This window comes from Heterocephalus glaber, unplaced genomic scaffold, assembly GCF_053883595.1.
Source record: "Heterocephalus glaber isolate CG9 unplaced genomic scaffold, H.glaber_assembly_v1.0 deba00000071, whole genome shotgun sequence".
NCBI lineage: Eukaryota > Metazoa > Chordata > Mammalia > Rodentia > Bathyergidae > Heterocephalus > Heterocephalus glaber.
Window position 1 is genome coordinate 13,575,079 of NW_028258137.1, and position 72,089 is coordinate 13,647,167.

The 72,089-nt window shown below is 38.5% G+C and overlaps 1 protein-coding gene and 1 pseudogene across 3 annotated transcripts; both read right to left on the reverse strand.

The window, feature by feature from the left end:
* Positions 1-10,569: 10,569 nt before the first annotated feature.
* Positions 10,570-20,472, reverse strand: LOC147830617 (rho-related GTP-binding protein RhoQ pseudogene; annotated as a pseudogene).
* Positions 20,473-26,050: 5,578 nt separating this feature from the next.
* Tat (tyrosine aminotransferase) lies at positions 26,051-35,737 on the reverse strand. Of its 3 annotated transcripts, none has more exons than XM_013071505.3 (12): positions 35,582-35,737; positions 34,587-34,827; positions 34,324-34,428; positions 32,608-32,675; positions 31,536-31,694; positions 31,193-31,331; positions 30,236-30,288; positions 29,287-29,439; positions 28,835-28,963; positions 28,416-28,499; positions 27,465-27,563; positions 26,051-27,068 (listed from the first exon to the last, which is right to left on the reverse strand). In XM_013071505.3, exons 2-12 carry the CDS (start codon positions 34,813-34,815, stop codon positions 26,928-26,930), a joined length of 1,359 nt encoding a protein of 452 aa, XP_012926959.1. In that variant the 5' UTR covers positions 34,816-34,827; positions 35,582-35,737; the 3' UTR covers positions 26,051-26,927. The 3 variants fall into 3 exon arrangements, with proteins under 3 accessions (XP_012926959.1, XP_004842957.1, XP_021112393.1); XM_004842900.4 differs by having other exon boundaries at positions 35,503-35,671; XM_021256734.2 differs by lacking the exon at positions 28,416-28,499 and having other exon boundaries at positions 35,503-35,671.
* Between the last annotated feature and the right edge of the window lie 36,352 nt (positions 35,738-72,089).

Consider the following 72,089-nt stretch of genomic DNA (forward strand, 5'->3'; position numbering starts at 1 on the left):
TTATGACAAGAATGAGTCAGTATCGATTATAACCATCAATGTTAATGGCCTCAATTCACCAATCAAAAGAAATAGACTGGCAGAATGGATTAAGAAGCAAAATCAAACAATATGCTGTATACAAGAAACTCATGTAGTTCACAAAGAAATTCATAGACTGAGAGTAAAAGGATGGAAAACAGTTCTCCACATGACAGGAACCCAGAAAAAAGCAAGGGTAGCAATCTTATTTGCAGACAAAGTAGATTTCAAACCAAAACTAATTAAGAGAGACAAAGATGGTCACTACATCCTTGTGAAGGGAACAATCCAAGAGGAAGAGATGACAATCATAAATATATATGCACAAAATATGAATGCCCCCTAATATACAAAACAAATATTAATAAACATGAAAAACCAAATAAGCACTGATACAATTGTAGTGGGGAACCTCAATAACCCACTATCATAAACAGATCATCTAGACAAAAAATTAACAGCAAAATTCTAGAACTGAACCAAGCTATTGAATAAACGGACTTAACATATTTACAGAGTGTTCCACCCCCACAAAATCAGAATACACATTCTTTTCGGCTGCACATGGGTCATTCTCCAAAATGGACCACATGCTAGCTCATAGGACATGTCTAAATAAATGTAAAAGAATTGAAGTTACCCCCTGTATATTATCAGACCATAGTGCAATAAAATTGGAGATCAATACCATAAGAAACCACAAAACCCCCACAAAAACATGGAAATTGAATAACACCCTCCTGAACAACCAATGGGTCACAGAGGAAATTAAAGAAGAAATTAGACAGTTTCTACAAGTAAATGATAATGCCAGTACAACATACAGGAATCTATGGGACACAAGGAAAGCAGTTCTATGTGGGAAATTCATAGCAGTGAATGCCCATATTAGGAAAACAGAGAGAACTCAAATAAATAACCTCATGCAGAACCTCAAGCTCCTAGAAAAAGAGCATAACAAATGCAAAGCTCATACAAGAGAGGAAATCATAAAGATCATAGCAGAAATCACTGCAATGGAGACTAAGAGAATGATACAAAAAATCAATGAATTAAAGAGCTGGTTTTTCAAAAGAATAAATAAAATCGATAAACCTTTAGCCAACCTTATCAAAAAAGGAAAGAAAAAGCTCAAATCCATGTGATTAAGAACGAAAAAGGTGAAGTCTCAACAGACCCAGCAGAAATCCGGAGGATCATCAATACCTACTTCAAGAACCTGTACTCTAATAAAATGGAAAACACAGAAGAAAAGGACAGATTCCTAGATACATATGAATTGCCAAAGTTAAATGAAGAAGATATAGAAATTCCAAACAGCCCAATTACAATGAGTGAAATTGAAAATGTAAAAAAAAATTTACCAACAAAGTCCATGTCCTGTTGCCTGCACTGGTGAATTCTACAAGACATTTAAAGAAGAACTAATGCCATTACTATTTAAACTCATCAGTGAAACTGAAAGGGAAGCAATACTTCCAAATTCATTCCTGGTAGCAAGTGTGACTTTGATTCCAAAACTAGGGAAAGACCCAACCAAAAAAGAGAAGTACAGGCCAATCTCCCTAATGAATGTAGATACAAAAATCCTCAACAAGATAGTGACAAGCAAAATGCAGAGGGTCATCAAGAAGATCATGCACCCTGACCAAGTTGGATTTATCCCAGGGATGCAAGGATGGTTCAACATACATAAATCAACAAATGTAGTACACTATATTAACAGAGCCAAGGACAAAAACCATATGATCATCTCAATAGATGCAGAAAAAGCATTTGACAAAATCCAACACCCATTCATGATAAAAACCCTTCAAAAAATTGGAATAGAAGGTCTTCATCTCAACCTGATTAAGGCTATCTATGAAAAACCAACAGCCAACATCATGCTAAAATTAGGAACAAGACAAGGATGCCCAACATCACCACCTGTGTTCAAAATAATTTTGGAAACATTATCCACACCAATTAGAAAAGAGAAAGAAATAAAAGGAATAAAGATAGGAAAGGAAGAAGCTAAACTGTCATTATTTGCTGATGATATGATACTCTACATAGAAGACCAAAAAAATTCCGCCAATAGACTTCTAGACTTGACAGATGCAGTAGAGAAGCTGTATATAAGGTCAACACTCAAAAAACAATAGCCTTTTTATACACAAATAACAGAGTCACTGAGAGAGAAATTAGGGCAACAATTCCTTTTATAATAGCATCCAAAAAAATGAAATATCTAGGAATCAATTTAACAAAGGAAGGAAAAGACCTCTACACTGAAAACTGCAGCACTCTGAAAAAAGAGATCCAAGAGGATATAAGAAAATGGAAAGACATCCCCTGCTCCTGGGTAGGAAGGATCAACATAGTGAAAATGGTCAAACTTCCAAAACTATTATATAGATTTAATGCAATCCTGATTGAGATTCCAACAATATACTTCACAGAACTAGAGAAAACAATCCAAAAATTCATTTGGAACCAGGAGAGACATAGAATAGCAAAAACAATTCTTAGCAACAGAGACATGGCAGGGGGTATCACAATCCCTAACTTGAAACTATACTACAAAGCTACTGTGATAAAAACAGCATGGTACTGACAAAGAAACAGACCCAAGGATTAGTGGAATAAATTAGAAGATGCAGAAACAACTCCAGACATACTCAGCCACCTCATCTTTGACAAAGGAGCCAAACACCCTTACTGGAGGAAAGATAGCCTCTTTAATAAATGGGGTTGGAAAAATTGGATTCCAACCTGCCACAGATTAAAACTAGACCCATATCTATCACCATGCACTAAACTAAGATTGAAGTGGATTGATGATCTAAATATTAAAACAGAAACACTAAACTTGCTGGAAGATAAGTGAGGTAGAACTCTTGAAGACATTGGCATAGGAAAAGACTTTATGAAGAAAACCTCAGTAGCATGGGAAGTAGCACAAAGAATCAACAACTGGGATCTCATTTTATTAAAAAGCTTCTGCATTGCAAGAGAAACCCCCAGAAGAACTAAGAGACAACCTACAATGTGGGAAAAAAATTTTAGCAGCTGTACCTCAGACAAAGGACTACTATCTAGAATCTATAAAGAACTGAAAAAATCAGACCCCCTCAAATTCAAAGACCCAATTCAAAAATGGGCATCTGAAATGAACAGACATTTCTCAGATAAAGAAGTAAACGCAGCAAATAAACAGATAAAAAAAATGTTCAACATCACTAGTCATTCAAGAGCTGCAGATGAAAACAACACTGAGATTCCACCTCACCCCAGAAAGAATGGCTGCTATCAAGAAATCAAGCAATAACAAATGTTGGCAGGGCTGTGGGGAGAAAGGAACCCTTCTCCATCATTGGTGGGAGTGCAGACTGGTGCAACCACTGTGCAAATCAGTATGGAGATACCTCAAAGAACTAGGACTAGAGGTCCCATTTGCCCCAACTATTCCCCTGCTGGGTATCTTCTCAAAAGAATTAAAAGAATCATAGCATAGCAATATATGTGTACCCATGTTTATAGCAGCACAGTTCATAATAGCTAAAGCTTGAAAACAGCCCAAGTGCCCATCAATTGGAAACTGGATAAAGAAGATGTGGGTTTTTTTAAAAATAAAATACTCAGCCATAAAGAACGAGAAACTAGAGACATTTATAGCTAAATGGATGCATATTGAGGCCATACTCTTAAGTGAAATAAATAGGACACACATGTGTAAATACCAAATAATTTCTCTAGTGTGACAAGCTGAAAGTGTAAATAAGGATTAAAATGAATAATTGATACTTTGAAATAGGAAGAAAAGGTCCAAAGGGGTAGAGGAAGTGGGAGGGGAAGAGGAAAGGAAAAATTATGAGAAAAGAAAAAAAATGGAAACAAAGTCTATGTAAATAGGGAAGGGTGCAGGGGGTGGAGGGTGCATAGGTAATGGGGAAAAAATAAGAACCAAGATACATCACGTATAGGTACAAGCACCCAGTGATAAATGTAAATGTACTGTATACCTAAAATGTGCCAATAAAAGAACTTAAGAAAAAAAAAAAAAAGAAGACCAGAGCATCCACTCACACATATAGGAAAGGGAGAAGCCAAGCTATCTTTATTTCCAGGTGATGTGATCCTTTACATAGAAGACCCCAAAATTTCACCAACAGACTCCTAGAACTAATAAACAAATTCAGCCAAGTGTCAGAATATAAAATCAACACACAAAAATCAAAAGTATTCCTATATACTAACAATGAACTCACCAAGAAAAAAAAATCAAGAATACTATTCACAATACTTTCAAAAAATTAAATATTTAAGAATTAACCTATCCAAGTAAATGAAAGACCTCTATAATGAACACTATAATACTCTGAAAAAGCAGATCAAAGAGGACATCAGAAAATAAAGACAACCCATTTTTCTTAACAGACAGACTGAATATTGTCGAAATGGTCATATTACCAAAACTGATATATAAATTTAATACAATCAGATTCAAAATACCAATAGCATTCTTCACAGAACTGAAAAAAATAATCCTAATATTTGTATGGCATCAGAAGAGGCCTAAAATAACAAAAGAAATCCTGGGTAACAAGAGTAAAGCAGGAGGCAACACAATTCCAGATTTGAAGTTATATTACAAAGCTACAATGATAAAAAAAAAACCCAGCATACTACTGGCACAAGAGCAGATATGTGGATCAGTGGAACATAATAGAGGATGGAGAAACAACTCTAAACACATTCAGCCATCTGATCTTTGACAAAAGTGCCAAAACATATGCTGAAGGAAAGATAGCCTCTTTAACAAATGGTGCCAGGAACACTGTTTTTCCACATGCAGAAGACTGAATTACACCCATATCTCCCACTATGCACTAAAATGAAAATGGTTCAAATACTTAGTAAAACAGAAATATGTAATCTGCTAAAAGATAAAATTCTTTAAGATATAGGCAGAGGCAAAGACTTTCTGAAAGGAATCCCAATTCACAAGCAATAACAGCAAGAATCAACAAATTCTAGTGTATCAAATTAAAAAGCTTCTGTGCAGGAGACCACCCACAGAATAAAGAGAAAACCTATAGAGCTAGAAAATAATTTTGGCAGCTACTCCACGAGGACAAATATCTAGAATATATAAATAACTCAAAAAATTAGACCTCCTCAAAATAAAAGACCTAATCAAAAATGGACAATGGAAATGAATAGACATTTCTTAGAAGAAGTACAAGTGGCTAATACGTATATGAAAAAATGTTCATCATCTTTGACTATCAGAGAAAAGCAATCAAAAGAACACAGAGATTCTATCTTACTCTAGAAAGAATGGCCATCATCAAGAAATCGAAAAACAACAAATGCTGGCAAAACTATAGGGAAAAAGCATCCCTTCTAGATTATTGGTGGGAAGCAAACTACTAAATCACTATAGAAAGCAATGTGGAGATTCCTCAAAAAACAAAAATAGAAATTCCATTCAACCCAGCTATACCCCTTTTGGGTATCTTCCTGAATGAGGTAAAGATATCAGACTATAGTGATTCATGCATACCCACGTTTGTAGCAGCGCATGACTCATAATAGCCTAATCTTGGAAGTGGCTTATATGTCCATCAATAGATGAGTAGATAAAGAAAATGTGGTATTTATATACAATGGAATAATATTCTGCTATAAAGAAAGATAATTTGAGTCATTTGTAGGAAAATTGACCCCCTTGAGACCATAATGCTAAGTGAAATAAATCAGGCCCAGGTTAAATACCACATTATTTCTTATATGAGAAACCCAAAAGTATAAATAATTTAAGGAATAAAGTAAAAGACAGGTAATAGGAAACAGGCATATGGACCTTTTCCACGGGGTGTCTAGAGAAGGAAGAAGGGAGGAAGGAAAGGGGAAGTATAAAGAATTAAGATGTGATATGTATATGTACCAACTCTCCACTATGAATGTATCCAAGCACATACTAATAAAAATAAAAACTTATAAAAGTTTTTTGTTAGGTATTAAAATTTCATTCGAATTGGGTTTCAAAAATAATTTTTAAATCTCTTTTGATGCATAAAAATATTTATGGGTAAAATTAAATGAAATCTTAAATTTGCTTCAAAATATACCAGCAAAGGTTGGCATTTGGCACATACCTGTAATACTAGCCAGCACCCTGGGAGGTTGAAGCAGGAGAATTGCAAGTTTGGGCCCACGCTGGACAACCTGGCAACTTAGTGAGACTCTCAAAATTGAAAAAAAATAAAAAAGCTAAAAAGGGCTGGGTATATAGCTCAGTATAAATGCCCTAGGTTCAATTCCCAGTACTGTACAAAGGGGATGAGGAGGACCCGTGACATGCTGATACTTTTTGGAACTGGGTAATGAATGCATTGAATTCATTACACTATTTTTTCTACTTTTGTGTGCACGTGAAAGTTTCCATAAGAGAATTTTTAAAAGTATTCTCTAGCCAGAGGTATCTACCAGCTCCACCAAGAGTCAGGAATGTTATGGATCTTTCTGAAAGCCTACACTGACAGGGAAGGGGCAAGAAATAAGGTTTATGGACCAGACCCCTTGGGCATCTTCCTTCATTTAATCCTCCCACCATTCTGAAAAGAGAGATTGAAGATGATATCAGAAAATGGAAAGACATTCCCTGCTCCTGGGTAGGAAGGATCAATATAGTGAAAATGGCCATACTTCCAAAACTGCTATATAGATTTAATGCAATTCCAATTGAGATCCCAGCAGCATACTTCATAAACCTCGAGAAAACAATCCAAAAATTCATTTGGAGCAAGAAGAGACCCAGAATAGCAAAAGCAATTCTAGGTTACAGAGACATGGCAGGGAGTATCACAATCCCCAACTTGCAACTATACTACAAAGCTACCATGATAAAAACAGCATGGTACTGTCAAAGAAACAGACCTGAGGACCAGTGGAACAGATTAGAAGATGCACAAACAACACCAGACACACTCAGCCATCTCATCTTCAATAAAGGAGCCAAACACCCTCATTGGAGGAAAGACAGCCTCTTTAATAAATGGTGTTGGAAAAATTGGGTTTCAACTTGCCAAAGACTAAAATTAGACCTATATCTCTCACCATGCACTAAACTAAAATCAAAATGGATTAAAGATCTAAATATTAAAATAGAAACGCTGAACCAACTGTAACAGAGGTTAGGTAGAACTCTTGAAGATACTGGTGTAGGAAAAGATTTTATGAACAAAACCTCAGTTGCCCGTGAACTAGCACAAACAATCAACAAGTGGGATCTCTTCTTATTAAAAAACTTCTGCACAGCAAGAGAAACCACCAGCAGTGTGAAGAGACAACCCACAATATAGGAAAAAGTTTTCACTAGCTGTCCCTCAGACAAAGGTCTGCTATCTAGAATCTATAAAGAACTTAAAAAATCAGACCTCCCAAATTTAAAGACCCAATCCAAAAATGGGCATCTGAAATGAACAGACATTTCTCAGACAAAGAAGTAGAAATAACAAATAAACACATGAAAAAATGTTCAACATCACCAGTCATTTGAGAGATGCAAATGAAAAAAATGCTGAGATTCCACCTCACTCCAGAAAGAATGGTTGCTTTCATGAAATCAGTCAATAACAAATGTTGGCGGGGCTGTGGGGAAAGAGGAACCGTGCTCCACTGCTGGTGGGAGTGCAGACTGCTGCAACCACTGTGGAAATCAGTATGGAGATACCTCAAAGAACTAGGACTGGAAGTGCCATTTGACCCAGCTATTCCCCTGCTGGGGATCTTTCCCAAAGAATTAAAAGAATCATACCACAGTGATATATGTGCACCCATGTTCATTGCAACACAGTTTGTAATAGCTAAAACTTGCAAGTAGCCCAAATGCCCATCAACTGGAGACTGGATAAAGAAAATGTGGGGTTTTTATAAAATGGAGTACTACTCAGCCATAAAAAATGAGAAATTAGAGACATTTATAGCTAAATGGATTCACATTGAGGCAATACTCTTAAGTGAAATTAATGGGACACATGTGTAAATACTGAATAGTTTCTCTAGTGCGAGAAACTGAAAGTGTAAATAAGGACTAAAAGGTATAATAGATAATGTGAAATAGGAAGAAAAAGGGCAAAGGGGAAGGGGAAGTGGGAGGGGGAGGGGAAAGGAAAGAAGGGAATGGAAAAAATAGAAACAAAGTCTTTGTATATAGGGAGGGATGGAGGGGCTGAAGGGAGGGCAGGGGAAGGGTGAAAAATAAGAACCAAGAGAGATTATGTAAAGGTGAAAATTTCCAATGGTAAATGTCATTATATTGTATACCTAATAAATCTCTGCTTTTCTTACTAAAAAAATAAATAAAAATATATAAGCACATATATATATATCCTCCCACCACAGTTCTGCAATGTGCTAGCCTTAACCTAGTGATTAAATTAGCAACACCAAGTATGTAACTAGTGTAGTGTGCCTCCTGGTGGAATGTGTTGGGAAGTGTACGTTGTCATTGACGTCTTCTTGTCAATAATGTTTAGACTGAATATAATCAAGAGGCAATGGTCAAATATAGAACATAGGACACTGCACCAAGAGACTGGCCTAAGTTCTTCAAAAATATCAATATCATGAAAGATAAAATGATTTTTAAAGTCAGGTGAATTTTCCTTTTTTTTTCTTTTTTTTTTTAAATGTATAATACTTTACTGTCTTAATTCCTTTATACCATGTGTTGGACAACTCAGATAATATGTTAATTGATTTATACAATTCCTTCAAGTCTACCTAAAAATAGACCACAATTAAATGAGAAAGTTACAGAAGATTCCATTTTACCATACGTAAGGCCATGATAGTGTGAACCACCATTTCTTGAGAGAAGAAAGATATCCAATGTCCAGTTCCGAGAGAAAGCTTCTGACTAGTTATCCAGTAGACTCTCCACTCTTCAATGGGGAAGATGATGGTTGTATTTTTAAAAATCTCTACAAAGTTCACATACAAAGACAGTACATCCTAGATTTGTGACTGATATAAGCATTTAAGGCTGTCATTTTCAAGTATAAACGTTTACTGTTCCATTACTCAATCTGTGCAATTCATATAGCTGTAAGTACAAATTATAAAAATTAACAGAAGCCTACCAAAACCAAATCATAATTTAGGCAACAGCAAGTTAAATGTAAGGAAGGCTAGGGGAAATTGTAGATTAGATTATGCATGTCTAAACTGCATTAGGTGGTTCACACTTTGTCTAGCACTACTATCTGTTGTGTGGCATCTGGAACATGGCAGATCCACAGCAGACCAAACAAAGAAGATAGATTAGGTAACAGGACCAGTTATTGAGAATGTTCACCTCCAACACAGTCCTAAGGCCTGTCCCTCAGATGATGATGAGAAATGGCTCCAGTACCACATAAGCTTTACAGATGAGCATGAAAAATGTTTCCTTTTTTTTTTTAAGCAGAGCCTTTCACCTTGGGATGAATACGTACTGCCCCGGGATTAATTAAATCAACATTATCTACTTCTGGCTTAATGGAATATTGTGAAATGTAATACAACTGGAGAGAATAGGTATTTGGAAGCCAGTAGTATTCTGTTTAACTTACATTCTGAGAGTGTACATAAGCTGTGGTTCTATAACTTCTGCTATAGTTGCAATATCTGTATCTGAAAGGTGACAACAGTTTTCTTACAGAAGCAGCTGCTCTGTTTTAAATTCCATGTAGCATGCTTAGATTTTAGGTCTTGCCTCTTTAACAGAAATCAACGTTCTCTTGTGTTTTGGTCAGCATACACAGTTCTCATCATTTGATGTACACAGCCAATGTGGGAATTTTTTAAAAATTACTAGATAATTTAGAGAGCTAAATTGAGTCCAAGATTATGGTGACCCAAAATTTTAATTTGTAATTTAGCATGTATCTCATGCAATTTGGGGAGCATCAAACTAAATCTACAATTGTCAGAAGCCTTGTTACAGTTTAATGCACATTAACTAAAATGTGTACATTTTTAGCATTGATGATAAGTGCAGTTATGACCTTATTACACTTTTGGCATTCTTTAAGAAAGCATATTAAGCTTTAATATAGAAATATTTAGTTTACATTTAACTTGTGCTAAGGTAATATAATAAACGTCTTTCCACTTTTGATCTCATACATTCTCTCTTCAGGTAAGGCCCATCTCCTGTACACTTGGAGCAACCTTTGGCTACATGGCTAGCCTTGTTATTTCACCACTCTGGATATACTGGAATAGAAAGCAACTTACATACAAGAACAATTAACTGGAGCAAGGGGAGAAGATATTTCTTTGTGCAGACTCTGTAAGGGCTGTGCAAAAATGTATATGGTCAAAGCCAAGCAGTTCCATTTACATCACTGTTGTTTTTTTTTTAATGTAGTTTCAACATGATGTGATTGTAGCTTTTTAAACTATGAAAACCCTGAGAGATTGTACCTTCTAGTTGAAATAAAGTATTTATAGAAGATTGTGGCTTCAGATTCTGTTTGCCGCTTCTTAGACCTTTAAGGAACATTCTTAGTATATGTGCTGCCAAAGCAAGCACAAAGGAACATTCTTAATGAACTTTATAGAATTCTGAGGACAGGTTTTTCTTTCAAGTTTGAAACTGCTTCATTACAAGAGGTCTGGGTATCGCTGTAGCATTTCATATGCTTTCTGAGAGAAACTGACAGTTTTCTTGGCCACTGAAGTTGTTTTTCATGTAATCAAACAACAGTTTATACATCTTGATCCTATTCTTTTTTTAACTGTATGTTTCTTTGGAGTTAAAATGGCTATGATAGCCTCATCAAAAACAGTCTTCAATCCCGTCTGGGTTAAAGCTGAACATTCCACATAGCAGCATGTTCCTATCTGTTTTGCTAGTTTCTGTCCTTGTTCCACACATACAGGTTTTTCTTTCATACCATTCAGTCTCGCTAAAGTTTTGGGGTCATCCCGGAGACCAATCTGAGTTCCTATTAATGAAAAGGGTACATTTGGGGCATATTCCTTAAGTTCCGGTACTCACTCTTCTTTCACATTTTGAAACGAGGCTGGATTGACCACGGAGAAGCATATGAGGAAGACATCAGGCAGTGGATAGGATAAAGGCCTCAGACGATCAGAGTCTGTCCCGCCGTGTCACAGAGTTCCGGGGGTACTGCTTGCCCCCCACAGTGACGCTGACGGCGTAGTGGTCGAAGACGGCGGGCACGTACTCCTCGGGGAAGGCGTCGTTGGCGTAGCTCATGAGCAGGCATGTCCTGCCCACCGCCCCGTCGCCCACCACCGCGCACCTGAGCATCGGCGCGCCGGGCCCGGGAGCCAGGCTGCGGCCGGCAGGCCTCCGGGCATGGTCCCCGCGCGCCCCCGCGCCAGCCGGGCTCAGCCCCAGCGCGCCTAGGGGGGCCGCCGCCGTCCCCCCCCCCCCCCGGCCCCAAGCAGCGGCGCCCCCCGCCGGAAGGGAGGGCAGGGGGCGACGGGCTCAGAGCGCAGCCGCCGCCGCCTCCGCCTCGGTCGCTGCCGCCCGGGTCCCCTCGCCGGTCCCGGTCCCCGCGCCCGCGCGCCCGCTGTGCCCGCCGCCCGGCTCCCGCGCCCGCTCCGCGGTCCGGCCTCCCCGGGAGGCTCAGCCGGATCATAAGACCGGCCGGCCCGGGGGAGAGGGCAACTTCGCGGAGGGCGGCCGCGGGGAGGTGAATTTTCTTAACTTAAAGGAAAGAAAGGCATCTGAGTGCAATGATCTGAATCCTAGATTCAAAACAGAAAGGCTGGAAAGGCTATTGTGGAGACAATTAGAAAAACTAACAATGGGTAGTGTATTAGATTGTATGTTTGAGAAAAAATTAAATGTATTAAATGTGACCAAAAACCACCAAAAAGATCTCTTGAGAGGTAATCCTCTTTTAGAGACCAGGAAGCTGAGGTTTGAAGAGGTAAAGGGACTTGCCAAAAGAACTGCAGTAGGTAAATGGCAGTTCCAATACAGGTCCATATCTGTCTGCCTCCAGAGCCTGAGCTCTGGGCTAGTGGAGAAGCCTTTCTCTGCAACATCCCACGAGGCAAGAGACAGGACTGGGGTCTGTGGTGTCTCGAAGGGAAGGGTAGTGGCTAAGAGTAGTAAAGAGGCACCATCGTTATTGTCATGGCATCATTCATTTACTCAAAATTAATTGCTGGGTGATAATGATTAGCAAGAACACGAAGTCCCTAGACACAAACCTGTAGTTTAGTGAAGAAGACAGACAATGAAAGGCTGGAGCCACTCAGAGGAATAAGTATAAAACAAAATGAGATAAAAGCAAAGAAGAAAAGGAAGCTGATCAAAGCAGAAGTCTTCCCTGACTTCTGCTTTGAAGGGTGAATAGCATGTAATGATTTAGACATGGAAGTGTGTAAGCAAAAGGCCCATGGCAGGAGGAAGCATGGCCTTCCAGTAGGAATTCCAAGTGCTAGCAGGTGCATAGCAAAAAATGAGACTGGAGGAAAGCAAGCAAGGCAGGCCCGTGTAGGGCCCTGCAGGCCAGGCTAGAGATTTCATTCAGTTTAAAAAGCAATGGGAAGTTATTGAAGGGTTTAATCAGGTGAAAAATCAGATGTGAGGAGTTTTTAAAAATTACTCTGGGTACAATGTTGAAGGGGGCGGATGGATGGACTAGATGTCGCTAGACCAGTTAAGAGATTGTGGGAGCAGTAGATCTTGGACAAGAGTGAACAGTGAAGATCTCAGGGATATCTGGAAAGACTGAATATGAAAGAATGTAGAAGGAGCTGCTGAAGATGACTCCTAGGTTTCTACCTTATACAATTAGATAGAAAGGCCACTCCTATAGATAGGAAGTACTCACTGGAACAATACCAGATATATTATGAGTGAGAAGTGGTAGTGCTGTTGAGACCTCCAAGTGGAAAGGGAAGGAAGCAGTTGGACGGTTAAGTCTGAAGTTCAGAAGACAAGTCTCAACAAGGGACAGAGCCATCAACTCATTATCAAGCATGGATAAGAGGGCATCAGAAAGCCAAGACTTAGCCAACAGGAACCTCTGGGATTCAGTGATTCTTAAATAGAAAGCAGCAGTTGATTGAGAAACACTAGAAATTAGCAGAGGGGCTGAGAGAAAAGTAGTAAGCTGGGGGTGAGCAATTGTGTTATTCTCACTGCTTCTAGAAGCACTGCATTCCCACCGGCAGCAGCACCATCATCACTAGTGTTCAGAAAGCGTCGTACACTTCTTCACCCAGTGGGTGCCATCCCCCAGGCAGCTACCATGAGGAAATTTTATCAACAAAATATGGTACAAACTATATTACAGAATACTGTGTGGTCAGAGAAAGAGGCAGAGACAGAAAGACAGATTTCTCTGTGTGCAAAAAAGGAAAGCTCTCCAATATGAATGATAAAGAAAAAGCAAATTATTAAACTGAGAGAAAAGACTACCTTTTGCAGAAAGGGGAGAATATAATATACATTCAAAGTCACTTCTATACTCATAGAGAAAGTGAAGGAGTGAGCCCTAAGGGGGATAAGACAGGCAGGACCAGAGAAATGAGGGACACCGGAGAAGGGATATTTACCATGTGACTCTGTATATCTAAGATTTTTTGAAATTGTGAATATATTGCTTACCCAAAATATTAAATTTTAAAACCTGAAAAATATTGGGTTTTGATATGAACTATTTAAGATACATATTTTTGCTTTTAATGAATCTTTGTTTAGTGTCATATTTTTTATAATTAAAAAATTTTAGATAATTGTAGATTCATTAGCAATTATGAGACATTACAGAGAAATCCAGTATCCCCCTGCCGAGTTTTCCTCAGATAATAACATCTTGCAAAGCTGTAGTACAAAATCACAATGGACACGTTGACATAGTCAAGACAGATAATTTCCATCACCACTGTGTGCTATGTTTGTTTTCTTGAAGATGCATAATTCTAGTAAGGGAAATAATATGCCTAACAAATCAGTGGGTGCTCCATCATTCTACTTCTTTTTTAAGTCCATATATAAAAAATCTGAAAAGAAATCCACCACAGCAAAATGGGAACAGCAGTCACCTCTGGGCATGAGGATTACAAGTGGTTCCATTTAATTAAATGATTTTTTTGTTTCATTGTTGGGTTTTTTTCTTTCTTTTCTAGTTGGAGCCAAATTCATGTAACATAAAGGTAACTATTTTAAAATGTACTATTCCGCAGCATTTAATGCCCTCACAATGTTGTGCAACCATCTTTTTATAGCTTCAAAGCTTTTTCACCACCTTAAAAGAATATTCTGTACCCATTAAGTAATAACTACATACTCCCTTCCCATCATGTCCCTGGTACACATTAGTTGCCTTCCTGTCTCTATGGATTTTTCTATTCTGAATAAAACAGGCGGCCTCTGGCTTCTTTTACTTCGAATACAAATGATACACAAATCATAGTACTTTGTTCCTTTTTATGCTTGAATAATATTCTATGATTTGTATACTCACAATTTGTTTATCCATTCATCTGTTAAAGGACATTTGGGTTGATTCTACCTTTTGTCTATCTAAAATAGTGTTCCTATGAACATTCATGTACAAGTTTTTGGACACCAGCTTTCAATTACTTTGAATATAAACCTAGAAATGGAATTGCTGGGTTAAGTGGTTATTCTGTGCTTATCTTTTTGAGGAATTAACAAACTTTTCCATTTTTCATCCCCATCAGAAATTAGTGAGCAAGGTCCCAAGTTCGATCCCCAGTACCAAAAGAAAGAAAGAAAGAAAGAAAGAAAGAAAGAAAGAAAGAAAGAAAGAAAGAAAGAAAGAAAGAAAGAGAAAGAAAAAGAAATTAGTGAGGGTTTCTATTTCTCCACATCCTTGCCAACAATGTTATTTTCTGGTTTGTTTGGCTTCTTCTTATAGATTTATTAGTGGATATGAAACATTATCTCACTGTGGCTTTGATTTGCATTTCTTTAATGACCAATGATAGCAAACATGTTTTTATGTACTTATTGATCATTTGTATATCTCCTTTGGAGAAATGTCTATTCAAGTGTGTGCTGTTTTTAATTGCATCATTAATAAGGGCCAGGTATGGCAGCTCATGATTACAGAATCACAGCACTTGGGAGGCTGAGGCTGCAGAATCTCTGTGCATTCAAGGCCAGCCTGGGCTACATAATGAGTTGAAAACCAGCCTGAACCACATGACAAGACCCTGTCTCAAAAAATAAACAAAAAAATAATAATAATGTTGATAATAATGTATTTTAAAACACAGGGATTAAAGTTTACATTACTTTTTCTATGTAGAATTTTCTCTTATTCCTGATAAAAATTAAAATTTAAAAATGGTATCTTATTGTATTAGCTGAAGTGATGATAGTTTTTTGTTTGTTTGTTTGCTACCAGGGATCAAACTCGGGTCCTTGTGCTTGCGTAGCAGGTGGCGAAACCACTGAGCTAAATCCCCGGCCCTGTGATAGTTATTTTAACAAACAAATTCCAAAAGCTTGTGGGCTCAAACACAGTTGAAATTTCTTCCTTGCTGAAATAGACAACATGGTCAGTAAACAGCTCTTCTACAGCCTCCTTCCAGTATGTAGCTCTGCCATCTTCACCTCACAGCCTCCAAGGATGCACTCATTGATCCAGTACTCATACTAGGATTTCCAAAACAGTGCTGAGGACCCAGTGAGGCTGTAGAACGTGCACCAAGGCACCCAATTTCCTTTAAGTATAGAAATGGAGAAGTTTCAGGGTTAGATTAATCCAATTAATTAAAATTAATTACTTTGCACAGTAAATGCTGTAGGAAGCAAAAAGTTGAGGTAACTGAAAAGATGTGGGTAGAATATTGTACCACAGTGTGTGCATTGGAAAGGAAAAGGAATGGAACAATGCAAGGGAGTTAATGGACTTCAGGGAAAATTGCGTAGAGATTAAAGGGCCAAACAATAGCCAGGTATGAGGCTGTGAGGGAGCTAGAGGACAAACGGATTGTGCTCAATAAATTATATGTCAGAGTTTAACATTTCTAAAATAGAGAGCTTTTGTTTGGATGATGACAAGGAACAAAGGGGTGGATTTGGGAGCAATAGCCATGATGGGGTATAATTTATAACTCTTCAGGTTGAAAATAGGCATGAGGCTTAGAATGTTGGCCAGATTGTCCAGGGATGTTGATGTTTCCCACGTCAAGGCCCAAAGTAAACAAAAGAGAGGATCTAGAGAGAATATAAAACAATATAACTGTGTTTTAAAGGAGGGTTGTTATATAGCATGAGTCCAAGGAAGTAGAGATCCAAGGAGTCTGGTGAAAACAGTCATTTCAGTGGCAGTGTCTCTGAGGGAAGATTGACGTTATTGTTAAAGAAAAGAGTTTGACAGTAACAGGGAATGTCATCTGCCATGGGGCAAGGATTCAAGTGGAGAGCGAGGATGGACTGGCGGCATGAGGATGGAGGAAGTTAAATGAAGTGTAGGGATTTCTACAGCAGTATTACAAAGAAGACCACCTGAAAATAGGCTTCAAAACACCTATCCAGAAGTGTTATAGTAAAAAAAGAAACGATATTAACAAACATTTTCTGATTTAAAGGCGAGTTTTCAAAAGAGTAAGGGAATCTTCCAAGGAGTAAAAACATAGAGGAGCCTGTAAACTTGAACAAGAGTATGCTTATGCTAGCATTATATCAGTAACCGACAGGTCTGGAGTGCAACTAGGGGAGAAGGCCTTATGGCCATGTGAGGCAAGGATTTGGGATTTAAACCTCCAAATACAGCCAGGCCCCTTAAAATGGTAAGCTTGAGTGAAAGGATGAATTAAAATGAAATCTGCCTTGCTCTGGCCTCTGGGGAGGAAAAAAAAATCCTCTCTCAAAACTTGCAAACATAGACATTCCTTCACGTCAGTTTGACATTCAAACATATTCTGCCTGAATGGTGTGGGAAACTCCAAGTTGGAAAATTCACATGAAACATGATCCTGGCCAATGTTATCAGCCATTTTAATAGTCAGTAAGAAGTGGATAAGGGTACAAGGGAACATCTAGCCATCTACCACATAAGTCATATTTTTATTGCAGAGAAGCATGATCAGTGAAATACTTTCAAAGCCAAGGAAGGATTACATTAACATAGAATGGGGGAAGGATGTGAAATAAAAATACAAGATTAAGAAGCAAAAAGAATAAAGTTTTTACTATCATCCCTGTTGAAAATGAATGGTCCACCATTGTTTTCATTTGCATCTCTCGAATGACCAGTGATGTCGAACATTTTTTCATATGTTTATTTGCCATGTCTACTTCTTTGAGAAATATCTGTTCATTTCAGATGCCCATTTTTGTATTGGGTCTTTAAATTTGGGAGGACTGATTTTTTTAAGTTCTTTATAGATTCTAGATAGTAGACCTTTGTCTGAGGAACAGCTGGTAAAATGACAACGCTGAGATTCCACCTTACCCCAGAAAGAATGGCTGCTATCATGAAATCAACCAATAACAAATGCTGGCAGGGTTGTGGGAAAGAGGAACCCTGCTCCACTACTGGTGGGAGTGTAGACCAGTGCAACCACTGTGGAAATCTGTATGGAGATACCTCAAAGAACTAGGACTGGAAGTCCCATTTGACCCAGCTATTCCCCTGCTGGGTATCTTCCCAAAAGAATTAAAAGCATCATACCATAGTGATATATGTGCACCCATGTTCATAGCAGCACAGTTTGTAATAGCTAAAACTTGGAAACAGACCAATTGCCCATCAACTAGAAACTAGATAAAGAAAATGTGGGGGTTTTTTTTTAATAAAATGGAATGCTACTCAGCCATAAAGAATGAGAAATTAGAGACATTTATTGCTAAATGGATGCACATTGAGGCGATACTCTTAAGTGAAATAAATAGGACACATGTGTAAACACTGAATAGTTTCTCTAGTGTGGGAAACTGAAAGTGTAAATAAGGACTAAAAGGTATAATAATGTGAAATAGGAGGCAAAGGGGAAGTGGGAGGAATAGGGAAAAGGAAAGAAGGGAATGGAATTAATATGGGAAAATGAAAAAATGGAAACAAAGTCTTTGTAAATAGGAAGGGGTACAGGGGGTGAAGGGAGGGAAGAGGAAGGGGGAAAATAAGAACCAAGAGAGATTATGTAAAGGTGCAAATTTCCAATGATGAATGTCAGTATACCTAAAATGTACCAATAAAATTATTTTTAAAAAAGAAAGAAAATGCATTCTCCAGAGCTAAATCCACTTAATGGAAGAGTGGAGTTTAGAGAAATAAGTTAAATGACACCCAAAGAAACAAACATCCAGAATGTGGAACATTTTATAAGACAACCATTTCTGCAAGTCAATGGCACAAGGAGAAAAGAAGAGGGGCAGGCTTCTCCAGATTAAGAGAGACTTAAGAGACATAAAACAAAAAAGTAGCATTTGGACTTCATTTGGATCCTGATCCAAATGAACCAACTATAAAAAGACAGCTTGGATGGCAACCATAGATACCTAATTATCTGATGCAGTGTGACGCTCTGGTTAAGAAATTATGTTTTTAGGGATGTGTATGGAGGTGTTTGGGGGAAACAACATGATATCTAGGATTTGCTTTATAATCTTTCAGCAAAGAAAACAAGAAAAAGGAGCAAAGAAAAAATATGGCAAAGTCTTGATAATCATCAGAGCTAGGTGATGAGTAGTATATCAGTGTTAATTATATTCTTGTATCTACTACCATATATGTTATAAAATTTTATAGTGAAGAACTTAAAATCATTTTAGAGACCACATGAACAATTACTCTAGCACACATACTAGTTGTACTATTTATAGAAGCATCTCAGTTGTTTTTCTAGAAATTCCTCCCAGTGTGGAAACCCAACTGACACTTTTTCCTACTTCCAATATGAAATGCCACAGTCACGAAAAATAAGCACTCTGTACCCTCAAATGAATCAGCAATGATGAGGGTCACCCATTCTAGTTTTAGCCTGCAAACTAATTCTGTAAGCATGAAACTCCTAATAAAAAACAGCATTATCCCTGACTTTCAGAATGCTAATGTCTGAAATAATGTCACAATCTTTATGAAAGACATGAGAAGAAGCAACTGTTTTCCACTATAAACAGATGAATGCAAGCTAGTAATCTTGCAAAATTTATTTTAATTCCTTTAAAAACCAAACGAGTCTATTTGCTGGTCTTCTTGAAGTCTGATTCCATTGCAAGTTTCCTTTAAAGTGTTACATATCACCCACCTACCACAGAAATCATCCATTTGAAGTGTATACATTCATGGTTTTGAATATAATCAGAGTTGTGCAGTCATCACTATGATCAATATTAGAGCATATTCATCACTCTGAAAACAAATGCTGAATCCATTAGCAATCAGTCTCCATTCCCCATTCACATCCTCACTCCCAGCTCTAGGCAACCACTAATCTATTTTCTATCTCGGACTTTGCCTCTTCTGGAACATTTGATATAAACAGAATCACATACTGAATGAGTGTGTAGAATGAGTGTGTAGTACTTTTCACTGGGTTCTTTCACTTGACCTAATGTTTTCAAGGTTTGATCAAGTTGTAGCATATATCAGCACTTTAACCCTTTTACTCTCAAATAATATTCCACTGTAAATGTAGCACACTTCATTTACCCATCCACTAGGTGACTGACAATTGGATTGTTTCCATTTTGGCTATTATGCATAATGCTGCTATGAACATTTGTGTGAAAGTTTATAGGAGTGGAATTGTCCTTGCAAACACAAAATGACATTGTGATTTTGATAGGATTCCATTAAATCTGTAGATCACTCTGGGTACTATGGACATCTAAACAATATAATATATAAATATTTATATATTTATATTTAAATATATATTTATATATTTATATTTAAATATATATTTATATATAAATATTTATATATCTAAACAATATAATATCCAATCCCTGACCACAGGATGTCTTTTCATTTATATTTGTGTCTTCTTCAACTTCTTTTGGGGACATCTTGTAGTTTTAATTGTAGAAGTATTTCACTTCCTTGGTTAGGTTTATTTTATTGTTTTGAGGCTACTGTAATGTAACTGATCTTTCAGTCTTTCCCCATTGCATTTAACTTTAGCTGTGGACTTTTCACAGATGGCCTTAAATGTGTAAGTGATTCCCTTCTATTCTTGCTGTTGAGTATTTTTATCATGAGAGGATTTTTGGGTTTGTTTTGAAAATAGGGGCTGAACCCAGGGCCTTCATATTGAGCTACATCACCAGCCCTTTTGTTTTTGTTTGGTGTTTTGTTTTGTTGTGTTTTTACTTTGAGACAGGGTCTTGCTAAGTTGCTCAATTGTACAGGTTGAGGTCAATCTTGTGATCCTCCTGCCTCAGCCTCCCAGAACAATGAGATTACACGTACCTGTCACCGTGCCTAGCATGAAAGGATTTTGCATCTTGTCAGTTTTTTCTCCATCTGCTGAGATGATTGTGTGTAGTATTTTTGTCCTTCATTCTCTTAATGTAGTGTATCATAGTGTATGACTTTATATGTTGAACCATCCTTGTATCCCAAGAATAAAGGCTACTTTGTTGTGATCCATAATCCTTTTAATATGCTGTTGAATGTGGTTTGTTACTCTAATGATAATCTTCTCTGTACTGTTCTATTTTTAGTATATGCACTGACAAAGGGAACACTCTTGTGACTTTATTTTTTTTTAATGGGGCACAATGTAAAAATACTTTGAATTTCAATTACCAAATAAGTAAATGTCTCAAGAGGCAAGAATTCTTTTCCTGCACTTTAAATGTTGACAAAAATTAAGGCACTGGGCTGGGGATTTAGCTCATTGGTTCCACCACCTGCCTTACAAGTGCAAGGTCCTGAGTTTGATCCCCGGTACCAACCCCCCCCCCCAAATTAAGGCACACATGTGCTAGTTCCTCTATTAATTGTTTTGTTTGAGGAACTGCACGTGAGCTCCTACATAATATATTTTAATTTGAATGCAAAAGAATGCCTCTTTGCAGGAAGATGGCAGAGTGGTGAACAGCAGAGAAAGAGCCTCTCTGAAATTCGGGGTCCAGATGCTGGAATACAGCAACATGAGGAAGAGAAGAGAGGAAGTGGGTCTCTGGGACCCAGGAAGGATCTGAAGTGAGAATTGAAGCCCACAAGGAGAGTGAAGAGAGAGGCTTCAACAAAGACGGAGGGGGCAAGTGGCACTTTCCCCCTGAGCCCTGACTCACTGAATGGGAGGAGCAGCTCGAACCTTCAGATGCACTTTGACTACTGGCAACCATGGAAAAACATACCAGTGGAACACAGCAGTGGATGCAGCAGACTCCAGTGGCTGATGAGTTATTCAGGTTCAGATGCCCCTCACAAGAGGGCGATTGGCCAGTAGCCATCTTGGAGAGGGGCCAACTGAGCTCAGAACTCAGAGCAGCTGCAGGCTGGCTCCATCTAGCAGCTGCCAGTGTCAGGAAGAAGCTGCTGAGTTAAGTCAGCAGGAAGTGAAGGAGTTGAGTTCCAGTCGACAGGGAGCCGGGTTCCAGCTGGCAGGAGGCACATGGAATATCTGGAACAAATTGGGTCCCAGCCTGAATTTCAGTGAAACTAAAGGTTCAGGCTTGCTGGGATTTTCCACTTCCCCACCATAATCTATGGCTAGCTTGCCAGGATTAATCAACATGAATCTGGGCTCTGTCTGCCCACTCTGTCTACCAGTGACAGCAGAGCCATGCCTTGAAATGGACTTTTTCTTATTTTCTTCTTTTTTTGGTCTTGTTTTTGTTTTTGTGTTGTTTTGTTTTTTCTTGATTTTTCTTGTTTTTATGTGCATGTGAATATTGTTTCTAGGTTTTGTTTTTGTTATTCTCTTCTATTATTTTTATTTCTTCCTTCTCTCTTTCCCTCCTGTCTTCTTCACCAGTTTCCCAAAGTTCTTCTAATCTTCTTGTCTCCTCCAGCCTTGCTTTGAATCTCTTCCTCTTCTTCTATTTCCCTACTTTCCCCCCAGCCCCTTTTAAATTTTCTACCCTGAAGAGAAAATTACCATACTGAGGTATAGTAATTATGTACTGTATACAGTTTCCTGGGTTTAGATTTTGTTATATAACCACAGATCTAGTTCTTATGGTTAAAGGTGGCAAATTAATAGTTACCACAGTTTGTCATTTTCTAGGCTGTGTTTGATGCTATTATTATTGCTGACTCTACTACCTTAGCAAAGATGACATAATTGTTCTAATCAATTGCTCATCCTAGTATGCCAAGACTAAGATTGCCTAATGGCCATAAACAATACTATAGGCCAATGCCAAAGAACTAGGGGCTGGGCCAAGTAGGCAGCAACTTCTCATCCCCAATGAACTAAAGAAGTAGGATCTTCTAACAGACTCAAAATCCAAAAGCCAGCCACACCTGGAAGACGTCTCTGAGAAGTAGTCATTTCCTAAGAGTTCTAGCAAATACTAACAATAAAGTTATTCACCCACCATAAGTGATTTATAAGCATCAACCCAGGAATTAAACTAAAAAAATAGAAAATGAAAAGACACTTAAGCAAGATGCAACCCCAGACTTCCAGGTCACCAAAGGCAAACCCAGGGGGAAATGAGGAGGAACAATTCAAAAGCCACCCATCTGGACTCTGAAGTGATAATGCCAGAAGTAACAAAGCAAATGAATGAGGCTCTAGAAAAAATCAAATTAGAAACAATGTCTCAGACAACTGCAGAAATGATGACTATAATGAAAGACATGCTTAGTGACTCAAGCAGATACAGATAAAAAAATAGAAGAGCTTAGGAAAATGATGGAAACCGTGAATGCTCAACATAGGAAAGAAATGGAACCCATGAAACAGATTCAAACAGATATACAGGGGATTAAAAATTCCATTGAAAATATACATAATAGAATAAGGCAATGTGAGGACAGAATATCAGATATAGAAGGCTGGGTTGCAGTTAGTGATTGTGAAAAGAAAGATTTCTTAAAAATAACAAGGGACCACAAAAAATCAATCTAAGAGTTGCTAGATGATGCAAATAATAACAACATAAGATTGATCAGAGTAGTGAAAAGGCAGAAGATAGCACAAATGACATGAAGAATCCCTCTTTGAAGGTACCACGAAATAGTCCAGCCAACTTATAGGCATCCAGATTTACATGTTCTATAGCATATGAAATATATTTGTATGTAATAATGTGCCAAGTAGGTAGAGTGACAATGATTCTCTCCTTGACTAAATTCTAGCCAGGTTCTCTTGACAGACTTGAACAAAACACTAACAGTTTCTAACAGCTTAGACCCACACTCTTAGAATGACTCAAATCTGGCTTACACTATCTGCCTCAGAAAACTCAAAACTGCCAAAAGAATTTCCTATTTATTTTAGCCAATATTCAACATAATGTCCCTCTTCCAGTCTTCATGGAAAGGTTAAGAGTTTAATTTTCATAAGTGCCATTTACCAACAATCCCTGAAGGATCTCAGGTGGACTAACCCTTCCCTTCTCATCTTTTGTAACTTTTTACTTTCTTTACACTACCGAGACCCATCCCCCATACTCCTTCCATTCCTTCACTATCACCTCTGCACATAGAGGCTCAATGACACGTGTACAAATCAAAGTTTAGTTCATACAGGACTCTTCCCTATTACAATAGTATACAATAGTAATAGGTCAATATCTGTGCTTACCACCTTAACTAGTGTCCAGCTTTATCTCTGATAAATCAATAGGAGTAACCTGAGGTGCTGGTGCATGCCTATAATCCCAGCACTCAGAAGGCTGAGGCTGGAGGATCACTGTGAGTTCAAGGCCAGCCTGGGCTACATAGTAAGAGCCTGTCTCAAATAAAATAAAATAAAATAAAATAAACATGGAGGTGGATTCACTTTTATGGCTGAGTAGAGATCCTAACATATGGCAGGCATTCAGGTCGTGAAGGACATGATTCTTTTAAGAAAAGTCCCAAGAGGCCATACTTTTGCAAACTGACACTACTCTGTTTCACAACTCACCCAACTTGCTGAAACTGACTTGGAGTTGGCAAAGGTTAACAGATGTGTACACAACAGGGTGCAAGTCAGGGAGGAGCTAAACGTGGAAACAAAACCAAAGTTCCTAATAAGACTCACCAGCCACTAGGAGGGACTGACTCTTACAGCGCTCTAAATTCTGCTCCTGTGCAGAGCAACATAGCGGTGCTCCACTACAGCGCATGCGCTGGAAGCAGCAGTTGAGGGTGGTGGCAGTGCATCTGTACCTGCGAAGCCCTGGATCTGGCAATGAGGCATTAAGTGATGCTGCAAAGCCACTAGAGTGGAGTCTTTCTGGGCACTTTAGGGTTCTGTTAGTCCCCTGACAAGACAGAGCTCGGACATACAAAACAAAAGGTGAAATCACATATTAGAGCCTTTATCTCTGACTTTTATGGGTAATCTTGATGTTGTTTCAAGACGCTCAGCTCTTAACCTCAAAGCAACAGAAGTTGTCTGTCTGAAGTGCTAAGTTTGGAGGTGGTCCCTCCCCCAGGGTTTCTTCTCTTCTCTAGAGACACTCAAGATGTGATGGACAACTCAAGATATTTCACCCTCACTTTGACTTCTGTAGGGCTCAGAATTAAAAGTTGAGTAATAGTTGATGGAAAGAAAGAAAGAAAGAAAGAAAGAAAGAAAGAAAGAAAGAAAGAAAGAAAGAAGAAAGAAAGGAGAAAGGAAGGAAGGAGAAAGAAAGAAAGGAAGGAAGGAAGGAAGGAAGGAAGGAGAAAGAAAGAAAGAAAGAAAGAAAGAAAGAAAGAAAGAAAGAAAGAAAGAAAGAAAGAAAGAAAGAAAGAAAGAAAGTGCACACAGAGAGGCGCTTACATATACACAGAATGTTCTGGAAGTATGAGCCAGCAACTGATAACTGATCTCAGGGAGAAGAAACTGGATGACTGAAAGATGGAAATAGAAAAGGAGGCTGGATTGGTAGGTTTGTATTGTTTGAAATTTGTCCAGTGTACACCTATTACAGTATTTTTAAAATATTTGAATTCCGTGTGGTTCATTTATCAGAATGCAGACAGCAAGGAAATTTTGAAATTTAAGAGTTCTGAGTAAAATTCTATTAATAATGATGGACAGAATTATCTTTTCACGGGAAGCTAAAATGTCTTATGTGAACCACTGATCTTCCTGTTTATTTCTGGGCAAAGATCTTTGGGAGATTAGGAGCAAGAGACGGGGAAAGAGGAACTGGGCACTTTTGGAAATTTTTCAAAATTGCAGCATATGGGAAATTGACTTCTTTATCATCTAAAATATTGTATATTTGTTTTGGATTCGCTGAAGAAAATTAAGAGGTACTTTTTTGCATGCACTGACTGAACTCAGATTTGAAGACGATATTTGATATTTATTTTTATCAAGGTGACTAATTGGCTGTGACTGGCAAAATTGAGATCTGAAGTTCCTCTTTTAGTTAAGAAAACTTCCCTCAGTGAGAAATCCAGGACAGGTTATTGTATAGTCCTGCCCCCAGCCAACCTTGCAAGACAACTTCCGGCTCCCTCCTCTAAGGGAGGTACTGAGGAAAAAGTTAAATAGGAAACTAGAGAATTTACAGACAAAACACTCAGGCTGAAAGAAAGAAGAAGATCCCAGATAACCTCTTGCGTGCCAGGCTGGTCAAGCTGAACCAGTATCACTTTGTTCCCCACTGAGTGCTCCATGGATTTCGCCAAGGATAGGAATTTAGTACCAGAGGATGGGGATCCAAAAAGTTGAAAATGTCAAATTAAAAAACACAGGTTTTAATTTGTTATCTTCGAGTTTGCCTGGTTTATAAGTAGGAAGCCAGAGGTTGAAGACCCAAATAAAATACTTGGGGACGTATGTTTCCTAAGTAAATCCAAAAATCAGTACATCTACAAGAAACAAATAAGACTGAGTGGATAGTTCATCAATCAGACTAAGCAATGCCTGCCGATACAGATTCCCTTACAAAGGAGGGGGGAAAAACACACCACAGAGGACCATACTTGATGAAATGTTTATTTTAAAAAACAATAATTTATGCCCTTGGCAAAATAAAAGATCTTATACAATATAAATGTTTCTTAGAAAACGTAAGAAAAGATAATATAACAAATATTAATAAATCAATATTAACATTATAGCAAAAGTGGTAATGATTCTACAACAATGACAAGTGAGGCTATTTCCAAACTTTACAAAGCAATATTTTTGGAAGATCCTCTGATTCCTCCTTTCTCTTGAAATATGCTCTCATTTTAAGAAAGCCTGGTGCATACAAATTTAAACTTAGGAATTTGATCAATTAAAGGATATTTATTTGCATTAGCAAAAGAAAACCCCACAGAAAGTTTTCTGTCAAGGATCCTTTAAATAGTAAATTTCCTATTGTGTTTAAAATATAATTAACCAGATACATGTGTCCTCAACTTTTCAGTTATGGCTATTGCAAAAAGCAAGTTATACTTGAAGTGAGGCAATAATAGAGCTGGGCTTCAGACCTGACTGAAGAGAGTACTCTTAGAGTAGGAGGAAATGGTTAGGGACACAAGTTCTCACACTCTTTTGTTTTTTCTGTTCTGCCTTACTGTTCTTATCTCAACTGCTTCCTGTTAATCTCTGTTCACCTGGTACTGTCAGAAAAAAAGAAGGAAGTCGTGGGAGGGTGACAGGTTAATGAATTAGTCATTCCAGCAGAGCAGAGTAGGAGAAGACTCTGGGATTCAGGGTGTGTATATGAATGCAACCGGGGAAAAGCAAAAACAATCCTGAACCCTTGTTGTAGTCATTTTGGGGCCCCTCCCCTGGTAGGGGCATTTGACTCTGTGAGGAGCAGTGGAGCGCATTCCAGCCCTCCTTGGTGAATGGATGAGGGCCTATTTGTCACATTCCTCCTGGCTGCCTTCAGCACAATGGTAGTGCTGCTCACAGAATTCCTGGATCCGGCTACAAGCCTCCAGCATCATCACCTCAGGCACAGTAATCACCACTCGGAAGAAATTTGGGTACTCAAAGCACTGCAAAAATAAGAGCCTCTTATTTTCAGAGCAATTGGATCAGGTAGTAGACCCCCGAAAAATGGCAAGACCTCTAATCAGCAAGAAGCAGTGATGCCATTTCATTAAGAGTATTAGTTCATCCCGTCTCCAACAGCATGCTGAGTCAGTAAATGAGTTAATTTATCTTAAAATGGACTGTGGTACAAGTCTGATTACCTCTCATGTAGAATGTTTAGTTGCAATTTCCCATTGTGGATAGGATAATAACAGGGAAGAAACAAATTTTAAATTGAAACCATGAAGCGCATCAATTTAAATCTTATCAGATAAGAATCGACTTGGGTAAAGGAAGAAAAAAGGTCAAACCCAGCTCGTGGAGTAGTCCAGGAGTTCTAGAAACACTCAAGCACCCACCTTTCCTGGGAGGCAATGGACAGACTGCTCAGCAATCAACCGCTCTGTGAACTCCACATCATTCTCAAACTCTGGGAAATGTTCCATCTCAACTCCAACCTACAGCAATAATAGAAGGGAAAGGCAAACTTATCAGAAGGAGGGGAAACAGGCCAATTTCCTAAGCCAGAAATTAGGGCAGGGACTACTTTAAAGTTGTCTTGGAACTCTTCTACTGATAACTAAGAACTTATGGAATTTTTCTCAGGGAAGAGTAGATATATTATGTTTGCATTTGAGTTTATTGAAGAGTCCCTTCCTGGATGCTGCTAAGTGAACTCTGGAAATAAAATCCCAGTGTTTCTAAAAAGAAATGCAGTTAGCATTAGAGCCAGCTCATTCTTTACTGTGTGGGACTATTCTACTCATTAGAAGATATTAAGCAGCCTGGCGTTGTGGCACACTCCTCTAATCCCAGCACTGGGGAGGCAGAGGCAGGAGGATCAATGTGAGTTAGAGGCCAAGCTGGGCTACATAGTGAAACCCTGCCTCAAAAAAAAAAAAAAAAATTATATTCTTGGCCCACAAAATGTCAATAGCACCCCCCTCTGGTCATCCTGAAAACAAAATTCCCAGAAACTCAAACTCCCCTAGGAAACCAGTATCACTACCAGATGTGCGCTACAAAGCATGGAAAGCCTCTTACTTTTGTCTTAAACTTCAGTGTATCTACATATAAAGTGATTCTCTATACTGAGGAATTCAGTCATTTTAAAAGCTTTATGAACACTGAGGTTAGATCACCTCAGTGAGACAATTCAGAACAAATCCTTAACTGACTGGCTTATCAGCTTACCCATTGTCTCGGTGAATGGCACACACCTGGGACAACCACCCATAGCAGTCCTGCCAACCACCTTCCCTGTGCTTTACAACATGTGTACATCTAATGCCTGCTCCCTCCATACCTACCATGAGGTACATGGCCCCTGAAGGGCAGACTGGCTGGAGTCCAGGTATTGCAGACAATGCCCCATAGCAGAGATCAGCATTGGACTACAAGAAGAGGCAGAGAGAAGTCAAGAATCAAATTCTAAGTAGAAGAAAAAGTCATTAAAATAAAGCCATCATTGAAGGCCAGTAACCTAGGTTTGATCTGGCACAAGGAGTCTAGAAGAAAAGAATCCATAACTTGAAGTTGTTGACCAGGAGCAGAACGAATTGACAGAAGTAAGAGGAATGTATGAGTTTATACACTGAGACCATCACATGATACAGAAACTCTATATTGGAACAGTGTTCCAGAAAGGAGGACTGGTTGTTCCTAATACAACTGGGGGCATTCTCTGACTCCCAAACTCCCCAAGTAGAAGGATGTGGACTGCTCTTACCTTGAGGAAGCATAGAGTGTTGTCGTAGAACTCTTGAGGAGTGCGACGCAGGATGCTTTTCAGAGCTCCCTGGACAATGGTGCATGGTCCCAAGGTCCGCTGACTCAGCTTCACCAGCCCATCTCGGATCTAGAAGGGCCCCAGGAAACACATGATTTAGCCATTCATAAGCATCTTATTTTGAAGATCCACAGAATCAGCTGCCATTACTGTTACGGATTCCCTCTCTTAAAGTCCCAAAGTTGGAGGTGGACGAAACTTCTTCACGGAGCCAGGTACATGAAAATTGAGTTGGGGAGAAAAATAACTATTCCCATTTTTATCCAGCAGGTTTCCAGGCACCTTGGACAACAGAGTCAAGCAAAAGAAGGAGAAAAAAAATTCCTATCTTCCCACCACTTTGCAAATATATGTTTTAAATTACACATACTGTTTTATCACATTGTTCTCACCTCATTGCCAAATATGTCTCTTCGGTCATGGATGAGGATCCAGCCCAGTCTCCAGCCAGGAATCAGCCACCGCTTGGCCAGCCCTCCACAGGACAGGATGGGAACATTGGTGCTAAGTGTGGCCAGTGGTTCATATTTGCAATCCAAAAACACCTGAAGAGAAGGGGTCTTGCTTATTCTCCTCTAGACTCCATGCCTCCGTCTCCTCACCCATTTTCTTATATCTCAAAGGACAAAGCATCAGATTCACAGCCTCCTTCCTACCCTGAAGCAAGATTAGTGCAGGGTCACAAAATTGAATTCCAAGAGGTCTCCAGGGGACTAGCCAAAGACATTGAATTTGGTGTCTGGACTGGATTAAGAGAAATTGAAAATGAGGAAACTCATTCCATTCCAGTGGTATATACCACTTCATGAAGCTGGCGGTATGGAATTAGTGACTATTGGAATAACAGGTTTTAAAATAAAATGAGTCCTCACTCCTTTACCTAAAATTCCTAGGGCCAGCTGTATTGCAGAATGCAGAATTGTTTGTACTTTCAGAAAGGCTACATAGCAATATACTATACATTAACATTCCCAGAGCAGTCTAGGATAGTACCTCTAATCAAGACTATTAACATGTCTATCATTTTCCCCACATTCTTAACAAATATACATCCATAAGTGCCATAAACAAAAATCTACAAATACCTTCATATCATGTCAACTCAGGTATTGAAACCAAATAAATTCCAAGAATCTTTGGATTTTAAAGCTTTTTGGATTTCAAAAAATTTCTATGGAGTCATGGGTCTATGTATCTGTTAAGAGGGCAATGATAGTGATTTGCTGTACTGAAATGATTCAGAGTTGCTTCTGATTATCCCAGTTGCCTACTACTCTGGAGGTCCCATGAAACAATTTGGGATTGAGATTACTATAGTGCTGTATCCTAACCCAGACTCACCATGTCTCCATAGATCTCATCAGCTAAGATGGGAACACACTGCCTTGCAGCCACTGCAAATAAGAGAAGCACACTGGAATCATTTTTAACGTGAAAACCTTATCATTTAATATCCACCTAGTCTTACTTTGCTTTGCATTTCACATTTGTGTGTGTAACTGTTAATCCTGATTTGTCAACTTCATTGCATTAAGAAATACATAGTAAATTAGTAAATCACATTCCTGGGTATGTCTAGGTTGGTCATGGACGTGTGACCTTGGGTATTATATATGGTCTCTAGTTAGTTCCTTTCTGGCACTGTTCCCCTGCTCTGCTTCCTGGCCTCTATGAAGCTCTATGGCAGCTTTGCTCCACCATCTCCTTCTGCCTTGGAGCCAGCTCAACATGGACTGAACCTCCTGCAATCATGAACTAAATTAAGCTTTACCTCCTTTAAGTTGAAGGTTTCAGGAATTGTGTCTCTGTGATAGGAAAGCTGACTATTTGGTCTTCCTCTTTAAAAACTGTAAATTTGGGCTGGGGATATAGACAGCAGTACAGCACTTATCTAGTAGGCATGAGGCCCTGGGTTCAATCCCCAGCACCATGAGAGCATAAAACTAAATTTATCTAATACTCTTCCACAGTGTAGAGCCTGGATTTGAATTTAATTAATGAGCTAGTTCAGACCCTCTCTTCCACACAATGGGAGTAGTGAAGAAGCAAGTATAGGTTAAATATTTCTTATCCAACAGATTTGGTTTAGGGATGCTCAACCTGTATTTCCCTTTTCTTCTTCTTTTAGGCAAGACCTACCACTCCAGTGCTACACTGTTGATTAGAGATACCAGTGGAGCTCCTCTAGCTCCATCCCAAGCTTAGCACTTAGTCAAGGACTCTTTTTGTTACAGTAGGATACAGCTAAAAGACCCCATCCTCATCTCCTTCCCTTTGCAGCAAGTCTTCTGGACTTACCTGCCAGAATCTTCTGAAGATGACTCTTACTGAACACTGACCCACAGGGATTTGATGGATTGTTGATGATGAGACAGGCTGTCTTTTCATCAATCAGAGATTCCATTTGTTTCAGGTCAATTTCCCAAGACTTCTCTGGCTGAGGAGGAAGAAAGAGTAAGAGTAAGATGATTCTGAAAAAAAAAACATGGGGCATCCTCAACCCAAAGGTGCAATATAAATCATAAAGTTTGTCTTTGGCCTCAACCACTCACTTCTAGACCTGTCTCTGACAGGCAATGGTCGTATATTTTTCCAAGCTGCTAATTAAGCACCTTGAGTCTAAAATTGAAAAGTCACTTACCAATAGATTATAGAGTTTGACTTCAATTCCCATAGATTCAGCCAAAGTTCTATAGAGAGAAAAACCAGGTCTCGGAACAAGGATGTTTTGCCCTGGGTTGGCCAACACAGCTAAGCAAAGTTCAATAGCCTGACTGCAGCCACTTGTCAGAATGACATCCTGTGAAGAAAATAAAAGGTTAATTTTGTTAGGGGTTCCAACAGTCACAGGAGAAAAGAGCTTTGCATTTCACATTTGTGTGTATGACTTTCAGGTGGATAAGCTGGGAGCAAAATGAACTAACACGTTCTGTTTGTCTGAAGTAGTACAAGTACATGGGGACTGAACTAAGCCAAACCCAAAAGAAATTAATGTGTATGTGAGTCCATATCTAAATGTTGTTGAGAACGTTAGACACTGAAATAAACAAATCACTTTTAAAAAGACAAGTTCACTATGACTCAACAGACTTCTACAAGAGACCTTGGACCAACCTTGAACTTTTTTTTCCTGCTTATTTATTTACTTTTGGCCAGAATTTGAAGCCTGGCTCTACTCCGACACACAGGTAAAGTACACTTCTTATGATCAGAAATGTCTACCCCACACAGTAAACAACAGAGAGAAGGGCAGCATTTAAATTTGGCACTGCCCTCAATTTAATGTATCATGGGACTTCTATCTTTCTGTCTGAATGCTCTAAGGTGAATGAATGACACTACAGATAAAAAAGATACTACTGGCAAATTTTTTAAAATTAATCATTTGATGTGCATGAATTGTTTCTCAATGATCTTTTGAAAGGAATCAAATCTAGAATGACCTCAGCATCCTTTAGGCCTCCTTGTGACAGACATCACATGAATTAAAGGAGATGTCCTTATCACACTGCGGTGACATTAAATATAATCACTACTTAGTGGCCCCAACTATATAAGATGCTTTAAAATTGCTAACAGGGATATATCCTCAGTTATCCCCACCCCTGCCCTGACCCGCCCCAGGCCATTACTCCTGTGGAACAGAGACAAGGAAAGTGGATACAGTTTTCTCTAAATTGATAGAGCACCTTGACACATTATATAAGGCTCACCTTAGCTTCTAGTGGTGCTTTGGCGCAGTGGTAGTAGGAAGCAACCTCCTCCCGGCTGGATAGGTAGCCTGTAAGGAGAAAAAGGGGGAAGAGTAAGCTGAGGAGTTTTATTCCTCCACTGACATGCTGCCCCCTGCCCCTGCTCAGAGTATAGTCTATTAAGTTTAGATATCAGCCACTGTATGCAAAGATTAACTTTATAATTTACAGTTTCTATAAGCACAAATTTATAAACAATAACAAGAAACAGTTTCCCAAACTGTAAAATATCCTGCATTATCCTATTACTGTGATCATGTTTTATTCTCTGTAAAATAAAGGATTTAAATTATTCCTATGCTCCTTTTAAAGGCTACATTTTTTGAAAGGTTGTCATGAATGCATTCTATACATGTAGTCAACTTTAAGTTTTTTACAATATATAATATGCTTATAGGCATTTTGATAAAAATTTTATCTTTTAAATTATTTTCTTGGACAATATTTCCAAATTTGGCTTACAAGCTTCAAGGCCCACTATAAATATAAATAAATACATATAAATATAAATGTAAATATTTTGCAAACCCGCTATCCAAAAGACAAGTTAGCAAGGCCAGAGCAATATTTCATTCGTGATCATTTAATAGATTCAAATGGATCTCTTGAAATTATATAAATCAGCTCTTCCTTAATTACTAAAAAGAAAGAACATATTCTTAGACATTTTATCATTCATATCTTCTTTGGTATGAGACTTGGATTTAGTTTCCAAGTTGAATCACTTCCCTAATACTTTGGATATTAAAGCCATGTCTTTTTATAATTTAATTTTTTATAATATAATTTTATAATATATAAATATAATTTAATATATAATTTATAATATATTTATTATATATAATATATTTATTATAATATATAATAAATATAATTATAATATATAATTTAATAATATATTTTATAATATAATTTTTTATAATTAAATTTGATTTATGTTGTATAGAAATTTCTAATATGTTAATAATCAGCCTAAAAACCATGTCTCTGATATCTCTGTAAAGTATTTTTTAAATTTGATTTTAGCTGAAACTGTATTTTTTCTGCCCTAAGAATATGTTCTTATGTACACATATATATGGGGAGGGTGTTGTACAATACTGGCACAAACTCAAAAAAAAAAAATAAGTCATTTTACCAAAATCTTTAGGGTATAAATAGTTAAAAGACAGAGAGACTTAATAAAAATAGGAATAATTTCTTTCTATAAGAAACAACCTTCTATCCTTCATTCTTTGTTGTTTTGGAGCCTCTTTATCTTAAACAGTTACAAGTACATTTCCATGTGCCCAATTCCATAATGAAAAGTCCTTTGATATAGAGATAAGGAGAAAGAAAGCAAAGGAGTTATTGACATAGGGCAGTAAGTAAATGACTGTGGGCTCCACACAGCTCCAGCCAGACTCAAGGCCTGTACATTAGAATCAGTAATGATAATCCTCATTATTTGAGGATTAGGTGTATTTTAGAGCCTAGAAGGACATGTCAGCAAGCCAAAGAAAGCCAGGAAAGAAAATAGACCTTGTGTTTTAAGAATCTGGAACAAGACCTCTCCCCGCAAATCCAAATGTCTGTTCAATCTTAATCTTAGGAATTACTAGAATTGCTAGAAATGTAGTGCTATGAAAAGAACAGTAAAGATTTGGAAGCCTCTGGGTATAGTCTCAGGGAGCTTACCAATGGATGGGGCATAGCCATTGTATTTCCCTGAATCCAGCACATTTTTCATTGCTTGGGTAACTTCAAGGTCTGTAGGGAGGTTTCCAAACACAGTAGGGTCTCCTGTTCAGGGAAGGATCAAAACAAAAGAAGCCAGCAAGAGATTACTCTTCTGCGTCCAGGACTCAAATTCACCCTCTACTCCCATCTCTTCCAACTGGTCCTTGAGGATGGGAGGTGAGAAGACAGCAGTACCCCTCCACCAAGTGTCCCTGACTCACCAATTGACAGAGAAATCATGGTTTTCTTTGGGTTTGGCTTCACCTTCATGCTGTCCACAATGGCCCGGATGGGATTGAAGGTTCTGATGGACATGTCAGAGGGCCTCACTGACCATCTGGCCTTCCTGCCTTTCATTTTCCCTGGCATGGAGCTTCTCCCACTGATGTTGACATGCATATCCAGAACTTGGCTGCCACTGTCACTTGTCTCGATCCTATAGGGGTCCATCACTAGCGAAGCCTACAGGGAAAAGAAGGGGATCCCTGTGAGGTAGGTCACTGTGAGAACAGTGTGCCGTGGAGTCAGGGCTTCCATGTGGAGCTAAACATCAGGGTGATGTCACTGGAGTCACAATTCTTTTTATTTTTTCCTGCTTTCTCTTGTAGAGTAGCTTTATTATGAGTAAGAAGAGTTTTAACACTTTTTGGTGAGATAGAAAATAAAGCAAGAACCCATTCTACAACACTAACAGCATTCAGTTGAATTCTTATCTACTGTGAGTAGGATTTGCAGTGTACAAATGTAATCCCTGCAAAAGCTGAGCCACACTCTACTTAAAACCAAGAATGGGCACAGTGGCACATTCTTGTAATCCCAGCTTCTGGAAGGCTGAGGCAGGAAGATCAAAAGTTTGAGCCCTATCTCAAAAAAAAAAAAAAAATGTCTGGGATATAGCTCAGTGTGAAAGCTCGGGGCTCGATCCCCAGTACCACAAAAAAAAAAAAGACAACATCATTAAGCACATGTGCTCCCTCTTTTCTGCACAGAGATTCCAAGAAAGGGTCTCCCTAATTCTTCAACACTCTGTCTCTTGCCCTTACTGGAAGCTAGCAAAGGTAAGCGTCTCATAGCCTTGGGCAGAAAGAGAAGTCAACAGGTCAAAAAGGAAAATTTGAACACATGGTCAGTCATTACCACCAGATCAGGTGAAGCGTGGGGTTTGCCTTCCACCTCCAGGAGAGGCAGGGTCCAGCAGTGAAATCTGCAAGCTCACCAGTTCTTCTCTGACAAGTCACCGTGCCCGTGAACTGAAGGACAAATCCTGACTTCTGAAATAGTCTCCACTAGTGGGCGTTGGGCCTGGTACTTTTATGCTATTGGTTTCAAGTGAGAGCTAAGCCCTCCCGTGGGCCTCTTACCCACCGCTTCCCTCCCACTCTTCTGCTTTTCACCCCTAACCCTACTGCCACCCTCCAATCAGGAATTTGTCCTCACTTCAAACAATTGGAATTATCTGTGTTAACCCTTTTCCAGGCACTTGATAAGATGTTTGAAAAGACTGTTGGAGGATAATTAAGATTACAGTAGGGGTGTGCGTGTGTGTGTGTGTGTGTGTGTGTGTGTCTGTGTGTGTGTTACTAGTACCAAGCCCAGGGCCTGACATATGTTAACCAAGTTCTCTACCACTGAGCTACATTCCCAACCTTTTCTATTTTTTATTTTGAGACAGTCTCACTATGTTGCCTAGGCTGGGCTTGAACTCCCAGTCTTCCTGCTTCAGCCTCCCAAGTAGCTGGGATTACAAGGATGCACCACCACATCCAGTTTTGTAGGCAATTATTTAAAAGTCTTTTTTGTTACCTTAAAATTTTGACAAAACATAAATATAAAAAGAGAGAGTCTTTCCTTGCACCCCTCCCTTCTCACTCCCAGGAGTAGGCAGTGGTAATGATTTGGGCCTTTCTGCCCATTTACCAAGATAATAAATAGATACCCAGATAGATACACAATTTTATACATTTTCAAAACACAGATAGGAATATGTTCAACTCCTTGTTTGGCAACATGTTTTTTACTTTCTACATCTCAGTCTTCTTTCCTTATCAGCTGACAAAGTTTTGAATTTTGAAATAAATTAAGGGCCTTTCAACAAATAACTTAAAGGTACAAGGCCACCAAGGCAGCCAAAATTTGCATCTTTATCCTCATACTGTGTGTGAAATCTCCTTCATTTACCTACTGTGGAGATATTGGAAGAACAAGATGCTGGATGGCGTCTACACAAAACAAAAGCAAACACAAGGTCCACAGCAGGAGTCCCAGCGGTCCTGTGAGCCTATGAAAAAAACATCTCCCCTCAAAGGTTAAGGCAAAGTTCAGAGACTCCCGGGGCTCAGATCCTATGTGTTTATTCGTCAAGACGCATAAAACTGTTACCAAAGTTCTTTCTAACCATCTACTTTTCAGTGGTTTGAGTCTCCTGTGAAGTTAAATAACCTTTTGCTTTTCCAGACCTTCCATCTCTTAGCATGTTCCAGAACTTATCTAATGCATCCTCTTCCCTGTGCCAGGAAAGCAAGGAGTTACGTGGAGAAGAACCAGGTGAGGGTAGGATGCCAACCCTTCCATTCAAAGAGAATGTAAGTCTAATACCAGAAGCCTGGACCCGGAAGCCTGGATCCCAGGAGCCCAACAACAGGGCTACTCAGTCTCAAGAAGCAAACACAGAGCCCTGTCTCTGGAACATCAAAGACACAGAGAAGAAAAGGCTGGGTCAGCTCTGCCATCTGGCACCTATGCCCACAGTACCTTTGTAGACAGGAGTGTGCTTCATAGGCTGGACAGGACTGATCCCCATAGAGTCACTAACAGTGTGAGAACATGCTATTGTTTGCAAATCACATAGATTTGGCCAAGAGAGAAGACCAATCTTTTCTACATGCTTTTACACTCCCTGACTGTTTGAAACGTGTATTTTGGAGGGAAAAAAAGCACTCGCAATCCCAGCATCATTCTTAGCATATTGGTGTCTTTTACACATGGTCATTTCATGTTTATTAGCTCTTTACGTGTGTGAATTGTCTGTTCATGCCCCTCACCTATCTCTTTTTTTTTTTTTGTACCGGGGATCGAACTCAGGACCTTGCACTTTCGAGGCAGGCAGCAGAACCACTGAGCTAAATCCCCAGCAGCCCTCACCTATCTCTTGATGAGGGACTCATCTTTTTCTTTGCTAAGACCTTGGTCTAGGACTTAGCTGTAAGACAACAAAACAGCTGCTCTGGGGTCACACACTGGCCTCGTCTGTCTCAACCTGGCTCTGCTTCAGGTTTACAGATCAAAGGACAGCGAACAGTACAGGATTTTGGCAGGTGGTCCTGCAAACAGTGCCACTGACGCAGAGTCTGCAGGGCCGAGGGGGCGTGACGGGGCTGCAACATCTGGAGGTCATTGCCATGGACACATCCTTATCCCACTTCAGCAACCAACAACAGAAGCCAGACCAGAAGGAATGACAGTTAAAGTAAACAAGTCTCAGTAATACCCCTCTTCAGAAAGCAGACAGAGCAAAGTGAGAGGATCCAAGTCCACTTAGGAAGCTTCACTGACACTGGGCAAACTTAACTTAGTTCAGGGCCCAATAAACTTTGACACACAAAGCGCTACCCTCACCCCCCACAACTGCTGTTAAGACCTTTCATTTAAAAACCAAACAGTGATGCTCAGCAATTTTTTTCTTAGGTATTAAACTATTGTGTTTTCCATAAAAAAGTATTTTTTTAATTTTTAAAGTTGTTGCAAACAACATATAACATTAAATTTACCATCTTAGCTATTTTTGAGTGTACAATTTCAGTAGTGTTATGCATATTCACATTGTCGTGTCACAGGTCTCCAGAACTCTAGTATTTTGCAAAACAGAAACTCTGTAACCATTAAACACTTCATACCCTTTCCCATCTTCCCCAGCCCTTGCCAGCCATCTTTCTATTTTTGAATAGAAAAATATTTCTAAGTAATTTGACCATCTAGAGATAACCATTGTTTATCATTTTGTCCACAACTAATATTTTGAAATTCATATACTTCCTAGGTATACATCCATATGTTTTATATATGAAAGTTTTGTATTCTGTGGGCCTCATTTTTAGAATATATTATGAACACTTTCTTTAGACCATATCAATTTTTATAAACTTTCTTTTAATAGTTACCTACAACCCCAGGCCTTCATTTTTATAAGGCTGTTCCACACTCTTCTTGCAGATTGGACATCTATCTCATACCAAGCAGTCTTGGACACACCGTGCCTGAATCCACAATGTGCCTAAATCACATACTCTTCACATCACTCCAGAAGGAGAGCCTGTCTCATCTCTACCTTCACTTGGACAAAAACTAAGTCCCTCAGGTAGTGTTGAGTTGGAGTCCAAGCCTCAAAATCTGGCTCCAGATTCCAAAAATGCAAATCTGCCTCTCTTTAGAGGACAAGTGGGTTGAGAAGCTTCTGGAAAAAGAAGAGCAAGCCAAGCTCAAAACTTGTACAAGGGAGGAAATTACAAAAATCAGAGCAGAAATTTATGCACTGGAGACTAAAAAAACAATACAGTGGACCCTTGACTTGAACTCAGTTCATTTGCGAGGACTGGTTATAACTCAAGTTGGTCAACTGAAGGTTCAGGCTCCTCTACGCAGCCTTCAAAGTCTCTCTCCTGTACACAGGCAGATCTCACTGTCCTTAGAGAGACATTGGCCCAGGATTTCTCAACTAACCCCACACAAGCAAGGATGTTGCAAAGTTCCTTCCAGAACTCTTTAAGGGTTCAATCTGTATCTGAGACCATCTGGAAGCACAAGCAGCCAGCATTCAGGTCACAATTCAAGACTTTGTTCATAAGTTAAAATTAACCCAAGTAAAACTAAGTTAACCCAAGTTAAAACTAACCCAACATAAACCAAGTTGTTTGTACGTCAGGTCGTAACTAGAGGGCCCACTATACAAAGAATCAATGAATCAAAGAGTTGGTTCTTCGAAAGATTAAGTAAACTGACAAACTCTTAGCCAACCTTATCCAAAAAAGGAAAGAAATGACTCAAATCCATGCAATTAGGAATGAAAAGGGTGAAATCCCAACAGATCCTGCAGAAATCCAGTAGATCATCAATACCTACTGCAAGAACCTGTATTCTGATAAGATAGAAAACACAGAAGAAATGGACATATTCCTAGATACATATGAATTACCAAAGATGAATCAAGAAGATATAAAAATTCTAAGTAAACGAATATCAGTCAATGAAATTGAAGATGTAACTGAAAACCTACCAACAAAGAAAACTCTGGGCCCTAACAGATTCACTGCTGAATTTTGCAAGAAATTTAGATAAGACTTAATGCCACTACTTCTCAAACTCTTTAATGAAATTGAAAGGGAAGCAATACTCCCAAATTCATTCCTAGAAGCAAGCATTACCCTGATACGAAAACCAGAGAAGGATGTTCCTATGTTCCTAATGAATATAGACTCAGAAATCCTCAATAAGATACTGGCAAACAACATGCAGCAAATCATTAAGAAGGTTATACAGCTGGGGACTTAGCTCAGTGGTTCCACCAGTACCAAAAAAAAAAAGGTTATACACCATGACCAAGTAGGATTCATCCCAGGGATGCAGGGATAGTTCAACATACACAATTTAATAAATGTAATACACCATATCAACAGAGCCAAAGGCAAAAAATAGCATGATCATCCCAATAGACACAGAAAAAGCATTTGACAAAGTCCAACACCCATTCATGATAAAAACCCTATAGACAAGTGGAATAGATGGTCTTTACCTCAATCTGATAAAAGCCATCTAGGACAAACCAACAGCCAACATCATACTAAATGGGCAAAAACTGAAAGTTTTCACTCTAAAATCAGGAACAAGACAAAGGTGTCCACTGTCACCACTGTTATTCAACATAGTTCTGGAAACATTAGCCAGAGCAATTAGACAAGAGAAAGAAATAAGAGAAATAAGGATAAGAAAGGAAGCATAGTCCCAGCCAGGTGTGGTGGTGCACACTTGTAATTCCAACACTTGGGAGGCTGAAGCAGGAGTATCATGAGTTTTAGGGCAGCCTGGGCTACATAGTGAGTTCAAGACCGGCCTAGACAACATAGTAAGACCCTGTCTCAAAAAAAGGGAGGAGGGGGACATATTCCTAAGGCAGAAGAAAAAAGGGAGAGTCAGACAGGAAAAGCCTCAGGAAAATAATGTATTAACTATGTGGGTTAGGCATGGACCATTCATCTACCGTTTATTGATCTTCATTGTTATGTTGCATCTTTCCATACTGAATCATCATGCTTATCATTCATTTTGGCTACAAAGGAATAGTTGTGTTTTAACTTCTCTAGTAGACTGAAACAGTAAGGAACATTCTTTTTACTCTCAATATCCTCCTTCATGTCTGGCACTATGTTTTGTACAAGCCACATTTGAAACTTTTTCACCAGTTGGCAATTAATAGTACATGAACCAGAGGGAAAGGAATGGTGGAAGGAGTGGTAATGGAGAGAAAACTGAAGTCCTGTGTATTTATAGAAGGTGGGGTGTGGAATTCAGGAAGGATTAGCAGATAGGTTGGACTTTGATAATTTATAATGGCTTATGTTTACAGAGCACCTTGATAATGTTTGAGCTCCCATTACTACATTATCTCATGTAATTCTCTTTCTCTCACACACACGTATGCACACACACGTGCACACACACACACCATGATCTAGACAAGGAAAATGCGGTCAGAATATAGAGGTAAACCTGGTTAAACGTTCTTTTTTAAATTAAACTTTTTATTTTAGAATACTTTTAGATGAATAGAAGAGTTGTAAAGATAGTACAGAGTTCCCACACACACCTCACCAGTTTCTCCCTGTTCTTTTTTTTTTTTTTTTTTCTTTTGGTACCGGGGATCAAACTCAGGTCCTTGCGCTTCTTTCTCCCTATTCTTAACATCTCATTTTATCATGACACAAGTAAGAGACAAATACTGGCCTATTCATATTAAGAAAACTCCATCTTTTACTCAGATTTCACTAATTTTTCTAGTAACATCTTTTTCCTTTTCCAGCATATCATTCAGGATACCACTTTATATTCAGTGCTCATGGCTCCTTAGTCTTTTCTGATCAGGGATGGTTTCTTAGACTTTCCTTGCTTTTCACAACCTTGGAAGTTCTGATGTAGAATGATCCTCAATTTGGGCTTGTCTAGTATTTTTCTCATGGTTAGAAGGAATTATGGGCTTGGGAAGGACCACTTGAGTTTATGGTCACTCACTTTACATCAGAGTTCAAAAGGTTAACAAAGAAATAAAACCCTCATCTGTTTGCTGATTGAGGTGCCCCTGGCCACCTCTCTCAAGAGCTTAGCAAATAACACCAGCCTGTTTGCTTTGTGTTTTGCATAACCATCCATGCCTAGTAACTCAGCCATTTTTCTCCAGTTTGAACTTGGTGTTCCTTCATTTGTGTATAGCTGGAACCTCGATCCCATTCCAGTTCTTAGCATCCATCAAGAAACACACTGTGACTGCTTTGACCAGTGGAAGTTGGAGGAAGTGCCACTGTCACAGTCCTGAATATAAGGTCACTTAGCTGACCAGCCTTTGCTGCCTAATCTTGGGACCCTGATCTCCATGTAAGAAATCCAGTTTACTTTGCTGTAGAGAGAGGACACAAAGAAGCCCTGAAGTCCTGGGCAAGTAAATGAGGTAGCCATCTGGGGTATCTGGCCAGCCCAAGATGACTGTGACTACATGAGAAATCCCAAGTAAGGTCCACTTAGTGATTCCCAGTCAACACTCAGCACCAAGAGATCACAAATGAAGAATTTTGTGCCAGCATACATGGCCATGTGCGTATGGTCATTTTAGTAAATGCTTCAAACTGCTTCGTTTGCTGGCACCGTTTCCTGAAGGGACCCCATACATGGCAACCAAAAGTGCCTGGCAATGAAAATCCCACCTCTAATTTCTAACAAGGATGACAGAAACCTATGAGTAATAAGGTTGGAATAATCCTGGAAAGCCATCAGTTTCCAGTCATTCGTCCTGTGTACATGAGTCTCTATTTACCCTGTCTTAATCACAGGGCCCCAGGTACCATTTCAGGACTTTTCACAAGCCACTTTCAAGAGCAGATGTGGCAGGATGGGCCATTCTGTTGCAGACTGAATTATCCATACTTCTGAGATAGCATCATTTTTTTCTTTTGCGGGCTAAGCAAGATGGTTTTTCGTAGCTTCCTCAAAGGTGCTAGAATTTTTTTCTTGTCCTTTCTGGAAAGATTTTGTAGATGTTGCCACCCAAAATGGAATCTAAATCTCCTTGTAAAGGTGTAACTAGTTTTGTAAATAAGAGTTGGATATATAGATGTAGGAAGGAGAGAGAGAGAGAGAGAGGGAGAGAGATTGAACGGTTCTCTTCCTATCAAGCCTGATTTATAAGCAATCAACTGAGATGATGGTTAAATACTAATGACATAAACTATAAAACCTTTCTGCTGCTGATGTGTTGTTAAGCCTGAGTTTAGGATTTCAATCCTTTAGCTTTGAACTCAGGCCTCCATTTTCCCCTGCAGTGAGGGTTCTGAACTACGTGACAGGACTCTCCATAAGGAGGAGTGTCTAGTGGTACCACAGCACAAATTTAAGCACCTGCAGCTGTTGTCTTAGTGGGTAATACAAGGTCTGCCTTCCAGCCAAGGCAGGTCCTGAGCCTGGCTCCTGTGCTGCAGAAAGTCCTGAATTGATTTCCATTGTCTGCAGTTCTGTAGCATGTGCTTGGCCAAGAAGCATAGAATGTTCCAAAGGCTAAAGAATTTGTCCCTCCCCTCCCCCAATGAGGCCTCAAGGCCACTCCTTCCCTATTTTGCCTGGCAACAAATGCCAGAGGTGATGCAACTCAGCAACTTTTATCTGCATTCACTGCTGAGATTTACAAAAGGGAGAGGACCATCAGTGGGGCCAAATCACAGAGAATTACCCAAGTCTAGAACACCAAGTTCCCACAGGACCATGAGAAAAACAAAGATGAGATGCAATGGGGGTGTCTGGGGCTGGAGAAAAGGGTCACGGAGCACATATCTCTTTCAGGGGGAGGACTGCCAGAGAGGGAATGGGTAGGGTGGGATAGGATGGATAGGAAAGAGATGGAAGAGGATTCAGGGTAAACCCAAGACAAATGTGGGGAGGTGGGACTGTGTGCCTTCTTGTCCCTCAAAGCCCTTCTATTATAAGAGTTCTGCCTCCAAGTTTCATCAATAAGCTCATTTAACAAGTGTCTATAAGCCAGACTACGTTCTACAGTAGTGAAGGAAGCAAGCCAAGTCCCTGCCTTCATGGAGCTGGCATTCCTGTGGAATCAAGAAACCTATGTTAGGCAAGATCGATGCTATAAAAACAAAAAAGCAAAGTGTGGGATCCGAAAGGGCAGTATTGTGCATGACCATTAGCATCTCCCCTGCCTAGGTAGTGAAGGTGAGTGGGAGATGGGAATGAAGGAAGGGGATGGATCCTGTGGGTGACTAAGAGAACAGCATGCCAGGCAGAAGAAGCACCAAAAGCAAACACCTTGATGTAGACTGCACTTGGCAGTGTACTTGGCAGGATCCAGCCAGGCTGGTAGGCTGGAGCAAATGGAGTGGAGCATGGTAGGGGATGAAGTCAGGGAGCAGGTGCTTCAGTTGTGCTGCCAAGAGGATGAACCAGAGGTGTTGATTTAACCCAGGACAGTTTGTCTCAAGACCTCAGCCTGGGCCCATAGTACCAACTCGCTATCTAGGAATGCCTTCCAGCATAAGGGATGGGAGAACATGTCTGCTATAGCACCAACTCTACTTAGAAATTAAAATAAAACCCACAAAAGCCATGTGCCTTTGGAAGGGAGCAAACCCTGCTCTGCAGCAGTTGAACTCAGACCCACGGGACTAGAAATGCAGATGAGAATTAACAGACTGTCCTTATGGTTGAGTCTGTGCAGAACTAGGGTTCTGTAGACCCCACAGAGACTTTACATGTACCCTGTTCCATCTCACCCAAAGAACTTCAAATCCAGCCTGTCGGGTGGCCCCCATCTAAGGATCCTGCAGAAAAATGTTTTGGGAACAATGACTTCAAAGGTAAGGCTGTAGGATCCTGATGGGTTCAATAAGAATTTGAAAGTTATCAATTTATACCCTACTCCTGAAGTTATTTCTACTACAGTTGCTAGGTTATGGGACTCCTCTCTCTCTCTCTCTGTGTTTTTTTTTTTTGGTACGGGGGATCGAACTTTGGTCTTTGCGCTTGCGAGGCAGTCAGCGGAACCATTGAGCTAATCCCCAACCCTGGGACTCCTCTCTTAAGGGAGTGTAAAAGGGGTGAGTTGGGCAGTCATAAACTGGAAGCAGGTCATCTGGGGCCAATTTGATCCCACCCCACCCAGGTGCTGGGGCTGGGTTTCTTCCATGCAAGTGAAAGAGACCTCCTTCTTTCCTTCTCCCCACTCTCCACCTCAAATTCTAGGTCCACCTTCTGTGTCATGGGCTTAATGAGTGTCCTAGCCACTGAAGAGCTAGGTGTCCATGTGCAGAAGTTCAATGCACCTCCAATTTCAGTCTCTAAGGTGGAAAGCCATTTTCAGGAAGGTTAGAGAAGGACAGAGTGAGCAACAAAATCCTCAGTTCCACATCCTTCCCTACCTCCCAAGCAGGGTGGTCCTCCTTTTTCCTCCTCTTCTATCTTTTCAATGCATTTCCTATAGATTAACTATGTCCCTTCCTTCTTTTGATTGCCAAAAGCCTTTTCCTTTTCCTAAAGAAAAGAGAATCAAAGGCTCTGACTTTCACAGCAATTATCTCTAAAAGGCACTTCAAGAATCCTTTCTGGATACCACAGGCTGAGCATAGCTCTTCCTCTGTTGTAATGGTCCTCACCTTCCCCATGAGCTGGGTACCCCCAGGATGCCTCTGGCAGAGGAAAATCACAGATCTTTTTCTGTGCCTAATTTATATACTTTATCGTACAGGTATGTAATTAGAGTATAAGTGAAAACCGTAATATACAAGGTATGATTAAAAAATATAAAATGAATGCTTCTGCCAAGTGCTATCCAGCATAAATGCAAGGATCTTCAATATACAAAGCCAGGCATCAAACCTTATTAACCATGTGACAAGTTTCATGGTGTTCAGTGCAGATAGTAGGAAATGAGCTATGGTTTAGAAAAGGTATGTTTTCAAGTGTGCTGTAAATCATAGATCACAAACAACACAGTAACAAAACATTTTGCTTCAAACTGCAAAAAAAAGTGCTAAAGAAATATAGAATATGAAATGTTAAAATTAGTTTTTGGTAGTGCTGCAGTGGCCAAGAAGTCTATTCCCAAGTGCTTTGAGCCCTTTTGTAATGGTTATGGATCAGCTAAAGACAAGGAGATCGGGACGTCCCTCAACATCAAAAACCCAAGAGAATGTTGAAGAGTAAACAAAATGATTCAATCAAATAGGCAATTATTAGGAAAATGATTTGAACATGAGGCAACTGAGAATGGAACTTTTTCTACATGGTTTTTGGCTGGTGAACAAAAACAACAGCCTTTGTCAGTTTCATTGGCGTTGCATGATCCTGAAGGTTCAGATTCCAGCTTTTTAAGAAATGTCATCATGGGAGATGAAACTTGGGTCTATGGTTATGATGCTGAAACCAACTTTCAGAGTTCTTAATGATAATCACCCAGTTCTCCTCCTGTGAGAAAAGTGTGTCAAGATCCAACGTCAAGATGATACTGTGCTTTTTCACCTTGATGAAATTGTACAACTGAGTTCAGACCTCAGAGCACTATGGTGAACCATGAATATTATTAAGGGCTTATTAGAGCAATTAACAATCAATGTACATAGACAATGGCCTGAGAAATGAGCAAACTGTTTCATCATCCATCATGACAACACTTCATGTCACACATTGCTTCTGGAACTACAATTTCTGTCAAAAACATTACATTGTTTCCTCATCCACCTTATTCACCAGGCACCGTGCTCTGCCCCAAAGTCAAAATGACCATGAAAAGTCAACATTTTGGATTCATTCAGGACTTTGAGGCAGCCACAAAGGGGCAACTAAAGGCATTCCAAAAAAAAAGGCTTCCAGAACTGCCTCAGAGAATGAAAAAAATGATGGAATAAATGTGTTTGACTCAAGGGAGAGAATTTTGAGGGAAATGAATGGCAATGTGACTTTTACTATGATAATTTTTTTTACAAATTTAAGCATTCACCATATATTTTTATCACACCTCCTGTAAAGGGTTCGGTACTGAGGCTTTAGTTACCCTCTAAGTCTTGGAATGTACTGCTGTCAGATAAGCGGAAGTTGTACTGCTCAGCAATAAAAATTAATGAACTACCAGTGTACATGGCAACATGAGTAAGTCTCAAATGCCTTGGACTACATAAAAGAAGCCAGACTCAAAGGACTACAGACAGTGTGACTTCATTTACATGTTATCCTGAAAAAGGCAAAACTACAGGCCTAGAAAATGGGTCAGGGGTTCCCCAGGGCTGGGGAATGGAAGAGGACAACTCCAAAGAGGCACAAGGGGAGTTGAAGAATGAGAAATATTTGTCATGACCATAGTGCTGACTACTCGATCATATACATACAATAAAAACTACAGAACTGTGTACTAGAAATAATGAACTTTACTGTTTTTACATTACACCTTAATTTTATTTTATTTATTTATTTATTTATTTATTTATTTTTGGTACCGGGGATTGAACTCGGGTCCTTGCACTTGCACAGCAGGTGGTGAAACCACTGTGCTAAATCCCCAGCCTACACCTTAATTTTAAAAAGAAAGAATAAAAGGTCATCTCCAAGCAAAACAAAACACTTATGGGGGAAATGTTTTAGGAGGCCATCTAGGATACTACATTACTTTTAACACATTAACAATGGTTTGGTTGGTTGGTTGGTTGTTTATTTGGTTTGGTTTGGTTTGGGTTGGGTTTTTTGAGATGGAGTCTTGCTATGTAGCCCAGGCTGACCTTGAACTCTCGATCCTCCTGCCTTTACCTCAGAAGTCCTGGGATACAGGCAGGCACCATCATACCCAGGTAGCACTAATAATCTTTTAAAATAATAATACTAGATAATTGTGGTCCTGGATTTCTAAATCCAGGGCTGCACCATATTTAAATTGCAAACATCCCCAGTTTCCCCATCTTCTTCCCAGTCTTACTTTTCCATATCACTGATTATATCTAACGGGCCATCATATTATACCAAGTACAAGATGCCATTGGTTGACACATCTATTATAATTTTTTGTAGAAAAAGAAAAAAATGCCAAAAAGTATAGCTGTAAAATGCTATCAGTTATAAAATGCACCCCAATTTCCACGATATCAGCAAAAGAAAAATGTGTCTTTTTTTCAGTACTGGGCATTGAATCCAGGATCTTTGCACTGAGCTACCTCTTCCTTTTTATTTTTTATCTTGAGATAGGGTCTCCCTAAGTCTCTAAGCTGTTCAGTCTGGGCTCTTTGTGATGCTTCTGCTTCAGCCTCCCACAGTGCCATCACACTCAGCTAAAAATATCTTAAAATCACCAAAATATGGTGTATATATTTTACATATTTTATTTGTCTGTTTGACCCATTAGAATGTTGATATCATGGAGGCAGGATTTGTTTTTGTTCCATGATACATATTAGCATAGAGTAGATGTTTTAAAAATTTGTTGAGTTCACAGTGATATATGTGCACCCATGTTTATAGCAGCACAGTTTGTAACAGCTAAAGCTTGGAAACAGCCCAAGTGCCCATCAACTGGAGACTGGATAAAGAAGATGTAGGGTTTTTTTAATAAAATGGAGTACTACTCAGCCATAAAGAATGAGAAACTAGAGACATTTATAGCTAAATGGATGCATATTGAGGCCATCCTCTTAAGTGAAATAAATAGGACACTCATGTGTAAATACCGAATAGTTTCTCTAGTGTGAGAAACTGAAAGTGTAATTAAGGATACACACGGATGAAATGGCCTAATAACATATTTCTTGGATTGTGTTTCCATCACATGTCATATGACTGTATCAAAATTTAAATTAGGGAGAAGCTTGGCTTATGTAGAGTCTGCTAGCTAACTGGAGTTTTTTTTCCAGACCACTATTTGTTCAGTGTCAGTTTTGGGGATCTTTCTGAAACCAATCACATCCTCTGGTATCTTGTTGGTGCTTGAGATGCTTTTTTAAGTTATATGGAAAAATGTTTAAGTGCTTTTCAGTTTTGTTTTGGTTGAGTTCTACTGTATTTGAATATTATTGTAGTTTTTTCCTTGCATTGTTCTTCTTTGAATGGTTTTAATTTCTGTATGTGTGTGTTTGATAATAAAGTTATTCTTAAATTAAAAAATTGAGTGAATAAATGAATTATAATATATTAAGTAGTATTTTTGAGTACCTGTGTCAGACACTCTTCAAAGCTCTTTCACTGTATAAACTCTATGAATTATATTGAATGTTTTATGAAAATGGGAATTTATTACAAACTAACAACAATCCAGAAAGTGATACTTTTCAATACCTAGCCTAACCAGAAGCTAAAATTAGACAACTGAAAGAAGAAAAAAGGAGAAAAAGAAGAGAGTATTATTTTTAATAATGAACTGAACATTTAGAAATGATAGTAATTTTATCAATAAATAATAATTGAGCACCCCTATATTCTTGGCACTTTTGTAAGCTCTAAACACTTTACGTATTTTTCTTCGCAGCACTCTAAGGCAGGTATTATTATCAGCCCTGTTTTACAAATGGAGAAACAACTCCTGGAAAGTTAAGAACTTGCCTAAGGTCACACAGTTACTAACAGGCAGAGTCAAAACTAAGGCCAAGGAAGCCTACTCTAGAATCTGCATTCTTAAGCAATGGGCTACACTGCTTCACAGACGCAAAAGCATCCTGTCCTATGTTTACTTGCTATGTGAAAATCAATAAAACAACAGAAATCATTATGACCAAAATGACACACATCCACCTAGCCTAGTTAGGCCATTTGGTTTTCTGGCTGGTGAACATCAAAAGGCAAAAGGAAGGCAGAGTCAGCCTTCTCTGGCTGGTTTAGATTTATTGACATTATTTGGGAGTCGACAGCGTAACAAGCACTGTGTGGGTGCTAGGGGCAGATGGATGAGACAAGTGTTCCGAGAGCAGAGGTGAGAAGCCAATAAACCAATGATCATCATGATGGATGTCTATAGGAAGTTCAGGATGAGCCCAGAGGAAGAGGGTGGTTGTGTCCACCCTTGAGTTGAAATTCGAAGGAGGAATCTCAGTTTGCCAAGTGCACAAGGAAAGGCAGCTGGACATACTGCCCTGCAGACCTGCTGCTCTCCAGACGCAAGGCCAACTGCATCTGTTCCCCTCTTTACAGAATGGTTTTCAGTCTCGTGGAACAAGAGGACATTGGCTCTCATTCCTATCTTGGCCAGAGCAAACATTGAGAAATGTCTAGCTCGATGGCTTCACCATTGAACCTCATTGCGTGTGCCACAAGGATGGAGCTAGTCCCCCCATCCCATCCTCCACACTCTGCAAATAAGAATCTGGTGGCTGAGGGAAGACTAAATACCAGTAAATGAGATGAGGGAATGGTAGGGGCTACCTACGGATGCCGAGAGTGAGGAAGGAACCAAAACAAAGACACCAGAAAATGATCCTGTACACAGAGTGTGAGGGGATGGTGACAAGATATTTCTTGAAGTCAGAGCAGTAAGAACAAGGAATGTGAATGGCAGCTGTTCTGGAATTTCCCAGGAACCCCTACATCCTTCATGGTGGCGCACACCTGTATTCCCAGCATTCTGGGGGACTGAGGCAGGGGGATCAAAAGTTGCAACTTGCAAGACTTTGTCACCAAATAAAAAAATTTAAAAGAGGCTGGGGATAATAGCTCAGTGTGAAGGCTCTGGGCTCCCAGTCCTCCGCCCCCAGCAAAAAAACCCTAAATAAAACCACAGTTAACTGTATATACACACACATATATGTGCTTTCTCCAGAAATTTTATATATTACAGAAGTCACTGATGTTTGTTGCTTTCCTGATTTATTGATTTAACTACTACTAAGGTTCCACTTACATGTCAGTTTGGCCTAACATGAAACTTATTAACTGTAATGCTTATGGGTCTTGTCAGTATTTGATCAATGTGTTCTTAGCTTGTGTTTTCACCAAAGTGTGGACTCTGGGAAAGTGAATATCTCTGTTTCTTTTTATGTTTGTGCATGTCTGAGGACAGGGGCCATATTTGTTTAACTTGTTTTATACTATGTTAAACAGTTCCATGCACAAGAGGGTACTTAATCTGATATAATCAGGGGGTGGATGTTTATTTTGCATAGGGGGTTAAAATACAAGCACATTCCCATGTCCCATGTCAAGACTTTTTAAATCAGAAAGGAAATATGTGATAATGTTGCACTATTAATTTGCAAGTGCCAAATAATCCAATGAAAATATACATCCTAACTGATAAAAATGACAATTGGGGAAAGCACATATATTGTGGCTTGGTATTGAGAGATAACTCTCAACTGGGGCCTATGACTGGGATCTGATATGGAGAGTGTCAGAAGAAAATTCCAGCATAGAAATAGACCTCCAACTTCAAATTGTACTTCTGCATCCCATTTTTTCCTCTCTTTTTAAGAAAATTGAACCCCATTGCCTTTGCACTGAGTTATATCCCCAACTCTTTTTTCCCCATATTTCTCATTAGTGTATATTGGTTATGCAAATTAATATTTCATTTTGGCAAATTGATACATGCATATAACATGCTTCAATCATTCCCCTTCCACCTCCTTGCCTCAATTCCCTGTACCAGTTTTACTTGCTTCGGGAGGGGAGGTTTCAATGTGTATAATGTAATTTGATCATAGTCATGCCCTTATTACCTGCTATTTCACACCCCCTCCTTCCTTCCCTTTCTCTTGTATGATAATAATCTTCCTTCTACTTTCTGATCATTGTTTGCTGGATTACACATATGAGGGAGAACATGAGATATTTGTCTTTCTGAGTCTGGCTTTATTTCACTCAACATGATATTCTCCAGATCCATCCATTTTTCTGCAAATGATAAACTTTCATTCTTTTGAATGGCTGCACAATATTTCATTGTGTGCATATATCACATCTTCTTTATCCATTCACCTGTTGTTGGGCACCTAGGCTGGTTCCATATCTTGGCTGTAAACATGGGTATGGAGGTATCCATATGGTATGCTGACTTTATTTCATACAGACATATACCAAGGAGTGGTATAGCTGGATCAAATGGTAGTTCTATTTTTAGTTTATGGAGAAACCTCCATATTGATTTCCATAGTGGCTATACCAATTTACACTCCCACCAGCAGTGTAGAACGGTTTCTTTTTCTGCTGCATCCTTACAAACATTTATTGGTTTTTGTATTCTTTTTGTTGTTGTTATTAAATTCTTTTATTGGTAGATCTTAGGTATACAACACAATTAGATTTCTCATTGGGAACTTGTACCTTTACATGATGCATCTTGGTTCTTATTTTTTCCCCATTCCTAGCCCTCCCTTCACCCTCTCCACCCTTCCCTATTTACAAAGACTTTATTTCCATTTTTTCCATTTCTCAGCATTTTTCCTTTCCCCTGCCCCTCCCACTACCCTTACCCCTTTGGAACTTTTCTTCGTATTTTGCATTATCTATTATTCATTCTAATCATTGTTCCATTTTAGGTATACAATATAATGACATTCATCATTGGAAATTTGCATCTTTACATAGTCTCTCTTGGTTCTTATTTTTCACCTTTGCCCAGACCTCCCTTCAACCCCTCCATTCCTCCCTATTTAGAAAGATTTTGTTCCTATTTTTTCCATTTTCTCATATTAATCCCATTCCCTTCTATCCTTTCCCCTAGCCCTCCCACTTCCTTCCCCTTTGCCCCTTTTCTTCCTATTTCACATTACCTATTATACATTTTAGTCCTTATTTACACTTTCAGTTTCTCACACCAGAGAAACTAGTCGGTATTTATACATGTGAGCCCTATTTATTTCACTTAAGAGTATCACCTCAATGTGCATCCACTTAGCTATAAATGTCTCTAATTTCTCATTTTTTATGTCTGAGTAGTACTCCATTTTATTAAAACCCACATTTTCTTGATCCAGTCTCCAGTTGATGGGCATTTGGGCTACTTGCAAGTTTTAGCTATTACAAACTGTATTGCTATGAACATGGGTGCCACATATATCACTGTGGTATGATTCTTTTAATTCTTTGGGGAAGATCCCCAGCAGGGGAATAGCTGGGTCAAATGGGACTTCCAGTCCTAGTTCTTTGAGGTATCTCCATACTGATTTCCACAGTGGTTGCAGTAGTCTGCACTCCCACCAGCAGTGGAGCAGGGTTCCTCTTTCCCCACAGCCCCACCATCATTTGCTATTGGTTGATTTCATGATAGCAGCCATTCTTTCTGGAGTGAGGTGGAATCTCAGCATTGTTTTCCTTTGCATCTCTCGAATGACCAGTGATGTTGAACATTTTTTCATGTATTTATTTGCTATTTCTACTTCTTTGTCTGAGAAATGTCTGTTCATTTCAGACGCCCATTTTCGGATTGGGTCTTTAAATTTGGTAGGTCTGATCTTTATAAATTCTTTATAGATTCAAGATAGTAGACCTTAGTCTGAGGAAAAGCAGGTGAAGATTTTTTCCCACATTATGGGTTGTCTCTTCACACTGCTGGTGGTTTCTCTTGCTGTGCAGAAGATTTTTAATAAGAAGAGATCCCACTTGTTGATTGTTTGTGCTAGTTCATGGGCAACTGAGATTTTGTTCATAAAATCTTTTCCTACACCAATGTCTTCAAGAGTTCTACCTAACCTCTGTATCAACTGGTTCAGAGTTTCTATTTTAATATTTAGATCTTTAATCCATTTTGATTTTAGTTTAGTGCATGGTAAGAGATACAGGTCTAGTTTTAATCTTTGGCAAGTTGAAGCCCAATTTTTCCAGCACCATTTATTAAAGAGGCTATCTTTCCTCCAGTGAGGGTGTTTGGCTCCTTTATTGAAGATGAGATGGCTGAGTGTGTCTGGCATTGTTTCTGCATCTTCTAATCTGTTCCACTGGTCCTCAGGTCTGTTTCTTTGCCAGTACCATGCTGGTTTTTCACCATACCTTTGTAGTACAGTTGCAGGTTGGGGATTGTGATATCCCCTGCCATGTCTTTGTTACCTAGAATTGCTTTTGCTATTCTGGGTCTCTTCTTGTTCCAAATAAATTTTTGGATTGTTTTCTCAAGGTTCATGAAATATGCTGCTGGGATCTCAAATGGAATTGCATTGAATCTATATAGCTGTTTTGGAAGTATGGCCATTTTCACTATATTAATCCTTCCTACCCAGGAGCAGGGGATGTCTGTCCGTTTTCTGAAATCATCTTCAATCTCTCTTTTCAGAGTGCCATAGTTTTCAGAGAAGAGGTCTTTGATTTCTTTTGTTAGGTTGATTCCTGGGTATTGCAGTTTTTTGGATGCTATTGTGAAAGGAATTATTTGCCCTATTTCTTTCTCAGTGAGTCTGTCATTCGTGTAGAGGAAAGCTATTAATTTTTGTGTGTTGACCTTGTAACCAGCTACTTGACTGAATTTGGTTATTAAGCCTAGAAGACTTTTGGTGGAGTTCTTGGGGTCTTCTATGTAGAGTATCGTGTCATCTACAAATAATGACAATTTGACTTCTTCATTTCCTATCTTTATTCCTTTTATTTCTTTCTCCTGTCTTACTGCCGTGGCCAATGTTTCCAAATCTATATTGAACATGAGTGGTGATAATGGGCATCCTTGTCTTGTTCCTGATTTTAGTGTGAAGGATTTCAGTTTTTGACCATTTAGTCTGATATTGGCTGTTGGTTTTTCATAGATGGCCTTTATCAGTTTGAGGTAGAGACCATCTATTCCAATTTTTTGTAGGGTTTTTATCATAAATGCATGTTGGATTTTGTCAAATGCTTTTTCTGTATCTATGGAGATAATCATATGGGTTTTGTCCTTGGCTCTATTGATATAGTGTATTACATTGATTGATTTGCATATGTTGAGCCATCCCTGCATCCCTGGGATGAATCCCACTTGATCAGGGTGTATGATCTTCTTAATGATCTTCTGCATTCTATTTCTCAGTATCTTATTAAGGATTTTTGCATCTATGTTCATTAGTGAGATTGGCCTATAGTTCTCATTTTCAGTTGGGTCTTTCTCTGCTTTGGGGATCAAAGTGATGCTTGCTTCCAGGAATGAATTTGGGAGTATTGCTTCCTTTTCAATTTCATTGAAGAGTTTAAACAGTAGCGGCAGCAGTTCCTCCCTAAATGTCTTGTAGAATTCAGCAGTGAAGCTATCAGGGCCCAGGCTTTTCTTAGTTGATAAGTTTTTAATTACATTTTCAATTTCATTCGTTGATATTGGGTTGTTTAGAATTTTTAGGTCTTCTTCGTTCAACTTTGGTAATTCATATGTATCTAGGAATCTGTCCATTTCTTCTGTGTTTTCCATCTTATTGGTGTATAGGTTCTGGAAGTAGGTATTGATGATCCTCTGGATTTCTGCTGGGTCTGTTGTAATTTCACCCTTTTCATTCCTAATTGCATGGATTTGAGCCTTTTCTTTCCTTTTTCTGGTAAGGTTGGCTAAGGGTTTGTCAATTTTGTTGATTCTTTTGAAGAACCAACTCTTGGCTTCATTGATTTTTTGTATTGTTCTCTTAGTCTCCATTGCATTGATTTCTCCTCTGATCTTTATAATTTCTTCCCTTGTATGAGTTTTGGGGTTGTCCTGCTCTTCTTTTTCTAGAAGCTTGAGGTTCAGCATCAGGTTGTTTAATTGGGCTCGCTCTGTTTTCCTAATATGTGTATTCACTGCTATGAATTTCCTTCATAAGACTGCTTTCATTGTGTCCCATAGATTCTGATATGTTGTATTGTCATTGTCATTTAATTGAAAGAACTTTCTGATTTCTTCTTTAATTTCCTCTGTGACCCATTGGTTATTGAGAAGTGTGTTGTTCAATTTCCACGTGTTTATGAAATTTTTTGAGTTTCTTTTGTTATGGATCTCCAATTTCTTCACACTATGGTCTGATAATATACAAGGGATAACTTCAATTCTTTTGCACTTACTTAAACATGTTCTATGTGTGAGTATGTGGTCTATTTTGGAGAATGACCCATATGCAGCTGAGAAGAATGTGTATTCTGATTTTGTGGGGTGGAAGACTCTGTAAACATCTGTTAAGTTCATTTGTTCAAGAGTTCGATTGAGTTCTAGTATTTCATTACTTATTTTTTGTCTAGTTGATCTATGTATTTGTGACAGTGGGGTGTTGAGGTCCCCCACTACAATTGTATTAGTGCATATATGACTTTTCATGTCTGTTAGTATTTGTTTTATATAATTGGGTGCACTAGTGTTTGGTGCATAGATATTTATGATTGTCATCTCTTCCTCTTGGATTCTTCCCTTTACAAGGATGTAGTGTCCTTCTTCATCTCTCTTAATCAGTGTTGATTTGAAATCTACTTGATCTGCAAAGAGGATAGCTACTCCTGACTTTTTTCGGGTTCCTGTCACATGGAGTATTGTTTTCCACCCTTTAACTTTCAGTCTATGAGTTTCATTTTTAATTGTGTTTCTTGTATGCAGCATATTGTTGGATCTTGCTTCTTGACCCATTCTGCCAGTCTATTTCTTTTGATTGGTGAATTGAGACCATTAACATTGATGGTTATAACTGAAACATATTGACTTGTCATTGTCATGACTTTTTCTTTTTGTTGGGTTCTCTCCCTTTACATTTAATTTCTTGTCAAGCCATATGGGTTCATTCCGCTTTGCTTCCTGGAGTTGTGATCCTCAATGTCTGTTCCTAGGATATTGTGTAAAATTTTTTGGAGTGCTAGTTTGGTATTCATGAAGTTCCTAAGGTGCTCTTTGTCATGAAAGTATCTTATTTCTCCATCCATTTTGAAAGGTAGTTTTTCAGGGTACATCAATCTGGGTTGGAGGCTGTTTTCTTTTAGGGCTTGGAATATGTCACTCCAAGCTCTTCTTGCCTTGATGGTTTATGTTGAGAAGTCTGCTGTAATTCTGATGGGCTTTCCTTTGTATGTGATTTGTTTCTTTTCTCTAACTGCTTGTAGAACTTTGTTCTTCTGTTAAGTTTATGGAATCTTAACAATTATATGCCTATGTGTAGATTTTTTTTTGATCAAGGCTATTTGGAGTCCTATATGCCTCACTTATCTGTATGTCAAGTTCTTTTCCCCTGCTTGGGAAGTTTTCTGCCATTACTTCTGTGAAGAGATTTTTTATGTCATCTGCATGCCCTCCTATTTCTTCATTGACTCCAATAAGTCTTATGTTATTCTTCTTTGCATCATCTAGCAGCTGCTTGATTGATTTCTCATGTTCCTTATAATTTTGAAGCAATTTTTCTTTTCCTGGTCATGAATTACAATCTTATCTTCTATATCTGATATTCTATTCTCACATTGGCTTGTTCTGTGTAGACATTCAGTGGAGTTTTTCATGTCCTGGAAATCTATTTGCATCTGTTTTATGGATTCCATTTGTTTCCTATGTTGGGATTCCATCATGTTCCTCAGCTTCTCTCTAGATTTATTAATCATGTCTTGCACTAGGAGCACAATTTCTCCTATTATCTGAGAAATTATTTCTGATTTCATTTTTTCCAGATCATCTTTTGTTGCCAGTTCAGTGGGTCCTGGTGGTTGAGTATCAGAGTGTTCCATCTCATTTCCCTTTGGGGTTGCTGTAGGTGATCTGGAAGTCTGGTTTTGAGACTTATTTATGTGTTTTCTCATTTCGACTGGTGGGGCAGGGGGAGTGCTGTTGGCACCTGCACAGCTTACCTCCTCTGAGCTGGGAGAGGTGGGACAGTGGCCAGGAGCTGAGGTAGGGATGGTGTCCTGGAAGCCCCTTCCTCTGGGCTGGGGGGCAGGACAGAAGGCAGCCCAAAAGCCCTTTCCTCTGGGCTGGGAGCAGCGGGAGGGATGGTGGCCGGGAAGTCCCTTCCTCTGGACCAGGAGCAGTGGGATGGTGGCTCAGAAGCCCCTACCTCTGGGCCAGGAGCAGCAGGACAGACAGCGGCCCAACAGCCCTTTCCTCTGGGCTTGGAGTGGTGGGGTGGATGGTGACCCAAAAGCCCTTTCCCCTGGGCCAGGAATGGCGGGAGGGGATTTTTGTATTCTTCATGATAGCCATTCTGACTGGAGTGAGATGGAATCTCGGTATAGTTTTGATTTGTATTTCCCTCATGGCTAAAGATGTTGAACATTTTTTCAAATATTTATTGAGCATTTGTACTTCTTTTGAGAAGTATGTGTTCGATTTTTACCTATCTATTGATTGCACTATTTGATTTTTTTCAGTTCTTCATGCATTCTGGGTACATATTAATCTTCTGTCAGAGTAGCTGGCAAAGGTTTTCTCTCATTCTATAATTGTCTATTCACTCTACTGATTGTTTCCCTTGCTATACAGAAACTTTTCAATTTGATGTAGTCCCATTTCTTGATTCTTGCTATTATTATTTACTGTTCTATTGAAGTCTTAGTCACAAAGTCTTTGCCTATGCCTATGGCTTCAACTGTTTCCCTTAAATTATTTTTTGCCAATTTCAAAGTCTAATGTCTTATATTTAGGTCATTGATCCATTGTCAATTGATTTTTTTTACAGAGTGAGAAGGATCTAGTTTCAATCTTCTACAAGTGGATATCCAGTTTTCCAGCACCATTTGTTAAAAGGGCTGTCTTTTCTCCAACATATATTTTTGTCCTCTTTGTCCAGAATCAGATGGTTGTACTTTTATGGCTTTGTTTATGTGTCCTTTGTTCTATACCATTGGTCTACCTATCTATTTTTGTGCCAGTATCACTGTTTCTGTTACTAGAGCTTTGCAAAGTAACTTGGAATTGCATCTTGAGATGTCTCAAGCCTTGCTTAGGATTTTTTTGGATATGCTGGGTCATTTGTGTTTCCATATTAATTGTAGGATTACTTTTTCAGTTCTGTGAAGCATGTTGTTGATATTTAGATGGAAATTGCATTGAATCTGTAGATTACTGTTGATAGTATGGCCATTTTAACAATCTTAGTTCTGTAAATCCATGAACATGGGAGGATTTTCCATCATCTTCAATTTCCATCACCTTCAATGTTCTGAAATTTTCATTATGGAGATCTTTCACTTCTTTTTTTAGGTTGATCCCTAGTTATTTTTAAGCTATTGTAAATAGAATTGGTTCTTGATTTTTTTGCTCAGCTAGTCCATAATTGGTGTATAGAAAATCTATTGATTTTTAATGTTGATTTTATATCCTGCTACTTTGCTGAATTTATCAGCTCTAAACATCATTTGGTGGAATCTAAGTATAGGATGTCATCTACAAATAAGGATAATTGGAATTCTTCCTTTATTTCCCCTTTTATTTCTTTCCCTTAACTAATTGCTCTGGCTAAAATTTCAAAAACTATATTGAATAGGAATGGTAAATCCAGATATTCTTGCCTTCTTCCTGATCTTAGAGGAAATACTTTCAGTTTCCTCCCATTAAGAATGATGTTCAACAGATTAGAAGATGCAGAAACAACTCCAGACACATTCAGCCACCTCACCTTTGAGAAAAGAGCCAAACACCCCCACTGCAGGAAAGATGGCCTCTTTAATAAACGGTGCTGGAGAAATTGGGTTTCAACTTGCCAAAGACTAAAACTAGACCTATATCTCTCACCATGCACTAAACTAAAATAAAAATGGATTAAAGATCTAAATATTAAAACAGAAACACTAAACCAGCTGGAAGACAGTTTAGGAAGAACTCTTGAAGACGTTGGTATAGGAAAAGATGTTATGAACAAAACCTCAGTTGCCTGTGAACTAGCACAAACAATCAACAAGTGGGATCTCTTCTTACTAAAACACTTCTGCACAGCAAGAGAAACCACCAGCAGTGTGAAGAGACAACCCACAATGTGGGAAAAAAATCTTCACCAGCTGTCCCTGGAATCTATAAAGAACTTAAAAAAATCAGACCTCCCAAATTAAAAGATCCTATCCAAAAATGGGCATCTGAAATGAACAGACATTTCTCAGACAAAGAAGTAGAAATGGCAAATAAACATATGAAAAAATGTTCAACATTACTGGTCATTCAAGAGATGGAAATGAAAACAACACTGAGATTCCGCCTCACCCCAGAAAGAATGGCTGCTATCAAGAAATCAACCAATAACAAATGCTGGCAGGGCTGTGGGGAAAAAGGAACCCTGCTCCACTGCTGGTGGGAGTGTCAACTGCTGCAACCACTGTGGAAATCAGTATGGACATACCTCAAAGAACTAGGACTGGAAGTCCCATTTGACCCCACTATTCCCCTGCTGGGTATCTTCCAAAAAAAATTTAAAAGAATCATACCACAGTGATATATGTGCACCCATGTTCACAGCAGCACAACTTGTGATAGCTAAAACTTGGAAACAGCCCAAATGCCCATCAACTGGAGACTGGATAAAGAAAATGTGTTTTTTTAATAAAATGGAGTACTACTCAGCCATAAAAAATGAGAAATTAGAGACATTCATAGCTAAATGGATGCACATTGAGGTCACTCTCTTAAGTGAAATAAATAGGACACACGTGTAAATACTGAGTAGTTTCTCTAGTGTGAGAAATTGAAAGTGTAAATAAGGACTAAAAGGTATAATAGGTAATGTGAAATAGGAAGAAAAGGGGCAAAGGGGAAGGGGTAGGGCAATGGAAAGAAGGGAATGGAATTAATATGAGAAAAAGAAAACAAAGTCTTTGTAAATAAGGAGGGATGGAGGGGTTGAAGGGAGGGAAGGGGTAGGGGGAAAATATAAGAACCAAGAGAGTATATAAAGATGCAAATTTCCAATGATGAATGTCACTACATTGTACACCTAAAATGTACCAATAAAAGGATATACAGTTAAAGAAAAACAAATTAATCTCCAATAATCCTCTTTATTTCAGGGGTATCTATACTAAAACCCCTCTTTTCATCTCTAATTATATTGATTTGGGTCTTCTCTTTTTCTTTTAGTTAGTCTGGCTAAGGGTTTATTTATCTTGTATACCTTTTCACAGAAATATCTCTTTGATTCATTGATTCTGTATATTGTTCTTTTAGTCTCTATCTCATTAATTTTGGCTCTGATTTTTATTATTTATTTCCTTCTGTTGGGTTTGGTTTTGAGTTTGTTCTTGTTTTTTCCAGAATGTTAAGATGCATCATTAGGTCTTTTATTTGAGAACTCTCTGATTATTATTTTTTATTTAGGCATTTATAGTTATAAATTGTACTCTTAAAATTGTTTTTGCTGTATCCCAGAGATTCTGGTATGTTGTATTTCTATCTTCATTTGATTCTAGGAATTTTTAAATTTCTTCCCTGGTTTCTTCAATGACAAACTGATCAGTCAAAGTGAATTGTTCAATCTCCATGTGCTTGTACAGTTTCTATGGTTGCTCCTGCTGTTGATTTCTACTTTCATTCCATTCTGATCTCATAAGATACAAGAAACTATTTTGTTTTTTGTGTTTTTAAGGCTTGTGTATGGCCTAAAATATGATCTATTTTGGAGAATGTTCAATGAGCAGCTAAGAAGAATGTGTATGCTGTAATTGTTGATTGGAAGGTTCTCTATACATCTGTTAAGTCCATTTGATCTATGTTTTAATTTAACTCTGATGTTTCTCTGTTGATTTTGTTTTAATCTGGATGACCAATCTATTGGTGAAAGTGAGTACTGAAGTCATCCAATATTATTGTATGTGTCCTTTTATGTTGAGTGGCTCATTTTATGAAACTGGGCATACCAATGTTTGGCACACATGTGTTTACAAGTATTATATCTTCTTATTAGTTTGTTCCCTTTACGAGAATACAGTGGCCTTCTCTGTCTCATCTGACCAATTTTGTCTTGAAGTCTGCTTTATCAGATATGAGTGTAGCTACTCCTGATTGCTTTCATGTTTCATTCACATGGAATATTTTTTCCATCCTTTCTCTTTCTGTCTATATATGTCTCTGCTAGTAAGGTATATTTCTTTCAAGCAGCAAAGAGTTAGGTCTTGTTTTCAATCTAATATGCCATTCTGTATCTTTTAACTGGAGAATTAAGACTATTTACAGTCCCAGCCCTTTTTTAATCTTTTATTTTGAGACAGTGTCCTGCTAAGTGACTAAGACTGGCCTCAAATTTTTGATCCTCCTGCCTCTAAGAGTGTTTCCTCCTCTTTAATACATATGCCTTCAATTTCATGTGATTGAGAAATAAACATTAACTCCATTGAGTCAGTTTAAGAAAACAATAACTATTTTCCATAGTTGTGTTTCCCCTCCCATACAAAATATGGGTGGTTCAAGATATAAAGTAACAGCTGGGCATGATGGCACACACTTGTAATCCCAGCACTTGGGAAGTTGAAGCAGGAGGATCCCCACAAGTTCAAGGTCAGCCTGGGCTACACAGTGAGTTCAAGACCAGACTGAACTACATAGTGAAATTCTGTCTCAAAAAAAAAAAAAAGAAAAGAAAAATGTCACACAGAGAAAAATAAAAACAATAGCTACCATTTGCATAGAATTTATATGCCAGTCCCAATTCTAGGTGTTTTACATATATTAAGTCATTTAATTCTTACAATTACCCTACAGGGTCAATTCTGTTGCTACGCTCATTTTCAATGGAGGAAAATTTTCATTTTATTGGAAGAAAATCGGGTGCAGGAAGATTAAATATCATGATCCAGTGCCCAAATTGATCACATAGTGGATCTGGAATTCAAAGCCAAAGTCCAGGTAGTGTGGCTTCAGATCCATCTTATCCATGAATACATGATCAGAGAGAAACCTTTAAGAATTTGCCCATCATCTTTATTATGTGTGGTTTTGACCACAAATGGTACATCCTTCAAACTTCTTAAAAGCACAGACTAAAAAAGGAAATAGCAACCAACATTCCAAAGGATAGGAAACTCAAAGTTATTAGATATTTTGTTGTATGTGTCATGTGTGTGTTGGTAATGTAACTAAGAATGAAAGTCCCTAAAAGCCCAGGGACCTCTTATGATACTAAAGCTCTTCCCTGAGCTTCTTCTAAGAATCTAATACAGCTTCTTAACTGATAACCCAAAAGTAATTTAAACTTAACATGTCCCTACTACTCAAGCCAACTAGCATCAGCTAACATAATGCTCTCCAGTCTCAGTGGCTTAATGGAATTAATGTTTATTTCTCCGTCACACAAAATCAAAAGCAGGTGTTCACACTTGCCCATTGTCCTGGGAAACTTTCTTCCAAGCAGTAATCCAGGGATCCAGGATCCTTCCATGTTGTAGCTCTTCCATTTTCAGCAATGATATCCTCCCTGAGGGTGTGGAGATAGAGAAGACAGATAGTGAGTGTAGAGAAGGCACAATCATTCTTTTTTTTCTCCTTCTCCTTCTCCTTCTTCTTCTGACAGGATCTTCATACGTTGTCCAGGCTGGTCTTGAACTCAAGTGATTCCACTACACATCCTTGCTGTCACACCTCAGCTTCCCAAGTAACTGGAACTACAGGCACACACCACTGCACCCAGCTGCATAACCATTCTTTCCCCCACACACCCCTCCTGGTACCAGGGATCAAACTCAGGACCTTGCACTTGTGAGACAGGCATGGTGCCACTGAGCTAAATCCCTGGCTCATAACCACTTTTAATAATCTCAAACTAGAAGTGACACGTATCACCTCCTTTTACATTTTCTTAGCAAAAACTAGTTATATGCCCCTACATAGGTACAAAGAGACTAAAAAAACTAGTTTGATAACAATGCAAGAAGAACATCCTGCTAATTTGTACCATAATGTTCATAGCCATATTTATTATACTTTTCCTTGAAACCAAATTCTCCCCAAGGGCTCACTCACTAAGTAATATCCTCATTGGGGTTAGTTATCCTTTGCTACAAAACAAATTGCCTTGAAACTTAAAGACTTAAGACAATACACTGTTACACTCCCTTACAGTTTTTGTAGGTTAGAAATTCAGGAGTAGCTTAGTTGGAAGACTAAAGCAGGATCTTTCACCAATCATTCGAGATGTCATCTAGGCCAACAGTCATGTGAGGCTTAACCAGGGGTAGAGGATCCAGTTTCAAGATGGTTCACTCACAAAAATAGTAAATAAATAAAAAGGTGGTTCATTCCCATGGCAGGAAACTTCAATTCCTTGGGTGATGGCAGAAGCCCTAATTCATTCTCCTTGTACCTCTCTCCAGAGGGCTGCTTAAGTATCCTCACAACATGACAGCTTGGTTCCCTTGGAGTGAGTGATAGAAGAGCAAGGCAATAGATTAATGTCTTTTTTGATCTGATCTCAGAAACCATGCTCTCCCATTCCCCAGTATTCTATTGGCTATATAGGTCAGCCTATTCAAACAAAGAAAGGGGAAACGTGGGGCATTAATATCAGAATACAAGAGTCATCATTGGCCATCTTGGATTCTGGCTATCCCTCATAATGTCAGGTTACACAAACCATATACCCAAAGTCATACATAACCTCTCCATCTTCCTCATCCATATATCTATTGATGGTATCTATTTCTTCCTTAAATTATGTCACTTTTGCCTCATGAATATTGAGGTTCTGTTATATGAGCAGATGCTTACCATTGTTGTCTTCCTAATGTATTGGCCCTTTTATGATTATGAAATGTAGTAACATTTTGTTTCTACAATATTTTGTTCTACAATATCTTTGTTTCTAATAATAGTTTCGTCTTCAAATCTATTTCATCTGACATTAGTGTAGTCGCTTCAGCTATTGTAGTTTCTACTTACCTATGTTCTCCCCCATCCTCTCATCATTAACTCATTAGCGTCTTTGAATTTAAAATATATCTTTTACAGGGAACATACTTAATTAGATTTAGTTTTTTATCCATTTTGACAATCTAGATATCTTTTGATGGAATGTTTCGATCATTGTCACTTAATATAATTATGGATAAAGTTGGATTTTTATTTGTCATTTTGATTCTTGTTTTCTACATATTTCATAACTTTTTCTTCTCTGTTCTCTCTTTATTGCCTTCTTTAGAGTTAATTTCTAGCGTTCTGTTTTAATTCCATTTGGTATTTACTGGTTGACTGACTGATTGGTACTGGGAATTGAACACAGGGCCTCAACTAAGCTACATCCCCAGTCTTTTAAATTTTTTATTTTGAAACATGATTTTGTTAAGTTGTCTAGAGTGGGCTCAAACTTGCAATCCTCCCAGAGTGCTGAGATTACAGGTGTGTACCACCATGCCCAGTACTTTATTCTAATCTTGAAGTAAATTTCTTAGTGATTTCTCTAGAGATTATAATATGCATCATAATTTATCACTATCTATTTCAGGTTAATACTAACCTATTTCCAATAAAACATTGAAACATTTTCAATATACCTCTATTTCTTGATCCTTTCTCTGTACTGTTACTGCTATTATTACATATATTAAATGTTTATATAAGGCCAATATTACAGTTTTATAATTTTGATTTTATTCAATTATCTTTTAAATAAATTCATGAAACAAAAAGAGAAAAACATTTTATAGTCTTTTATATTTAACTAGAATTACTTCTTCCAGGATTTTTCATTTCATTCTATAGATACAAATTACATCAGATATAATTTCCTTTTAGCCTGAAGAACTTTCTTTGGTTTTTCTTTTTTTCTTTCTTTCTTTTATTCCCTATTTTTCTCTTTTTGAGACCAGGTCTTGCTGTACAGTCCATGCTGGCCCTGAACTCACTATGTAGGCCAGGCTCACCTCAAACTCATAGCAATCCTCCTTCTCAGCCTCCTGAGTGCTAAGATTACAGGCTTGCTCCACCATGCTCAGCTCTTTGATATTTCTTGAAAGGCAAGATTGCTAGCAAAAAATATTTCAGTCTTTGTTTATCTTACAGGTATTTTACTTTCATTTTTTGAAGACTTATTTAGAACTTTGAATATGGCAGCTCACTGCCTTATAACTTTCATTGTTCCAAGTGGGAAAACAGCTGTTAACTTTATTACTGTTCCATGTACTTAAGAAGTCATTTTTCTCTAGCTGCTTACAAGATTTTCTCTTCTTTGACTTTCAACAATTTCTCCATGATGTGTCTAAGTATTTATCTTATTTAAAGTTTGATTGTATAGATAATTTTTCATCAAATTTGAGATGTTTTGACCATTCTTTTGTCCAGTTTTTCCTACCTCATTCTGTCTCCTCTTCTTCTGTGACTCACATTGCATAAATAGTGATATCTAATATAGTTCCAAATATATGAGTCTTTGTTTATTTTTCCTTTTATCCTTTCTTTACTTCAATGGGAATCATATCTAATTATCTTCAAGACTGCTGATTTTTCTACCATTTCAGATCTGCTGTTCAGTCTCTGTACTGAATTTTTCATTTCAGTTTTTTCATTTATTTGTTTGTTTGTTTGTTTCAGTTGTACTCTTCAACTCCAGAATTTATCATTTGGTTCTTGTTCGGTGTCTTTATTCATTTTCTGTATTTGATGAGTGAGTCCATTAGTCATGGTTCTCCAGAGGAAACATTAGGAGATGTAAACATACATATATGCATATATATGTACATAGAGATTTTATTACAGATGTTCCTCATTTTACAAATATTCCTCATCTAACAACTGAGTTCTGTACCTGCAACTAGGTCATTAAACAAATTGATCACTAAATGAGGAATGGTATGTAGTATGTACGTTACAATATTCAGAACAAAGACTTGGTCAAAGGAAACTCCAACTTGATGACTGTTTTCATTTGTATAACTATACAATACAGCACTGTAATGTACAACAAAACAAAACTATAATACTGTACAGTACAATCAGCAAAAATTACAGTACTATATAAATAAGGTATACTGTACAAAAAGACATTGAGACTCTATAAACAAGATGTATAGGACTCTACAAAAAAAGACAGGTCATAAAGTGGAGCAGCAGGTCATAAGTCCAAACAGTGGTTAAACAAATAGGCTGTTAAATGAAGACTATTGATACAAGATATTGGCTTGTGTGATTGTGGAAGCTAACAAGTTCCAAAATTTACAATCAGGAAGCTAGAGATCCAGGAAAACTGGAGGTATAGTTCCAAAAGCCTCAGCTCAAGACCCTAGGAAAGTTGATGTTTCAATTTTAATCAATAACAGCAAAAAAACAAATGAAAAAACCCTGATGTCCCAGCTCAATGCAGTTTGGTAAGAGGAGTTCCACCTTACTTGCAGAAGGTCATTCTTTTTGTTCTATTCATGCCTTCAACTGATTGAATGGGCCCATGCACACTGGGGAGGGCAGCCTGCTTTATTAAGTCTACCAATTGAAATGTTAATCTAACTCAGAATTACCCTCACAAAAACATGCATAATAATGTTTGAACAAATTTCTGGGTGCTCCATGGCCCAGTCAGTTTGAAAACAAAATTAACCATCACAATAATTGTCGCCATATATTCCTTTATTCTTTTTTAAGTGCCAGAGATCAAACCTAGAGTCCTATATATTATAGGCAAATGTTGTACCACTAAGCTACATTCCCAGCCCCCCTTTAATTCTTTAAGCATACTTTCCTTCAGTTTTTAAACCATATTTAAAACCGTTTCTTTGCTAGGTCCAACATCTGTGCCCCTCACAGTCAATTTCCATTAACTGACTTTTTTCATGTTTGTGGGTCACACTGCCCTGTACATGTCTTATAATTTTTTGTTGAAAAGTGGACATTTTAGAGAATATATTGTAGCAACTCCAGATTCTTATTTTTCTCCCCTAGAGGTTGTTATTGCTGCTTTGTTTGTTTAGTGACTTGGTAAACTAATTGTATAGAGTCTGTCTACCCTGCAAAATGCAACCAGTAATATCTATGCCAATTTTTTCTTTATTTTTAAATCTGGTTTCCTATAGGCTGTCCATGGATAAGCATAGCATCATATTCAATGATGGGTCAGAGGTTGTGGTCAAACACCTTGAGCCAATCAGATTTCTACCACTTACCAATGAACTTTTATTTGAGTTGGGGAACACATTCAAAGTTTGTGGTTTACAAATCTGACATAACTTGTGCTTTCTTCCAGACCTTTTCATGTCTTCTCTATGCATGCACAAAACTTCGTATTTATCCAGGGACATATTACATAGCTGCTCACAGCTTTCTAAGACCACCAATGATATGTGAGACCCACTATTACTATCTTACTTTCTGTCTCACTGTCCCTGTTAAATTTTGACTAATCTGCTGGTCTCTTATTTGCTCCAAACCCCAGGATAGCTCTGACATTGGCCTTCCTCATTTGTCTGCCACTAAGATTACCACTGTGTCTTATCAAACTCCTGGGAATGGAGTTTTAACCATGTTCTGCTCAAAACCATATTAGTCCTTCTAGCAGGGGATCTGTCTTTCGAGACTGACTATTCTAGTAGAATTACCAGCCAAGAGAGCTGGGTGAAAGGATGAGAGTAGTCTCAATAAGAATATCACAACCTCCCACTGCTCATACCTGAGGCTCAGTAATTTTTACCAAATACAGTCATACGCTGGTACTCAACTGCTTTGAATTTCATCAAATTTGATATTCAGCACATCTTGATGAGAAAATTTTTCCCCAGTACTCATTGTTTGTTTGGTACTCCATGCACAAGCTAGAACCTGTCAGTGTCAATTGCCTCATGACTCTCTACCCTTCCCAGCCAAAACAGTTTGCTTGGTACTCATTGGTTTTGGTATTTGTTGCACCTCTTGGAACCAATTAATGACAAGTAGCACTATAACTGCCTCTCAATTTCTTGTATTCCTTTGGTAAAATTCTAGAATCCTCCAATGGTTACTTTAATAATTTTGCTCAGTTTAATCCTTGCTTTTGGGTAAGAGATTTTTCAAGCTCTTCACTCTGACATTTCAAAAGTCCTACTCCCTTCACCTTCTTCATCCAGTTCCACCAAATTCACTTTCTAGATATCTCTGGAATCTGTTCCCTTCTCATTATCTCCACCACCTCCTCCTAGATGAGAAGCCCACATCATTATGTGACTTTCTTCATCTGAATCTGTTTTCCATATTACAGCTAGAGTAATACTGAGCGAAAGTATTTCCTGTCATATCACACTCCTCTCCCTCAGCTTTGTTTGAAGCCTTTTACTGACTTCCCCATTGCTCTTAAGAGAAATTTTTTAAATATCCCTAGGACCTATACTATCTGTCTACGTCTGTTGTTTCATTTTCATCACTTACTCTGCTCTGGAATTGTTCCATCTTCCTTCCTGACTTAAAGCTTTGCACAGGCTTTTTTCTTTTCCCTTGAATTTCATGGTCCTTCATTCAGCTATCTAACTCACTATTATTGTATGGATCTCAGTGCAAATATCACTTCCTTGAGGAGATTTTTCCTGATATCTCCCATGACTTGTCAGGTTCCACTATTTTTTTTTCTTAAATTCTTTTATTGGTGCATTTTAGGTATGTAATACATTTGCATTTATCATTGGGTGCTTGTACTTGTACATGATATATCTTGGTTCTTATTTTTTCCCCATTACCTGTGCACCCTTTCTTACTTCTTAGCACTAATTGTAAGTGCAAATTCACATTTGTAAAGTGAGTCTTTCCTTCTTGCCCGTTATCTCTATCACTAAGTTGTAAGCTCTGTGAGAGTAGGAGCCATATTTTGCTCTGTATGCTGGACTTTAGTCCATAGTATGAGCTCAAATTTCAGTCCATAGTATTGCTAATGTATAAATAAATAATATGAATGAATGGATGTACGCATTAACCAAAATGCAGTAAGTTCATAATAATTTAATATTAATATCAAAATAGCACAAAAACAAAGTTCAAAGCCTAACAGCATTGAGGAAAACAGGTTTAAAATATAGATTTAGAAAGAAACTTTGTGAAAAAAAGTCCCAGTACATATGAAACCCAGGTATTTTTATCATTAAAAAAATTGCTCTTCATCTTTTCATTTGTACATCACACAGATATAATATGTATGTATATACACACATACACATACATTCACACAAATATAATTTTGTAAGTCTTTGAATATATGAATATAATTTGCATAGATAAAATTTTATAGTAGAGGGCTGGGGATTTAGCTCAGTGGTTCTGCCACCTGTCTCGCAAGTGCAAGGTCCCGAGTTCGATCCTCAGGACCAAAAAAAAAAAAATTTGATAGTAGGCTCCACTTACCAACTTTTACATCACGTATGTTCAAATTTCACTTTCATCTGAATAGTCACAACCTTAATAATGCCCCACTATTCACAATATGCCTAGAAAACAGGCTCTGAGTATTACCACTTTTCAAAGTGGGGGCAGAAGCTAGAATGACCAGAGAAACCATAAATACCTAAGAGATCACTAATTTTACAAGATTCCATGACTTCCCAAGGTTATACAAAGGGAAGGGGCTGATACTAGTTTCACAGGGCTGCCATAACAAAGAACCCAAAGCTGGGTGACTTAAACAACAGAAATATTGACTCACAGCTTTGGAGGATAGAAGTCCAAGATCAAAGTGTTGGCAGTGTTGATTCCCTCTTTTTTTTTCACCTTTTCCATAATTTCTTTATTGTTACTTTCTTTTTTTTTTCAGAGGTTTAATTTTATCGGTACATTTTAGGTATAAATATAATGACATTCATCATCAGGAATTTCCACCTTTACATAATCTCTCTTGGTTCTTATTTTTTCCCCTTCCCCTGCCCTCCCTTCAACCCCACCATCCCTCCCTATTTACAAAGACTTTGTTTCCATGTCTTCATTTTCTCATATTAATGCCATTCCCTTCTTTTCTTTCCCCCACCCTTCTCACTTCCCCTTCCCCTTTGCCCCTTTTCTTCCTATTTCACATTATCTATTATACCTTTTAGTCCTTATTTATACTTTCAGTTTCTCACCCTACAGAAACTATTTGGTATTTACACATGGGTGTCCTATTTATTTCACTTAAGAGTATGGCCTCAATGTGCAGCCATTTAGCTATAAATGTCTCTAATTTCTCATTTTTTATGGCTGAGTAGTACTCCATTTTATTAAAAAAACACATTTTCTTGATCCAGTCTCCAGTTGATGGGCACTTGGGCTATTTCCAAGTTTGAGCTATTACAAACTGTGTTGCTATGAACATGGGTGCACATATACCACTGTGGTATGATTCTTTTAATTCTTTGGGGAAGATACCCAGCAGGGGAATAGCTGTGTCAAACAGGACTTCCAGTCCTAGCTCTTTGAGACATCTCCATACTAATTTCCACAGTTGCAGCACTCTGCACTCCCACCAGCAGTGGAGCAGTGTTCTTCTTTCCCAACAGCCCTGACAGCATTTGTTATTGGTTGATTTCTTGATAGCAGCCATTCTTTCTGGGACGAGGTGGAATCTCAGTGTTGTTTTCATTTGCATCTCTCAAATAACCAGTGATGTTGAACATTTTTTCATATGTTTATTTGCCATTTCTACTTCTTTGTCTGAGAAATGTCTGTTCATTTCAGATGCCTATTTTTGGATTGGGTCTTTAAATTTAGGAGGACTGATTTTTTAAAGTTCTTTATAGATTCAAGATAGTAAACCTTTGTCTGAAGGACAGCTGGTAAAAAATTTTTCCCACATTGTGGCTTGTCTCTTCACACTGCTGGTGGTTTCTCTTGCTGTGCAGAAGATTTTTAGTAAGAAGAGATCCCACTTGTTGATTGTTTGTGCTAGTTCACAGGCAACTGAGGTTTTGTTCATAAAATCTTTTCCTACACCAATGTCTTCAAGAGTTCTACCTAACCTATGTTCCAGCTGGTTCAGTGTTTCTCTTTTAATATTTAGATTTTTAATCCATTTCGATTTTAGTTTAGTGCATGGTAAGAGATATAGGTCTAAGGCCAGGGATTTAGCTCAGTGGTTCTGCCTCCTGCCTCCAAAGTGGAAGGTCCCGAGTTCGATCCCCGGTAGCAAAAAAAGAAAGAGAAATAGGTCTAGATTTAATCTTTGGCAAGTTGAAACCCCATTTTTCCAGCACCATTTATTAAAGAGACTATCTTTCCTCCAGTGAGGGTGTTTGGCTCCTTTATCGAAGATGAGGTAGCTGCATCTTCTAATCTGATCCATTGGACCTCAGGTCTGTTTCTTTGCCAGTACCATGCTGTTTTTATCACAGTAGCTTTATGGTAGAGTTTCAAGGTGGGAGTTGTAATACCCCCTGCCATGTCTCTGTTACGTAGAATTGCTTTTGCTATCCTGGGTCTCTTCTTGTTTCAAATGAATTTTTGGATTGTTTTCTCAAGGTCTGTGAAGTATGCTGCTGGGATTTCAGTTGAGATTGCATTGAATCTATATAGCAGTTTTGGAAATATGGCCATTTTCACTATGTTGATTTTTCCTACCCAGGAGCAAGGGATGTCTTTTCATTTTCTGATATCGTCTTCAATCTCTCTTTTCAAAATGTTATACTTTTCAGAGAAGGGGTCTTTGATTTATTTTGTTCAGTTGATTCCTAGGTATTTCAGTTTTTTGGATGCTATTGTGAAAGGAATTGTTTGGCCTATTTCTGTCTCA

Excerpts from the sequence above, each read along its gene's own strand:
- Tat (XM_013071505.3), bottom strand. The coding sequence starts at position 34,815 with ATGGACCCCTATAGGATCGAGACAAGTGACAGTGGCAGCCAAGTTCTG. Across the intron at positions 31,695-32,607 it reads AAGCACCACTAGAAGCTAAG|GATGTCATTCTGACAAGTGG; the intron begins GTGAGCCTTATA and ends TTTTCTTCACAG. Across the intron at positions 31,332-31,535 it reads TCAAACTCTATAATCTATTG|CCAGAGAAGTCTTGGGAAAT; the intron begins GTAAGTGACTTT and ends CTTCCTCCTCAG.